Raw genomic sequence first — 60,948 nt, 5'->3', positions numbered from 1 at the left:
GAATAAGATAAGATAAATAACAAACAGTGCAGTGACCAAAATAAAGTGTCCAGTATTGTCCAGTAGGGGGTGTGTGCGTGTTAATGTAATGCAGGGGGGACGGGGCAGTGTACGTTAATATAACGTATAACTTGTGCGTGTGTGTGTGTGGGGGTCAGTGCAAGACTTTGGCCGCCAGATACGGATAATGCAATAGAACAACATCTTGTTTTTACAAGTAGCTCTTGAAGGCAACATTATTATATGGCAAAGGTATTATAATTTAATTATATTACATTTTATTTGTTAGACTTGCATAGGATTTCAACTCATGATAGCATTCCTTTTAAGCTGTGATAGTGGCGACCTCCTTCAGCAGGGGTAGTTTGTAGAGATCTACGTCATCAATGTTCTGAAAACACACAAACATGTAGTCACACACTCACAGGAGGAACGCCTCAGGGCAAAGGTGTGGACGTTCATATTTGGGAAGCGCCCAGAGATCATTTTGTTTTGTCTGTATTCTGTAGTGAATGTAGACAAAACAATGGCAATGTGGACAACTTCAACTTCAATAGATATTATTTGTTTTGAATGTTATCTGTGCTCCAGTATCTGGCTGGAGACTGAACTCTAAACAGCCTTAACTGGGATGTGGTGTGAAACTCATTAATTCTTAGTCTAAATAAACCCTTTATGTCATCCTTCAGCTGAAAACATCCTCTGCTCTTTAGAATCCAGCACTTCTTTGTCTAAGTTAATTGTTACTAATGACATGATTGTACAGTGTAGATTGAGGCCAGGGAAGCATTCCCCACTCCATCTCTCTGTTTCTCTTGCTAAAAGATAATGTTATGACAAATACACTTGTTGACAAACTATAAAGTATGCAAGTATCCCAAAACTGTATTTGATTAAATGTACTTAATTACTTTCCACCACTGTGTATATATAATAAAAACATATCATGCTTTCAGTTGATTTCAATTAGTAATGGTGGCCTCACCATTTACCCCTGACCGCTCTGTCGTTTGTTGAGCCAGTAGTAAAGGTGAGGTACGCCCTCTTGTGGTATAAATGTTAGTATTCTGCTCCGGAGAAATGCTACACAATACATACATTGAGTTACTACATTTTTAACTGGTTGAATTCTTAATGGCAATTAATCGATTAATGATTAATCATCATCCCTACTAGAGAGGGTAGATTGGTAAGACGTGTTAATTTCTCCAAAGGACATTGTTTTGTTTTATTTATTATGACATTAATTATCTCAAAGTATATTCTCAATGAGATAAGAGGCGGTTGTAAAGCTCTCATTGAGTCTTGAGAAAGGACCTAGACTTAAGTTTGTCAACAAGAATATTTGTCGTAACATTATCTATGTTTTTGGGTCATTTTGTTTTGTCTATATTCACTACAGAACACAGGCATTTCAAAACATAAATAATTCGAGATACTTGCCAGTAGGTGGAAGTGAAAAGAAGGCAGTGCAGAAAAGAACAGCTCTTACTGAGAGTCTTGTCAATTTACTAAAAGTTGACTGATAAGATTGGATTATCTGAATGAGAGCCATTTATTGACAAGCATTTGTTTGAAGTATACTAATCTTACTGGATTTCATGAAGGAGATTTAGAAATGGTAGATTACTTTGCACTTTGTAACTTCATGTATCCCTCATAATGTTCAGCACTCATGGCACAGAATACATTTTTGCAGGATGCACTTCCAGTGGCTTGCTCCAGGATACTATGGTAGAGTTGCAGGGCATTGTAAAATTGATGCCCACAAACCACAGAACACGGGAAAATGATTTAATGTCTCAACTAAAAAATCCCTTTACCAGCTTCACAACAGTACATCAGAACATCTGGGGCAGAATAACACCAGGGGTGTCTGGAGAGGATTTAAGAAGACATGGAAAAGGTGAGGGGAGACACCAGGACAGTGGAGACAGGGACTGGGCTAACCAACTGAACCTGGTTTTCAACAGATTCGATTCTGCCCAGTCTCCCTGCCCCACCTTTCCTGCCCCCTCTTCACACCTCCCCAAGCTGCCCTCCACTCCAGCCCCCTGCTTGTCCCCTGACCTGGAATACAGGGAGGTCATCAGCGACTTTGTCAGCTGGTGTGAGCTCAACCAGCTTCACATCAACGACAGCAAAATGAAGGAGATGATGATCGATTTCAGGAGGAAGACATCCAGCATCACACCGGTGAACATCCAGGGTTTGGACATTGAGGTGGTGGAGAACTACAAATTCCTGGGTGTTCTCCTGAACCATAAACTGGACCGGTCTGACCACACTCAGGCCCTGTACAAGAAGGGTCAAAGCCGCCTCCACCTGCTGAGGAGGCTGAGGTCCTTCGGTGTGTGCAGGAAACTGCTCCGGACTTTTTATGACACTGTGGTAGCTTCGGCTATCTTCTATGCTGTTGTTTGCTGTATTTATCTGTATTTATTATATCATTATTGTTTATAATACTTCTGTTTTTTATTGACACAGTGCTTGTCTGCTTTCTGTCTTTGCTGCTGTGAGTTGTAAATTTCCCCGCTGTGGGATAAATAAAGTCTTAAGTCTAAAAGTCTAAAGTCTAAGTCTATTTACAATATTGCTGCAAGCTGTTATTCCTGTCTTCTTTGTGTGACGAAGGTGTGCCTGAAGCGTTCCTCCTATGAGATCAGAGTATCCACACTTTTGTTTAAGCTTTATTGTGTGTGACAACGTGTTTGTGTGTTTTCAGAGTGGAGCAATTTTCCAGACTTTTCCAATATTCCTTTTTCCAGTATGCCATTACTACACAGGTAGGAGTGGAGTGATCTTACGCAGACGCAATACAACAGATTTTCCAGATGTGATTTGCAGTTTAGTTTGCTTGTTTATTGAAGTAGCTGAACAGAGAGAATGGACCAGTTTTTCCATTTCTGCAGGTTGAAACAGGAACCGTTAAATGAACAAAGTGAAAAAAAACGGTATAAAAAAAACTGTTAGGGGGTGAGGTTGTGCTGGGGGAATTTGCACTCATGACCTCTAAACATCTGGCTACAGCCCTACATGTCCCTGCCATCTTTTCTTTGGTTTAGGTTGTAAGAATAGCATATAAATAAAACTCAGTGCAAAGAGTATTCACATTTATCTTTGTGTTTGGCTGAATGATCAGCAAAGGGTTAAGTTTCTTTACAGCTTCCAGATGGGAGGAGGTACTTCTGGTAACAGGTTGGCACTAGTTCCTCTTCTTCCCTCTTTTCCAAACAATAACTGCGCAACAGACAATCAGCCAGATTTTGTCGGGTGGAGTACAATCATTTAGGTTTCGCTTCTCCTCTAAGAGACACAAACTAGTAAGTCTGTATTCTATGTTTGATTCAGTTTGTAAAGTAACCTAATTGCATTTTAGCCAATCATATTATGTACACAGTCCTGTATTGCTATATAAGTGAACCTATCTATTGTAGCCATTCAGAGCGCATCAAGTTTGTTAATGAATGAATATTTCAAACTCGAACCCACTGGAGGATAGGTCAATGTCTTGTGAGCTAATTAGGGAAGAAAATGTGTATGTCAGGCGGATTTGAAACCAAAACAAACAAGACTTACTTCGATACAATGTGGGGGATTTCTGTTAACACACAACCCATGTAAAATCCAAGATGGCGCGTAACTTCTTTTTCGCTCACAAACTGCAGGGCCGCTCAGTGCTGCCACTTGTGGCTGGAAGCTATATTACAACTTTTCTTACGCACGATCATATTAAACTACGCCAGTATTTGACAAAAAAAATGTTACTAGTTCTTTTCGGAGTTAACATTTTTTCTGTCAAACTGCTCTCAAGTTCGAGAATGAACATTGACGCTCAGCTAATGCAATATCGCTTCCGCTTGTATAATTTCCCCCCCGGGGATCAATAAAGTATTTCTTATTCTGACCATCGGTGGCAGCACTGAGCACGGCGTGCACTGTCATCACAGCATGAGCAGCACTCCACCCCGTGAGACAGGAAGGTGTAACGAGTGCGTTATATTGGAGTTTACATGTATTATTCATCTTAAAAAGTCACCTCAGAGTAAGTCGTGTTTATTTTTTCCTTCCTTGTTGGTCGCGGAGAAGTTCACCTTCCCTCATACATTCTTCCAATATTCTTCCGTATGATCAACAGTAACTGAATATCTCAAACGGCCACGATACCAACTATCCTAACGGTTTACTTTTTCTCTTTTAGCACAAATAGTTAGCTAGGAGACCATAATACACTGGTCCAGGGCTACTATGCTATACAGCTTAAGTTGAGATAGCTAGCTTACACTATGATTAGTACAGCCGGCTATTTATCTGATCCCAGTCAAGTGAAGACGACGAGAACAGTCGTGTTTATACTTGTGTGTAACGTTATGCGTTTACACAAGTGATATGAAACACGTTTCCGCAGTTTTAATACCGGTCAGCTGGAGGTCAGTATTTGTTGACAGGGAGAAGAGGAGGAGGGAGGAGGAGGAGGAGGAGCGAAAGTTCGGTAACATTGAGCTTCTTTGTTAAAGGGCTATGTTTGGGACATTTAAGGACTAAGTTAAATGTGAGATATTATTTCATGTGACCCACTTAATGCTTCATTACTGAAGCCAGTTACACTCTTGTATCTGCAGTTAGTGGACAGTAACTGCGAGCACAGGCTTGACTCCATCGTCATTATCTGCACTTTGTATGTACATTCAGTTGCCAGTTTATTAGGTACACTTAGCTCATACTAATGCAGTGTAATACAACAGTCGTGCAATAAGTCCAACCTTCATGTAGCTTATCATGGTCAGTTTTTGTTGAAACGGTTTTAGAGAGGTGTCGAATCAATTTTGTGATCATTTTGGAGGATGTAGTTTGAACTGTATTATACAGAGAGGTGATTCTGTTATTTAGCCTATAATCTCTCTTGTCTTTTTCAGTCCACTGGAGCAGGCAGGATGTCTGTGACCATGACCAAGGCTGATGGGGTCACTGTGTTCACTCTGACCTCTGACCCCAAAAGTCCATGGCCTCCACTGTGCCAAATCCTCAACAGCCTTTGCTGCAACCCACTGTGCTGCTCTGTGTCTCAGCGCCTGAGGGGGGTCCAGACTCCTCAGACAGTATTGGGGGTGAGTTACAACCTGTTTTAAGTTGGTCTGCGAAGATACATTTAAAGCTTTTGTATGCTACCCTGAGTTTTTTATTTAGTACTTTTTATTTCCCCACTCAATTCTGATTTCAACTTTGAGTACATTATTTGTTTTGCTGGAATAAGTCAACTAAAGACAAATTGTTGATCTGTTGACCAAATTGTATTGCTCCAATATGTTCTGCACCACAGGGTTGCTCTCCAATGAACTTTCACAGTGTCAGCTGGTGACTGCAGTTATACTATACAGGTATTTGTGGTTAATACTGTTGTTTATACTGTTCCCTCCTCCACAGGCTCTGCAGATCATGGTTGGGTTGCTCAACATCGGCTTAGGAGTGATCCTCTGTAACGTTGGCAGTGGCTCTTGGTGGCAAATGGATAGTACTGCATTTCCTTTTTGGTTGGGAGGATTGGTAAGCAAGCTAATGCTGTATTTGTTTTCTTTAGATGTTATGTTGCGTCCTAACCAAAATCCAACAGAATTTTTCATACAAAATTTACATCTTCATACTCCCAAGCCTCTTTGAATGCTAGAATGAAGACAAACCCAATCATGATTGCACCTGTGCTTTTCCTGCTATGACGTGCCAAAATGTCTTCTATGAAAAAGGGTGTGACCAAATACCTGGAAAACTAATGACGTCAGCCTCAGCCGTGCGGTTACCAATTAGTAAATGTTAGCATGCAAACACGCTAAACTACGTTGGTGAACATGGTAAACATGGTAAACATTACACCTGCTTAGCACTGTCATTGTGAGAATGTTAGCATGCTGACATCAACATTTAGCTTGAAGCACCACTGTACCTAGACCTCAGAGAAAAAAACAGGCCTACTGCCTTTTGCTAGTCCGTAGACAAGAGTCCCCAACCTCCATGCAATGTTGAAAAGATGTGTGAGCCAAGACAGCCCAAAATATCTGAAGAGCTTCCTCTGCCTAAAGTGTGTTTTGTCATTGGACATCTTGACGTATTGGATCTTGACATTAAATTTCTCTTGACTGCCAGTGTGAGCACATGATCAGGGTAGGGTTGGGTATCAAGGACCGATTCCAAATTTCCAAGAATTGTGGAGTGGATTCGATAAGACGTGTGCATTTTGACCTGAGATTCGATAAGAACCGGATCGGAATCGATAAAATTGAAATGATACCCAACCCTAGATGAGGGTTACCTAGTTTCCTTCTTGGTGCTCAAAATGCTGTTCACTCTGTCAAAGATAGGAGAAAAGACATTTATGAATTTTAGTGTTGGTGTGGAAGAGTGGAAGTTTAAACATTTTGCTTTTTGTCTTTTCTCTAGTTTGTGCTATTTGGCATCATGAGCATTTTGTCTGAGAAGTTCCCCAGTCCATGTCTGGTGAGTAGTTCAGCTGTTTTATAACATCCTTATATGATCTTAAAAAGGACTTCTTTCATGTCATTGTCATCTCTTTATTCTTGTTTTATTTCAAGACAAATAAAATGGAGGAGATTATTGTACTTTGTATGTGTAACATCACATATCCCTCAACAATATACACACCCACATTGTCTCAGATCTACAGAGAATGTATTTTCATTGGAGAGAGCAGAATAAAGGTTCTAGCTTGTAACTTTTTAAAACCATGAGTGTACTGTATGCTGCTTATTGCCTGGTTTGGTTTTGTGTTTGGTTGTACATAAACTGACTTGTCTTGTATTTTAGGTCATCCTCAATGTGATTCTGAATCTATCAGGAGTTGGTTTTGCCATTGCAGCCATCGTACTCTACAGCATCAATATGGCAAACATCTATTTGTGGTGGATGTGTGAACATGACTATTATGACTACCATTCTACAAGTCCAAGTCCATCTCCTGAGGAGAAGATCATGAAGGAGAAATGCTTGGAGGGCAAAGAACTGGTTCTGGTAAGTGTGGAAACTGTCATCTCAGCAGTCAAAATACAACTTGAACAACGTTTGTACAATGTTATAGTTCTATGACTGATGAGATGCTAATTAGAGGGTTTTAGAGGTTTCACAGATATTGTCTTAAAAGTTACCATCTACAGACTTGTAACAAGTTCATTACGAAGAACATGATGTGTTGTACCAGTGATATAATGTTTAGTCGATTAATTAATAATCCATCCACAAAGAAATAACCACCAACAATTGTGATTGTCAATTAATTATTTAACTAATTCATAATGCAAAAAATGCAAAACATGAGCTGATTTCAGCTTCTGAAATGTGCGGTTTTGCAGCTTTTCTCTGTTTTAAATAATTGTAAATGGAATATTTTGGAGTTTTTGACTCTTGGTCGGACAAAACAAGACATCACCCACTCAGGGAAATTGTGATTGACTTTTGTTTTTGTTTTGTCTTTTACAATATCTGACGTTTTGTATACAAAATTATTTATTGATTTGACCGAAGAAAACAAACTTGACGGATGAATAGAAAGTTTGCAGAAGCCGTAATTAAATGAAAATAAATATAAAAATAAATAAAAATAAAAAAAGTTATTGATTGTAACGCTGCTTTTTGTGTCCCACCAGATGCTTCTGAGAAGCATCAATGCTGTGTTGATCATCCTGTCGGTCCTGGAGCTCTGCGTTGTCATCAGCTCAGCCGTCTTGGGGATCAAGGCTCTGAGGAGCGGTGAGAAGGGAGAAAAAAAGGTGTGCAGGAGTGCATAATCATATCTTACTGTTAAACCTGTTGCAAACTGCTGTTGTTTACCCAGGAAGGGTTGACTGAACACAATTACTTTTAAGTATTTGTGGATAGGCAACTCTAATAAATCTGTCAGTATAGACTTAAACACACATCTTTTACAACAAAATTACATTTTATGCAGTTTGCTGCCAATTAATTTTTCTTATTTTCTTGGACTGAAATATGTCTGCACCTTTTTATATGCTTTTATGACATAATTTTTTGTCTTTTAGAGCATTGAAGACCCAGAACACTACAAACCACTACTGGAGGAAGTCACCAGTAACCCTGCAGCCTAAATGAAAGTCTCTGCTGTCAGTTACCAGGAACTATAATCCCGTGCATTTATATTATTGACTGTATGTACTTTAATGTCAATGATATACGCAAATCCAGCTGGTACAGTCTCTGCCAAACTTCTGGTCTTTTCCTACAAGGGTTGCTTAAAGATATTTGCACTTATATTTTAGAATATGTTTTGTAATATTGTGCTAAATCTAAGTACTAAATGATATATGCTGCTTTCCATTTCATTCTCTGTTGATGTTTTTTTTAAACTTTTGATTTTCTATTGAGTAATGGGCCTAACAGTTAGTATGTAAAAGAGATGCGTGTGTGTGTGTGTGACATTGATTGACTGTTTAGCACTTGAATAACTAGTTGTGCTCTTTGTGTACAAATAGGAAAGATAACCATAAAGAGAAGCTGAAGTGTGAGGTGAAGAAGATTTCTGTAATTTGAAAGTATCATTATATTCGTCTTTTTCTAAATGCTGTTTCTGGCCAAATGAAAGTCAATAAAGCCAATAGTGTCAATCCAGCTGATGTGAACATCCTGTTATTTTACCTTTTAATAGCTTTAACATATTGTATGTATGTGCTGTTTCTCCTGAGGCAGCATGGGTGTCAGTTACTAAATGGATGTGGAAGGGGTTAAATAGAAAGACGACCTAACATGATGCAACATTTTTAAAGGGCTCTCTGCCTATACCTCCCCTCATATTCTATTAACCAACGAGGATAGATTCTTCAGTGACAGAAAAAGCATTTGTGACAGTGTGCAGTGATGATTCATTTTCTTGTATAAATGCTGAAGAAGAATCCAACCCTGACCTGTCGAGCAGTTCTTAATGCTCAGATTTCTGGGTTTATTTCTCTGGATGAGCGTTACATTCACAGACCAGGATGCTTTCTCTTTTCATCGCCCCCTCAGTCTGTTGTGCTTGGTGTCATGTGTATTCTGGCTGGGAATTTCCTGTTTGCTCTTTGTTAAATTGCACAATCACACCAGGCCTGTTTTAACTTGATCATCATGCTTAAAGCATTGAGTGCAAGGGACATTTACCTCATTTGTGGCATTGCTGCTTTTACTTACATGGAGGATCTGACAGCTTCTTCCAGCACCACTGATTATATGCCTTTTGTGGAAATGGAGCTTTTATTTTGAAACAAATTGAACGGTTGAAAGGGAAGTAACATTTATATTTTTTGTTGCAGCCAAATTAACTGAGGCTGCTGACAGAGGAATCAGACTGTCATAACATTATCTATAATATTATCTTTTAGCAAGAGAAACCGAGAGATGGAGTGGGGAATGCTTCCCTGGCCTCAATCTACACTGTACAATTATGTCATTAGTAACGATTAACTAAAGAAGTGCTGGATTCTGAGGAGCAGAGGATGTTTCACACCACATCTCAGTTAAGGCTCAGTTAAGGTTGTCCAGCCAGATACTGGAGCAGACAGATAACATTTAAAGCAAATAATATCCATTGAAGTTGAAGTTGTCCACATTGCCATTGTAAATTGCAGCTTTATGTTCAGTACTTGTAACCTTTTGGGGTCATTTTGTTTTGTCTATATTCACTACAGAACACAGGCATTTCAAAACATAAATAATTTGAGATACTTGCCAGTAGGTGGAAGAGAAAAGAAGGCTGCGCAGAAAAGAACAGCTCTTACTGAGAGTCTTGTCAATTTACTAAAAGTTTCAGTTCCAACTGATAAGATTGGATTATCTGAATGAGAGCCATTTATTAACAAGCATTTGTGTTTGAAGTATACTTATCTTACATGTTTAGGAGATTTAGAAATGGTAGATTACTTTGCACTTTGTAACTTCATGTATCCCTCATAATGTTCAGCACTCATGGCGCAGAATACATTTTTGCAGGATGCACTTCCAGTGGCTTGCTCCAGGATACTATGGTAGAGTTGCAGGGCATTGTAAAATTGATGCCCACAAACCACAGAACACGGAAAAATGAGTAGTAGTGTCTCGACTAAAAGAATCCCTTTACCAACTACACAACAGCAGAATTTAGAATATGGTTTATTGTGTGTGACTACATGTTCGTGTGTTTTCAGAACATTGATGACGTAGATCTCTACAAACTACCCCTGCTGAAGGAGGTCACCACTATCACAGCTTAAAAAGAATGCTATCACGATTTGAAATCCTATGCAAGTCTAACAAATAAAATATAATTAAATTATAATATGTTTAAGTGCCTTTGTGTTTGTCATATAATAATGTTGCCTTAAAGAGCTACCTGTAAAACCAAGATTTTGTGCTATTGTATTCAATGCAATTCAATTCAATTTTATTTACATAGCGCCAAATCACAACAAGTCATCTCAGGACACTTTACAAATAGAGCAGGTCTAGACTGTACTCTTAATAATATTATTACAGACCCAACGGTGCGGGAAAGTTCTGGAAACTGCATTTAGATAATCATGTAGTGACATAGAATTTGCAGAAAATATGACTGAACAGTAAAATGAACAAAGTGAAAAAAAGGAAATAAAAAAAACTGTGAGGTTGTGCAGGGGGAATTTGGACTCATGACCTCTAAACGTCTGGCTTCGTCCCTACATGTCCCTGCCACCTTTTCTTTGGTTTACGTTGTAAGAATAGCATATGAAAATGTGAAAAACTCCAACAGGCACTCTGTTAAGCTTGCTTATTGCTTCTTTTAGTTGTCTTACGTTACACTTCGCATATATGTAAACAAACGCTGAACTAACTTCCTGATTCGCCTGTCGCTAAGCAACCATAACAACATATTCTACAGCATATAAATAAAAATCAACGCAAAGAGTACTCGCATATGTCTTTGTGTTTAACTGAGTAATCAGCAACGGGTTAAGTTTCTTTACAGCTTTAAAATGGGAGGAGGTACTTCTGTTAACAATTTGGCACTAGTTCCTTTTCTTCCCTCTTTTCCAAACAATAACTGCGCAACAAACAGACAATCAGCCAGATTTTGTCGGGTGGAGAACAATCGTTTAGGTTTCGCTTCTCCTCTAAGAGACACAAACTGGTAAGTCTTTATTCTATGTTTGATTCAGTTTGTAAAGTAACCTAATTACATTTTAGCCAGTCATATTATGTACAGTGCATCCGGAAAGTATTCACAGCGCTTCACTTTTTCCACATTTTGTTATGTTGCAGCCTTATACCAAAATGGATTAAATTCATTTTTTTCCTCAAAATTCTACACACAACACCCCATAATGACAACGTGAAAAAAGTTTGAGATTTTTGCAAATTTATTAAAAATAAAAAACCTGAGAAATCACATGTACATAAGTATTCACAGCCTTTGCTCAATACTTTGTTGATGCACCTTTGGCAGCAATTACAGCCTCAAGTCTTTTTGAATATGATGCCACAAGCTTGGCACACCTATCTTTGGGCAGTTTCACCCATTCCTCTTTGCAGCACCTCTCAAGCTCCATCAGGTTGGATGGGAAGCGTCGGTGCACAGCCATTTTCAGATCTCTCCAGAGATGTTCAATCGGATTCAAGTCTGGGCTCTGGCTGGGCCACTCAAGGACATTCACAGAGTTGTCCTGAAGCCACTCCTTTGATATCTTGGCTGTGTGCTTAGGGTCGTTGTCCTGCTGAAAGATAAACCGTCGCCCCAGTCTGAGGTCAAGAGCGCTCTGGAGCAGGTTTTCATCCAGGATGTCTCTGTACTTTGCTGCATTCATCTTTCCCTCTATCCTGACTAGTCTCCCAGTTCCTGCCGCTGAAAAACATCCCCACAGCATGATGCTGCCACCACCACCATGCTTCACTGTAGGGATGGTATTGGCCTGGTGATGAGCGGTGCCTGGTTTCCTCCAAACGTGACGCCTGGCATTCACACCAAAGAGTTCAATCTTTGTCTCATCAGACCAGAGAATTTTGTTTCTCATGGTCTGAGAGTCCTTCAGGTGCCTTTTGGCAAACTCCAGGCGGGCTGCTATGTGCCTTTTACTAAGGAGTGGCTTCCGTCTGGCCACTCTACCATACAGGCCTGATAGGTGGATTGCTGCAGAGATGGTTGTCCTTCTGGAAGGTTCTCCTCTCTCCACAGAGGAACTCTGGAGCTCTGACAGAGTGACCATCGGGTTCTTGGTCACCTCCCTGACTAAGGCCCTTCTCCCCCGATTACTCAGTTTAGATGGCCGGCCAGCTCTAGGAAGAGTCCTGGTGGTTCCGAACTTCTTCCACTTACGGATGATGGAGGCCACTGTGCTCATTGGGACCTTCAAAGCAGCAGAAATTTTTCTGTAACCTTCCCCAGATTTGTGCCTCCAGACAATCCTGTCTCGGAGGTCTACAGACAATTCCTTTGACTTCATGCTTGGTTTGTGCTCTGACATGCACTGTCAACTGTGGGATCTTATATAGACAGGTGTGTGCCTTTCCAAATCATGTCCAATCAACTGAATTTACCACAGGTGGACTCCAATTAAGCTGCAGAAACATCTCAAGGATGATCAGTGGAAACAGGATGCACCTGAGCTCAATTTTGAGCTTCATGGCAAAGGCTGTGAATACTTATGTACATGTGATTTCTTAGTTTTTTATTTTTAATAAATTTGCAAAAATTTCAAAAAAACTTTTTTCACATTGTCATTATGGGGTGTTGTGTGTAGAATTTTGAGGAAAAAAATTAATTTAATCCATTTTGGAATAAGGGTGTAACATAACAAAATGTGGAAAAAGTGAAGCGCCGTGAATACTTTCCGGATGCACTGTACATAGTCCTGTATTGCTATATACGTGAACCCATCTATTATAGCCATTCAGAGCTCATCAAGTTTGTCCGTGGATGAATATTTCATGTTCGAACTCACTGGAGGATATGTCAATGTCTTGTCAGCTAATTAGGGGAGAAAGGGTGTATGTCAGGTGGGTTTAAAACCAAAAAAACACGATTTACTTCGATAGAATCAACACAACCCATATAAACCAATATAAACCCATATAAAATCCAAGATGGCGCGTAACTTCTTTTTCGCTCACTAACTGCAGGGCCGCTCAGTGCTGCCACTTGTGGGTGGAAGCTATATTACAACTGTACTTACATAGGATCATATTAAACTACGCCAAAAATTGACAATAAAATGTTACTACCTCTTTTGGGAATTAACCTTTTTTTCTGTCGAACTGCTTTCAAGTTCAAGAATGAACATTGATGCTCAGCTAATGCAATATTGCTTCCGACCACCGGTGGCAGCACTGACATTGCTGCAGAGTGAGCTGCACTCCAGTCCGTGAGATAGGAAGGTGGAACTAGTGCGTTATATTGGAGTTTATATGTCGTATTTACTTAAAAAAAAGTCACCTACAATCCATCGGAGTAAGTCGTGTTTCTGCTACTTCACACGACGCTTTACACCGACTTTTTCCTTCCTTGTTGGTCGCGGAGAAGTTCACCTTCCCTCATACATTCTTCCAATATTCTTCCGTATGATCAACAGTAACTGAATATCTCAAACGGCCATGATACCAACTATCCTAACGGTTTCCTTTTTCTCCTTTTGCACAAATAGTTAGCTAGGAGACCATAATACACTGGTCCAGGGCTACTATGCTATACAGCTTAAATTGAGATAACTAGCGTACACTATGATTAGTACAGCCGGCTATTTATATAAGTGGAGACGACGAGAACAGTCGTGTTTATGCTTGTGTGTAACGTTATGCGTTTACACAAGTGATATAAAACACGTTTCCGCAGTTTTACAACCGGTCAGCTGGAGCTCAGTATTTGTTGACAGGGAGAAGAGGAGGAGGAGGAGGAGGAGCGAAAGTTCGGTAACATTGAGCTTCTTTGTTGAAGGGCTGTGGCTGAAAGTTAAATGTGAGATATTATTTCATGTGACTCACTTATTGCTTCATTACTGAAGCCAGTTACACATTTGTATCTGCAGTTAGTGGACAGTAACTTCGAGCACATCGTCATTATCTGCACTTTGTATGTACATTCAGTTGCCATTTTATTAGGTACACTTAGCTCATACTAATGCAGTGTAATACAACAGTCGTGCAAAACATGTAGTTTGAACTGTATTATGCAGAGAGGTGATTCTGTTATTTAGCCTACCCTCATCGATATAAATGGGGTGGACAAAATAATAGGAACACCTGTGCTGACCAAAAAGCCACCAGCTAGCCTGCCAGTGTCTGCTGCATTTAGATACTCCAGCCCTGTAGTGTGGCAACCATAACCTGATTCAGCAGATTTAAAGTATATAAACTCTCTTGTCTTTTTCAGTCCACTGGAGCAGGCAGGATGTCTGTGACCATGACCAAGGCCAATGGGGTCGCTGTGTTCACTCTGACCTCTGACCCCAAAAGTCCATGGCCTCCACTGTGGCAAATCCTCAACAGCCTTTGCTGCAACCCACTGTGCTGCTCTGTGTCTCAGCGCCTGAGGGGGGTCCAGACTCCTCAGACAGTACTGGGGGTGAGTTTTAAGTTTAAGTTGGTCTGCAAAGATACATTTAAAGCTTTTGTATGCGACACTGGGTTTTTTATTAAGTACTTTTTATTTCCCCACTCAATTCTGATTTCAACTTTGAGTACATTATTTGTTTTGTTGGAATAAGTCAACTAAAGACAAATTATTGATCTGTTGACCAAATTGTATTGCTCCAATATGTTCTGCACCACAGGGTTGCTCTCCAATGAACTTTCACAGTGTCAGCTGGTGACTGCAGTTATACTATACAGGTATTTGTGGTTAATACTGTTGTTTATACTGTTCCCTCCTCCACAGGCTCTGCAGATCATGGTTGGGTTGCTCAACATCGGCTTTGGAGTGATCCTCTGTAACGGTGACGGTGGCTCTTGGTGGCAAATGGATTGTGCTGCGTTTCCTTTTTGGTTGGGAGGATTTGTAAGCAAGCTAATGCTGTATTTGTGTTCTTTAGATGTTATGTTGCGTCATAACCAAAATCCAACAGAATTTTCCATACAAAATTTACATCTTTATACTCCCAAGCCTCTTCGAATGCTAGAATGAAGACAAACATTAGTCCATAGACAAGAGTCCCCAACCTCCATGCAATGTTGAAAAGATGTGTCAACCAAGACAGCCCAAAATATCTGAAGAGCTTCCTCTGCCTAAAGTGTTTTGTCATTGGACATCTTGACATATTGGATCTTGACATTAAATGTCTCTTGACTGCCAGTGTGAGCACATGATCAGGGTAGGGTTGGGTATCAAGGACCGATTCCAAATTTCCCAGAAACGGTGGATTCAGTAAGACACGTGCATTTTGACCTGCTTATCAGTTCCTAACTTTTGCATATATATCACGCTCTTGAGTGAACTGCACTAAGCTTTTTACAGTTTTTACAATATATATTTTTCTCAGATACAAATTCAGAGAGCACCCCTCCACCTCCGGTTCTTCCCCAGAGACCCCCTCTAGTACAGGAACTCCTTTCACTATAGCCATGAAGGTGAAGATGAGGTATGCAAAAGCTTCCTATCACAGTTGACAGTTTACTAATTATAGCCTAAATGTGCCAAGTATAAAGGTAGGTTAATTGTTGTTCTTTTTGTCTCTCCAAAAGATTTTGGAATTGGAACCGAGATTTGATAAGAACCGGATTGGAATCGATAAAATTGAAATGATACCCAACCCTAGATGAGGGTTACCTAGTTTCCCTCTTGGTGCTCAAAATGCTGTTCACTCTGTCAAAGATAGGAGAAAAGACATTTATGAATTTTAGTGTTGGTGTGGAAGAGTGGAAGTTTAAACATTTTGCTTTTTGTCTTTTCTCTAGTTTGTGCTATTTGGCATCATGAGCATTTTGTCTGAGAAGTTCCCCAGTCCATGTCTGGTGAGTAGTTCAGCGGTTTTATAACATCCTTATATTATCTTAAAAGGACTTCTTTCATGTCATTGTCATCGCTTTATTCTTGTTTTATTTCAAGACAAATAAAATGGAGGAGATTATTGTACTTTGTATGTGTAACGTCACATATCCCTCAACAATATACACACCCACATTGACTCAGATCTACAGAGAATGTATTTTCATTGGAGAGGGCAGAATAAAGGTTCATTGTCTTGCTCTTTGGAAGAGTTGCAGGGGCTTTTTAAAATGAATACCAGCCAGCCTGTTTCCACTGCAGGAGTACAAACTTATCAGTGTGAAAGGGTGAGATAGTCTGTAGCTTTTTAAAACCATGAGTGTATTGTATGCTGCTTATTGCCTGGTTTGGTTTTGTGTTTGGTTGTACATAAACTGACTTGTCTTGTATTTTAGGTCATCCTCAGTGTGATTCTGAATCTATCAGGAGTTGGTTTTGCCATTGCAGCCATCATACTCTACAGCATCAATTTGGCAGTCATCTCTTTGCGGTGGATGTACGATCTTGACGATTACGACTACCTTTCTCCAAGTCCAAGTCCATCTCCTGAGGAGATGATCAAGAAGGAGAAATGCATGGAGGGCAAAGAACTGGTTGTGGTAAGTGTGGAAACTGTCATCTCAGAGTGCTAATTACAGGGTTTTCATTGTTTCACAGATATTGTCTTAAAGGTTACCATCTACAGCAGTGGTTCTTAACCTTGTTGGAGGTACTGAACCCCACCAGTTTCATATGCGCGTTCACCGAACCCTTCTTTATTGGAAAAATCAAATTCAAGACATAGGTATATGTTTTACTGGTGCACAAAATGAACCGTGCATCAACATCACTGTGTTCAAAGAACAAAACCAGCAAAACATGATTTTCACACAAAAACAAAACAAAAACGTTGTGTTGTGTTCTTGTATTCCCCATCTCCATGCTGCTTAAGGAAATGTTCCTTTAGCTTTGCCGGTGCTAGGCTAGAATTGCTCAACTTGGCGTTGCAAATCATGCAGTTAGGACGCTGACTCCCATCACGTTCCGTTATACACGTGAATCCATATTGTACATATTCGTCCGACCACTTTCTTTTTTTGCTCGACATAGTTAGTATGAAGGGATTAAAATATTAAGAAAGAAATCACACGACGTACCATCACGACAGTCACAAGTCGACAACTGAGCGCACCAACTTCCCTGCAGCACAGATAGGCCAAGCGATGTAGCGTGATCACCTGCAGCCAGTGATGGCCAAGCGGGGCGTGTCATCACGAATCATATGAGTGAGGTGTGTGTCTTGACCTCCACCGAAGCCCTGAGACTGACTCACCGAACCCCTGGGGTTCGATCGAACCCAGGTTAAGAACCACTGATCTACAGCTTGTAACAAGTTCATTATGAAGAACCTGATGTGTTGTACCAGTGATATAATGCTTAGTCAATTAATTAATAATCCATCCTTAACCACCAACAATTGTGATTGTCAATTAATTGTTTAAGTAATTCATCATGCAAAAAATGCCGAACATGAGCTGATTTCAGCTTCTGAAATGTGCGGTTTTGCAGCTTTTCTCTGTTTTGTATAATTGCAAATGGAATATTTTGGACTTTTTGACTCTTGGTCGGACAAAACAAGACGTCACCTTGGACTCAGGGAAATTGTGATTGACTTTTGTTTTTGTTTCGTCTTTTACAATATCTGACTTATCGTAGACAAAATTATTTATTGATTTGACTGAAGAACACAAAATTGACGGATGAATAGAAAGTTTGCAGAAGCAGTAATTAGCGTAATTATGAGATCCTGATCTCGTAATTATTAGAAAAGGTCAATCATCTCTAATTGAGAAGACAGAGGCATGACAGTGCTACCTGATTTAATTCACTTTCATTTCCTGCTTGGTTTGAGAGTGGGAGATATTAATGTCACTGAGTAATGTGGATGGTGTTATTATTAGTATGGTATTCTACGCCTTGGATGAATAAACTACACAGTCATCATGATTTACTGTCTCTTACGAAACCTTCTCGTAAGTCATGATTACGAGATGTCCCCATTTGTTTTTGCTTTGGTGAACGTAATGCGCTTCAGCAATTATTAGTTGCTGCCCTATGTGAAAGTCAATTAGAGATAATAAAAAAGCCAAATTTGAAAAAAATGGGTCAAATAAGAACAAATTCTACACATTGTATTAAATCTCAATAAAACAAACAAATGTGTTTTTAAAGTTATTGATTGTAACACTGATGAATAGAAAGTTTTCAGAAGCAGTAATTAAAGGAAAATAAATATAAAAATAAATAAAAATAAAAAAAGTTATTGATTGTAACTCTGCTTTTTGTGTCCCACCAGATGCTTCTGAGAAGCATCAATGCTGTGTTGATCATCCTGTCGGTCCTGGAGCTCTGCGTCGCCATCAGCTCAGCCGTCTTGGGGATCAAGGCTCTGAGGAGCGGTGAGAAGGGAGAAAAAAAGGTGTGCAGGAGTGTGCATAATCATATCTTACTGTTAAACCTGTTGCAAACTGCTGTTGTTTACCCAGGAAGGGTTAACTGAACACAATTCCAAATATTTGTGGATAGGCATCTCTAATAAATTTGTCAGTATAGACTTAAACACACATCTTTTACAACAAAATTACATTTTATGCAGTTTGCTGCCAATTAGTTTTTCTTATTTTCTTTTTGTGAAACTTGGACTGAAATATGTCTGCACCTTTTTATATGATTTTATGACATTATTTTTCTCTTTTAGCGCATTGAAGACCCAGAACACTACAAACCACAACTGGAGGGAGTCACCAGTAACCCTGCAGCCTAAATGAAAGTCTCTGCTGTCAGTTACCAGGAACTATAATCCCGTGCATTTATATTATTGACTGTATGTACTTTAACGTCAGTGATGTACACGAATCCAGCTGGTACAGTCTCTGCCAAACTTCTGGTCTTTTCCCACAAGGATTGCTTAAAGATTTTGTAATTTGTAATTATATATATATATTCTTTTGTAATATTGTGTTAAATCTAAGCACTAAATGATATATGCTGCTTTCCATTTCATTCTCTGTTGACGTTTTTTTTAATCTTTTGATTTTCTATTGAGTAATGGGCCTTGAAGTTGAAGAAGAATTTAACCCTGACCTCTCGAGCAGTTCCTACGAGCTGCCAAATTTTCACATTTCTGGGTTTATTTCTCTGGAATCGCCCCCTCAGTCTGTTGTGCTTGGTGTTGTGTATTCTGGCTGGGAATTTCCCACTTGCTCTTTGTTAAATTGCACAATCACACACACAGGCCTGTTTTAACTTGACCATCATGTTGAAAACATTTACTGCATGGAGGATGTGACAGCTTCCTCCAGCACCACTGACTATATGCCTTTTGTGAAAATGGAGCTTTTATTCTGAAGAAAATTGAACGGTTGAAAGGGAAGTACATTTTTTTTTGCGGCCAAATGAACTGAGGCTGCTGACAGATGAACCAGACTGTAGTTATTACAGCATCGATTCAGGTGAGTTTTATGCAAACAGACAAACACTCACAATACTGAGAACTTTTATAAGGAGACAACATGTTGAGTGAGCTCTGAACTGGGTACTTTTTTAATGGTAAAGTTTGCCAAAAGTTAATTATGTTATATTGTTTCTGTGGTCTGTGAGAGATGTGAGTTTTGGGATGTATGAGAAAGAGGCTATAAGCAAAGAAGAAGGTGCAGCATCTTCCCAGACACTAAACTTTTCCTCAAAAGAAAACTAAACAACAAGACATACAGCTTTCAGATGATGAAACTTACATTTTTTGTTCATCTTTGCAAAATGTTTAATAGATTCAGAAATGCAAAATTAGAAAAATAGAACATTATAAAAGAACACCTTATGACAGTGTGACAAATACTTGAAATAAATACTGTTTGATGTAGCTGAGACACCTCTTCAGAGAAAACGTATATGCAGGTATAAAACTGAAACAAACAATGCCTTTTGCTTTGGCAGCTGAAGCCTCTGCAGCATACTTTAGAGTTACTGAATAAAGAACTTCAAGCAATGTGGGTTTCTTTGTGTAAGGGACAATCTTGCTGCTTTCTAGCGAAACCCACGGCCATAATACATCTGCATATTTGGATTTGATAGGGTTTGATCGATACCAGTGACTCTCTGTTTACTTTGGCAGGTGCTGAGACTTTAACACATATTCATACACTGACCCATTCTCCTCTACAAACACCCACCCCTCACACACACACACACACACACACACGCAAAACAAAATGAGTGACTTAAGAGCTTCATCCTCAAGTCAAAAGTACAATAATTCAAGAGCGCAGACTCGGTCAAGAGGAGACACAATCTCATCGCTGAAAAAGTCTATTGAGATAAAGAAACATTTTATGTTTCAGGTGTGTGAAGACACCCGAAGTTGCACTTGGAAACAAGGGAGTGACGGTCATCACTGTGGCAGCTGGCAGTAAGAGCATGTTTCCACCTCTGTGCCAAATCCTGAAGGCTCTTTGCTACAGTCCAGATTTCTGCTTGGTGTACCAGGGACTGATGCAGACTAGTCTCGCTACAGCTCTTGGGGTGAGAGGAGTTAAAATAAATGTATTCACATACAGCTATTTATTGGTGGTCTTAAGATGTTAAGTATAAGACAATGAGATTTAATTGTTTTTAATCTTCTATAGACTATACAGATCGTAGCGGGCCTGCTCAACATTGGGCTTGGGCCAGGACGAACTAGCACAAATCCTGGAGATTTGACCAGCTTGGGAGCTGCTTACTGGCTGGGTGCTGTGGTAAAATGATACTGTTGTGTTAATATGACCATGAGAGCCTATTAATGTGAAGTCTCTCGTTCAGTAGTTGTGTTATATTACTTGTTAATTAGCTAATTTTTACACATGCAGGGAGTTCCACTGTGAGAGGATTCCAGAAACAATTATATTGTTAAAGGACACAAGAGAGCAAGATTGTGTTATGATTCCTGGTAATATTTCTATTAAACAAACGCAATAGCCTCTGCTTGTCACTGATATGAGCTGTCTGCTGACCTCTCATCAGTTTATTGTAACTGGAATCATGTCCATTTTGGCCGGGCAGTTCCCTTCTCCCTGCTTGGTAAGTAGAGTACATCAAACTCGATTGACTAAATAAAGGAAATATGCTCTGTACTGTAAATGTGAAACACTACACTGCTTGAAATGGACTCTTAACTGAATCTTTCCTCTCAGATGGGCTTCACTGTGTTTATGACCATTGTTGGAGCTATCTTTTCCATCACTGGCATTGTGCTGTATGCCATAGACCTGCGAGACGCCTCTGTCCTCTGGATGTGTGACCGCAGCAGGAACAGGGCTGATCTTTGTAGTAATAACTGCAGAAATGTGGCACTCTTTGCCCAGGTGATCATCCTTTCATAGTTAAACTGGAAAACACAATCATAGAGTGGTGGAAGAAGTATTCAGAGCCTTTACTTAAGTAAAAGTACTAATTCCACACTGTAAAAACACGCCATTACAAGTGAAAGTCCTGCACTGAAAATGTTACTTAAGTAGAAATATAATCAGGAAAATGTACTTAAAGTTTTAAAAGCAAGAGTACTCAAAGCAGAAAAATGGGCCCTCTGACTGTTATACCTAATATCATTAGATTATTATTACTTATGCATTCATGTAAAAGCAGGATTTTGCTGTTGTAGTTGGATGAGGTGGAGCAAATTTTTTAAACTATTTTGTATCAGATTTTCATTATGAATTAATCTGCCAATTATTTTTCAATTAATCAATAGATTGTTTTTGTCTGAATTGGTCACAATTACCCAGAGCCCAAAGTGACACCTTCACAATGTTTGTTTTGTCCAACCAACAGTCCAAACCTCTAAATGATTAAAAGTAAATTAAAATAATTAAAAGGAAAAGCAGCAATCACTAATGTAGTGGAGTAGAACTGGAAATACTCAAGTAAAGTACAAGTACCTCTGATTTTTACTTAAGTACGATACTTAAATCTGTTTGTTCTGCCAGTTATCCAACTTGGCAATTTGATTTCAAACTCCTTCGGCAGTTTGTAACATGTAAACATCTCTGCAAACTGAATTGCAAGTGTGAAAATTAAAAAACATTTTAATTTGTCATCCATCAGACTTTGTTGACATCCATGGACGTCACGCTGATCGCTCTGGCTGTTGTTCAGCTCGGTGTCAATGTTAGGTTTACTATTCTGGGCATCAAGGCTTTGATCAGTGGGATGGAAAAGGAGGAGGTATGAACCAAGAACACAGTGCATTTATACATATATATATACATGACTTAGAGGACACCTGGGTGATATATTCAGGAGATGAGGCAAAGTAGTAGAAGTACTAGCAGTAATAGCAGCTGGAGTAGCAGCAGCAGTAGGAATAGTTGTTCTTGTAAGGAAAAAAGTATTAAAAAAGCAGCTGCATTTCTGATGCTCAGAAACCTTATCCTGTTTTTTCTTTATTAAAGTAAAATTAAACTTTTTGTTTCTGTGCAAAACAGGGTGGAAAAGATGTTGAAGATCAGCGGCCGCAGCTGAAGGAAGTCCTCCTGAGCAGTCCTGGTGCTTAAAGTCTTTTCAACTCACCACTGAACTATGAATAAGCAGCACCTCATTGTAATACTTGTGCTTTTACACACATTTGCTGAAAGTAATCAAAACTGCTTTATATCACAAGGACACTACCATTTCATTTAGCCAATCTACAGATGTGTTTTGTCTACATATATCTTTTTCTATCACCGTGTGAATTACTTTTTAAAATAAATTTGCTTGAATAAAAACATGTAAAATGTTTTTTTCAGTTGTAATTTTTCACTGAAGAAATGCAGTTACTCACTTTAGTTGTATTGAAGAGGTTGGATATCTCGAATTCTCAGCAGATAAAACCAAAACAATGTGCAAAGGTACCACCGGGGGTAACTGGAAGTTTAGGTTCTTATTTTCTAGGTGTGCTGAGCGTTTGAATTTGTACCAGAGCTTTTAAGTTAATTCAAGTTTAAGGTGGTGGATGTACAAGCAACACTTTCCACATCCTTAAACTCACTGAGCAGCAGTTATGACACTGTTAATGCTCAATGATCACCTTCGTGGACTCAACTATGATACTCAAGATGCTCAAAATAAGGAAATAATGAAGATTAATTGAAAAAAATGATGCTTTGAAACTGATGTTGTAAAAGTACATTTCATACAACAAACACAAATCCTGCTTAGAATCAGTATGTAGTTTGGTATTGGTACTCTCCATGTTTTTACTTTATACAGTACCATACAAGTATCTTCAGTGAAACATGTCAATGATAAAAATAGTCAAAATTCTTTTAATTTTGATTTCCAGTTAAACCTTTTACAGTGACTCTAATTTTCTTATGCTGATTTTGCTGTTTAATCTTCTGTGTAAAATGCTGTTCAGACGGTTAATTTTCAGCAAATCCGCACTATATATATATTCTTTTTTTAAATTCTGGCAAGAGTAGGTATCCAGTTTTGACGTGTCCCTTTTAAAAAATAAAGCAAAATTGAAAATAACACACTTACTTGGTATCTGATCCAAAAGGGCCAATTTAAAAGTTGCCATTTCAGAAGAGAGATCTCTGTCGCATACTGTCCTTTTACTATCAGTAAATGTATTAAAGATACAGAGATTTCAGTCCTGAAACAGAATCAATGAATGAATTTGTAGATGCATAAAGTGTTCATGTATTTATAATTACAGTTTTGAGGGTCTTGTACTCTCTTTGAAGGTCGTGCTTGAACCCCAATATCCGAGGGAAGTATTTCACTTTATACTTTTGATACTGTACACAGACAAAAGTAAAAGTAAGTTTTGATTCCAGGTCAGTTACTTATAATATATAGCTACATTGTGGTGCTGCTTTTTATTCAAGTAAAGGATCTTAACTACTTTGTGCCAAATACATTTCAAGAGATAATTTAATGAGGCTTTTATTTTGAAGAAATCAAACGGGCGACAGGAAGTGTCAGTTTTGTTGCTGTTTCTTGAACGCCCCATCGTCAAACCAGACTGTCGCAGTTAATTTACAGAGTTTGTAGCCACGAACCAGGTGAGTCCTCTGCGCAAAGAAACTCATAATTCATAATAATAAGAGCTTCACAATAAGACAGCCTGTTTGAACTGAGTCATATGGATGTTCTGATGTTTTATTTGAGTTATTTGACCACTTTGAACAGTTTTTCTAATGTGTGCTGTTGGTCGACATTCAAGACCCTGATTCCTCATTTTTGTCAAAGCTTTTTTTTTATTTTTATTGATTATTATTATTATTTATTTATTTTTGACATCTGTTTAGTGTTAGCTTTAGGATTAGAGGTTGAGATGGAAAACACGAGGAAGCGCAGCACTTTCTGGGAAGCTGAATTTCCTCCCTGCAACCGACAAAAACCTCTTAGTGAACTTAAAACCTGCACAACTCTTATTTGTGGTGGTATTGATAGTGATCGATGTGTCAAATACCTCAAATAAGTGCTGGTTTATGTAGCTGTGAATACTATTCAGTGAGTCCATAACTTTTTCTTTCCCAACATACAGTAATCACACCGAGGGAGGGTCTGTGTAAAACTGAAGCAAATCATGTTTGTGCATGTGCAACTAAAGCCTCTGGACCATATTTACAGTTAATCAATTATTAAGCTCATTGGCATTTTTTAAGGAACAGTAGATACAGTATAATCCAGGCCTGCAACTAATGATTATTTTCCATTATCGATGAAATCATCGATTGGTCTATAAAATGTAAAAATCCCAAAATATTCAGTTTATTATTCTATGAAACAGAGAAAAGCAACATATCACACATCATCACATTTGAGAAGATGGAACCATAGTTGCAGATTAATTAGCTCTTAATCAACTAATTGATTATAATTGATAATTGGCAGCTAATCTTACTGCCCAAAAGCTCATTTATGTGATTGCACATCTGCATATTTGAGTTGATAGGCAGTGGTGGGTTTAGTAACCTTTGAATGCTGACTGGGACACATAAGTAAAACTGTGTTAAGATTCAAATTTAAAGCCCTGGTTTTTGGCAATGAACTTCATGATTCATAGAAATATTGTTTATTTAATGTAACGCCAAATAAATGACTTTAAATATTCTTATATGAAATGATATCAATAAATAGCTGCTATATGTATCTTCAAATAGCCTCGTTGTGTAACACAGGTTACATTTCAGCGTTACCTTGGTTGCTGTTGTAATGACCAAAGAGCAAAAGGTGGAAAGCGGCTGAGATTCTCAAGCAAGTTGAGTTCCCATGTGAGGGAACAGGGGTCTGATAATCAATGGAAAAGAGTTTGTCTCTGCACAGAGCTTAATGCAATGAGTAAAGACAATATGAGGATGAAATAAAACTGAAACTAATAGGTAATACATTTTCTTCCACGGTCTCTTTGTGGTCGTTTTGTGTCTCTTTGAAGTTTGAAGAAATGTTAACAGTCACTCACACAAAATACCAGAGGACTCAAGAGCTTCATCCTCAGGTTGACTGAAAAAAAATCTCTTTATATATATATATATATATATATATTTTATTATTATTATCTTCAATATCTTACTGTTGATCTCTGTATTAAACCTGTATGTTACATACCTCTACATATCTGTGTGTATATATAGATTCACTGTATATTCTCAAGTCATCTATGCTATTCCAATGAAGTAACCTTGTTGTACTAATACATACAGTAAATACTAGACTTGCAGTAATCATGTACGGAATATTGCCAGGCACTACCATGTGTATATTTAGAGTAACTTGAGTAACTGAGAGTACTGTCCTAGTTCTAGTTATTTATGTTTTTATTACTTTACTTCTTATCTACCTGTTTGAGCGTCCTTGTGTTGTTTGTGTTGTGATCTGTGTGTGACTGTAACAGTGCAGTTAATAAAGAACTGTATATGTACAGGTGTGAGAGATGTCCGTCACTGTTGTCAAAGATAAAGGAGTGACTGTGGTCACGGTGACGGCCGACAGTCAGAGCGCGTTTCCACCGCTGTGCCAAATCCTCAAGACCCTTTGCTACAGTCCGATGTGCTGCTCGGTGTACCAGGGGCTGATGCCGGCCGACGTAACTGCAGCTCTCGGGGTGAGTGAAATTAAAATGTATTTATTCACATGCAGTGTTAAGTTGTTCAAGTGTAAGACAATGTGATTTAATTTAATTTTGAATCTTTTACAGGCTATACAGATCATGGTGGGCCTGTTCACCATTGGACTTGGGCCAGGACGAATAAGCACACATCCTGACGATTTTACCCATTTGGGAGCTGCCTACTGGCTGGGTGGTGTGGTAAAGTAACACTGTTGTGTTAATATTAGCTTGAGAGCAAGTGTATTTCTCAATGGCAAAATTGTTACTGGTTTTACATAGATGTATGTTTTCTATCTAATAAAAAGGTATTATCATTAATTTTAATGAATTTAATGAATGAGTGTGCTGTCCTGTCTTTAGTTCATCGCGGCTGGAATCGTGTCCCTTCTTGCCGGCCGGTTCCCCTCTCTTTGCTTGGTGAGTAGACTAAAAGTTCCCCTTCGTGTTATGTTGTGCTTGTCTGAGTAAGCACTCTTCTAAGATCACCAATGAATTTAATCGGTTGAACAAACCATAAAACACTGTGAAAGTTTCTGAGGTGATTCTTCGTTCATTGTGTAAAAACGTACACCGTGAAGTCAAAAGTATAATCTTTTTCCTCTCAGGTGGGCTTCACTGTGTTTGTGAACATCATCACCTCCATCTTCACCATTATCGGCATTGTGCTGTATGCCATAGACCTGGGAGATGCCTCTGTCGCCAATATGTGTGACTGGAACAGTGGTAGTTATGATGACAACTGCACATATGTGGCGTACTTTGCCAAGGTAAGCATGCTTTTAAAGGGTAAAGCTGGTTTAATGCTATCCCATGAAGAACCCACAACGTATCTGTCTCAATACTTTCCAACTTCTCTTGGAAAAATTGAATTAAACTAAATTCTTTTTGTTTTTTCTTGTCTATATCAGCGTTTGTTGACAGCCATGGACATCACGATGATCGTCCTGACTGTTCTCCAGCTGTGTGTCTGCATTAGCGTTGCTGCTCTGGGCATCAAGGCTCTGGTCAATAGGAAGAAGGAAGAGGTATGAACCAAGACAAACACACCAGAGCACTATCCAAGTAGAATAGTGACTGTAGTACTTGCCTGTAGCTGCTAGACTACCAGCATCAGTAGCCTTAGTAGTAGTAATGGTAATGGTTGTAGTAGTTGTACAGTATATGTGGTAACAGCTGGATTAATGATTGTACGACATTCGCACGACCAATATAAGTGACAAAAATAGATTCAGTAAAGACTCACACTGTAGGTCTCAAGTTTGTGGTGTTGTTACTTCATAAAAGTTTGTTCTGTGTCAGCAGGTTGACAGAGACGTTGAGATTTACCAGCCAGTGTTGAAGGACGTCCTCTTGACCAGTCCTGGTGCTTAAGATCAATTCATCCAAACACAAAGATGTATGAGTATGAATAAGCAACGCATCTTTTTGATCTTTGTAATCCTTTTAATCTTTTTTTTTTTTTTTTACATTTATCAGCTGAAGTTAATCACAAAGACACTACTATTCTATGCTAAAGCGAAAATTCACTCTGGAGTCTGTGACAATGTGACTGGAAATGTTTTAAACATGTTTCTCTATCAGTTTGTGAAAGATGTTTCAAAGTAAATGTGCATGAATAAGAGAACGGAGAATGGTGACAGCTGTACAATGTTTTTTAGTTAACTTCCATTAATTAATTGGGGAGCAAAACTATCAGCATGTCTAGATGTCATGGAGTAAGTGGGAAATATATATATATATATATTCTATGATTTGGCTGAACTGTTTAAAGCACTAAAATGTGTACTCCAGCTCTCAGAGTAGTTAAAGTTCAAGGAGGAGTGATCCCAAACAACGTGGTGGATGTACAAGGCACTCCTGTCACATCCTAAAGTGTTAACACACTGAAGTTTTGGAGAAATTAGGGGATTGTTGGAATTAGATGTGTGGAAAGGACGATTTCAACAAGTAGCGTGTGATTTGACATCTTGGGAAATAAACTTTGTTGTCACAAGTTAGAGGAAATGTTTAAAACCACTTTCAAGTCTGTATGATAAACATGAGGCTTTGCTTATTTTCATTAGTTCATTAATTAATCCTTTGGTTTATAAGATATCTGAAAACTTTACAGTGACATAAAAAGAAGCTTGTCCTTACCTTTTAGATGCTGGAAACTTTAATAAAGGACTTTTAATTTACTATTGATTATTACAAATGTTTGTGTTTCTTTTAATCAATTAATAATTAACGACGAAGCAGAACCAGGTGAGTTCTCTAAACAAACAAATGACTCTCATAATGTGAACTTAGTAAGGAGACAGCTCTGAACTGGGCGTTATGGATATTTTTAATCATATTTTTATTTGAGTCTGATGGATAAAAGGACGAAACCTGATTTTTCAAACATCTTGAATGATAATTTTTACAGACTGAACAGTTTGTGTTGTGGGTGACATTCAAAAGCCTGATTCTTCATTTGTGTGAAGGATTGTATTACATTACTTTTTTTTGTGGTATCTGATATTGTAGAGGATGTCAGGAGGCAAAAACAAGGAAGTATGCTGTACCAGGTACCAGACTTGTATTTATTTATTCGTGACCAGTTAGACCAGTAAGGCCAGTAAGATTGTGATCTCAATTTTATATTCTCTGTAGTAAAAGTGCTGCCCCATAGCACAGGTACAACTGTGTTACATCTGCATATTAGGGTTTGATAGGGTGGCTGATCGACTATTTACTTTTACAGGTACACAAATACACACAAAATGTGACCAACTGCCTTAAATTAAATAAATACTTCAATATTTTGTACTTTCTGAGAGTTAGATGAGAAAATCGATATGTCTAAAAAATGTTTTTATTACACGTTTAACTACATATACATGTATATGTCTGTCTCTGATATATCTCCCAGAGAGTCGGACTGGAAACTGAGGGTAGTCTTTTCTTCATTGTGTGGCCGCATGTGGTTTCACTTCATTCATTTCCTCAACCTGTGATGACTCTGTTTGCCACTGGGTGGCGTTCGTTCTCTTAAATTCACACACATACCTGCACTTTACCTGCCGACCTGTGGGTCTTTCCTTACTTACGTGTACACTGATTATAGTGACAATGAATAAACATTGTTTGTTTCTTTTTCTTACAGATATCTTTCCATATGTTCAGCCTGTAAACTTTGGTGATGAGCTTGGGTAAAATGAGAGGTATGTTGGAGGAGGACGTGGCACTGACAAAGCGTGAAACGTAATTAAAGACTAATATTATTATAGGATTTGCAACAACTCGAAAAGTGTGGGAAAATCATGAAGAGCACTGGGTCACGTCATCTTATTTATCCTTCCAAAAGAAAACAAAAAGCTATTTTATTTAAACTGACAGTTATTATCAGTTTGTTATGGCTGAGAGGAGGATTCGCTGTCTGCAGCCTTGCATATTATCTTTGATCAGCTGTTTCTATTACACTTTCATTATTTGTATTTATACGAGTTTGACCACCAACCTGATGCACATAGATTGACAGTGCCATGTCTGAGTCATTGCTTTGAGTTTCAGATCGAGGGAGTGTTCATTTGGTTTAAAGTGTATTTATTTTACAGATCTGGTGAAAGACTCATTTACATAAAGTTATTCCAAAATTATTTATGAGTTTAGCACACTTAGTCAGTCAATCTGAAGTTACGGGTGAATTTAGATATAGACTCTACCTGAAAAGCACTCTGAGCTGTGATTCAAGCCAACAAACTATCATCCTTAAATTACATCTTAATCACCCCTAAATAACACAAGGCTTAATTTGATGTGATATTTTGCTTTGGTTCTGTCTTTTTAAAGACACTCAAATCCAAATTCCCTGTGTGTGTAAATAAACTCTGAGCTAAGAGGAAATTTGTAGGATTCTGGGAAGCTATTGGGCACTAAAAGAAAAAACAAATTCTTTAATGTGTCTTTAACCTCCTGCACACACGAGAATGTAAGCAACTTTTTTTATGCAGAGTCAGGCTTTTCTCACGACAAGGTTTTATTCTTGGAACCTTTAAACCCGTGAATATCTGAGCATGACAGAGGCACCTGTCCTATTTTCGTTCGGGCAACAATATTCTGTTCTCATTCAAATTACAGCAGGTGCCTCGAATGTACTTGTTGATTCATGTTGAATTCCTGTTGCTCAATACAGTTACAAGCACACAGAGTGGCTTAAGGCAGAGCCACAGGTATGTCTGTGTTTTTTCATGTATTATCAGTCCTGAGTGATGAGGTGGAAGACGTCTACTTAACCTTTATTTAAAGCTAAAGCTCTCAGTGTCAAAATTCAAAACAGTGTTAGAAGCTGATAACAAATAGTTTGACTGATCTATTTAAAGACAGACTAACACTAGGCAGTAACTACATGTAAGCTAATGATGATTTAAACACTTAAACACAGTTAAAAAAGGGCGAAAAAAAGGGCGAATCAGTTAAGAAACAAAGAAATCTAAAAGTTGAACTCTTGTTTCCGTAACGTAAAAGTGTACTGAGCACATGAGTTGGCCTAAAGCTTACAGAAGCTGACTTGTGAACTGAAGGTTTTCTGGTTCAAACCCTGGACCAGCAGGGTTCCCCCTCCCCCTTATTAACACCACTGAGTTGCCCAACCCCCATACTCTAAAAACTACATGTGAAATGCATGTTTTCATTCATTGAATATGATATTTACATGTGTATTTTACACATGATCTGTCTAATTACCCCACATGAATTCATCACAGGAGAAGTGCTGTTTCACATTGTTTTCATGTGATTTCTTCCATGTCACTTATAAATCACACAAACTGTGAAATTTCCAAAACCAATTGCCTATAGAGAAACCAGTCAGCCGTCATTTTAAATACTGACAGTGGTGGAAGAGGCGGAGACGATGACTGGAGGCTTTGCATTGTTGGTGCTGGTGTCATTGTTTATATATTGCAGGTAACAGATAATGGAGTCATTGCTCGTTCATTAAAGGGCGAGAGGTATGAAGCGATCTAAAAGATGCCTGAGGTTACATTTAGAAAACAATACCAGCCCGAACCGTGTTACCACCTCTGAGGCTCTATAGTAAAGAATTTCCTTTGACACCGAGTCAGATAGCTTGTTGATATAGAAGCTTGTTGGGTCTTGCCCAGGCTTTGGTATGTAAGGAGGGAGGCCAGAGGATCACAGAAACAAGGGTGAAGACGGGGACCCAGAGGTGCAGAGACAGATCAGGACTCAAGAAGTTCGTGGGTTTAGAGTTTTTTTCTCTTCATGGCTCGCTTGATGCAGAGACATAATATGTTTTATGATTTTATATACATATGATATATGATTTTTGGCCACATGGGGACGGAGCAGCAAATTGTAAACACAACACCAGTCTCGCACAGCCAGACCTCCACACTTTGGAGAAAGGTCTCGTTCAACCCATCGTCGTTCTGGTATAGGGCGAAAAAAACGCTCTGGCTAGTTTGTTTTTCTTTAAACCAATCACAATCGTCTTCTCTTGGGGGGGGGGGGGATGATCAAGTAAGGATCAATCCTTACTTGATCATCGGTGTCCTTGAGGTGAAGCCTACCTTTGCTTTAGTTCTGGAGGAGCTCACCGGACCTGATAAAACCACAGACGATCCAAATCTTTGTTAAAACTTGCCATTTTCAGCATGTAGGCTGCTCGCTCGGAGGTTGTTGATGTTGTTTCATGCAGCGACGGGGACTTTGAAATCAGTAACGTGCCAAAACACTGCGCCGAAAAACGCTAAAGTGCTCTGTAGAGCAGGTTAAAATGTAGCCAATTTCAAAAAACTACGGAAAAATAGACTACTACTACAACAGACTACTTTGGCTTCCTCATGATAGAAACCCAACATATTTGTTTCCTCATCTCAAACTGAGCAGATGATGCATCTCAGAAACGTAGCCCCTCCCACGCACCATCTGATTAAAATATGTGACCACTTTTCTTTTTCTTTTTTTTTTTTTTTTACCAAAATGTCTGCTATTTCCATTGAGACTAAATTAAGGCAGTGTTGAGGGTTACACTGAGGTGACGGGTGGCAGCACAATGTATTCCTGCAGTGCGGGCGAATCTTTTCGTTGCCACGTGATGTTTTTCTGCGTTCCTGAGGTCACCTGATGGGCCGGGCTCAATGCAGGGCTGTGTGGCCAAATCATATTCATGGAATAGTAATTCTGGTCTGATTAAAAGCATCACTTCCCCCATTCAACCGTTTTTTTTGTCAGCAGCCCCTTTAACCCACCTGGACAGAAACCGGCCTGTAGCAGCCGAGCTGAAGGACCACGGCAAAAACTGGATTTGACTCTGTTAGCTCTGTTGGATTATTTTATCTCTAACTTTACTCCTACAGAGCGGTCTTACTTAGATTCACAATTTTGCAGTCGTATACATATATATACGTAGAAAGTTTAGTTGAATAAATACGGGTTCAAATCCTCATTGGCTCATTAGTAGTGTTATTGAGTTTCTTCCTCATTTCTGTGTTTCGTTATGCATGAATTTGTTATTTTATTTTGTTATTTTTTAGTTCTTTTGAACAAGTGAAAGTGTTGGTGTTGTGAATTATTCTCCTTATGGATCTCATAAGGAGATGGACTCCATTATTCCTTCAAGGTCGAGGTCAAGGTCAAGGTGTAAAATCGTGGAAATGTCAGTCCTTCCAAAGCATGAAATATAAACACACAAATATACAACAGCCATAAATATGTGCACATAATAAATATATGTACCACAAAAGTTATAAAAAAAAACACATCTCTCATAAAGAAATTTACATCGATCCTTACTCTTGATAGGCAGCCTCAGCCTGCCACAATGTTCAGTACAACAGTCCACGATGTCCACAATCTTTGAGGAGATCATAATAAACCTCTGAGTCCACTGTCCTCTCTTGTGTTTCAGCCAGCCCCCCCGCCTCCTCTGGATACAGATATTCCCTCAGGAATTGGTAGAGACCAAACACAGAGCTAAAAGGAGAGCGAACATGGACTTACATTCATCGTGTGGACACAAACACGACTCCAAATGAATGATAATGTTGCTCCGTAACCGCTAGATGTGTAAATAAGCAACTGTTTGCTAATGAGTTAGCCATATCAACTTAAAAGGTGATAATGTTGTGTTCACAGCATGTGACCCCTTCCCAAGAAATTGACAAAAAATTTGGTTATTGCAGGTTTGAAATATATCCAGAATATTCTAAAAAGTCTTCCCACATTACAAATGTTTGTCAGTGTTTGTCAGTGTTGATCATTTTCAGGCTCAATCTCTGTAAGCTTTTTTTCTCCAAGCTGCTGATGAAGCAGCGTGCGGGCCTCAGCTCACTGAGCATTGATGTGATTGGGTCACTTGCCAGTGGAAATTTGGAAAGCACTTGTGAGAGATTTGCTTCATTAAGAAGCAAAGGGAAAGTTTAAATTCCTTCTGTCTCGGTCTTGTTCCATTGGCAAACAGGTATCCAGACAACAAGGTCCGTCTCCTCTGCAAGCCAAGTTTTGTAATTTGAGTATTTTTCCCGACATCAAAAGACTGTCTGAGCCCCCCAAGTGTACGACAAAGTTTCTGTTTTTATGACAGGATTTCTCATATTTCTCATGCTGGCATTGGCCTAAATACCATCTCTCCTTTGCGTTCCTCATACCATATCAACTATAACTCCACATTATTGTACATTTTACTTGCATTTCTTTCAAGGAATGTCAGGAGGATTTCAGGTCATTCCACTCAGATTTTTCTTTTCTTTTTTCTGAGTTGTTTTAAATCTCTTTTGAGTCTGTTGAGTAGGAGTTTGATGCAGATACAGAGAGGACTATGACACTAGACCACAGGTTCCCAACCCTTTTTGGCTTAATGCTTCATAAATAAAGCAAATCAACTCATGACTGATTGTCACAGGTTCCATATTTCTATGAGCTGTGAGCATTTCAAACAGAGAGTGAGTTTTACCCTCTCAGAGCAAAGTTAATTTGAATATTTTCTTTTCAGGAAAAGAAGAAGAAGACAAGAGAAACCCGTTCTTTGTCTTTCTAACTTGTTAGACACCCAGGAACCAATGCAGCAGACATGGTTTGTGAAGAAGCTGTATTAATGCCTCTTACGTTGTAAATGTATTTGGCTTTTGTTTTTACGCGATCATGAAAGGTCAGAGGTCACATTTAGCTTGAGTTCACTGCGTTGGCCTTTATAGAGGCTGATGATCAAATCTCCATACAGGTAGCAGGTGTTTGTGAGTTCAGACAGGCAATATGTCTCCTTTGATCATAAAATCTACATAGTAAAATGTAAATATTACAATTTTGGATCTAAGTACCCTGTAGCCTGTATTATACAATGACATCCATTTTGCTTCGCAGCCTTTAGTGACTTTTCTTTACTCCTTTACTCAGAATTCTGTTTAATCTCAGTGAAAATGAAACCAGATGACAATCTTTGACCCACTTGTTTTTCTTGCACTTGTTCATTTCTGTTGGGACACTTGACGATGCGATGCACTGCAGGGACATGAGTCTTTATACGCTGAAGATAGAAAAGCCACAACCACATAATTATAGAGCACTATGGGTGTTTCCAAACTAGCTAACCATAATATCCTTGTTCTCTTTTCTCTTTTTTTCTCTAAGCTTTAAGTTTTCTCCACAGAACAGTTGGCTGTTAACTCGGTGGACTTTGATATTGTACTTATTTACTTTATTTATTTTATTATTATTTATTTACTGTACTTTTTCTGTATATTAAGTCTCAGCTGTTTATGTTAAGTACGAAATGAAACGATAAAACAGTTTCATGTTTAGCATTTATATGCAGGCAGTACACAAATATCTAATAACACAGTATAATGTCGTTGTAAGCAGATATAAATGTTCATTAATGTATTTGTCAACAACTATAACTCCTCCTGTGGGAACCCATAAGTGGAGGCTGGTGTATGAACAGATATTGAATGATAATATAACAAAACAGAGTTTGTCATATCATAATATCTGCCTCCAACTACATTACAGTATAATGTTATAAACTCATTAAATGTTAATACAATGCTAAATAGGGGGACTTGTTGTAATGTATACACAACACACATTTTGGTAAATGAATGGAGTTTTTGAATGATTTAGAAATCAATATTTCAGCTGTTTCAGTTAGCTGTTCATTGCAACTTGTGTGGATTTCACCTCTTACAGATTTAGTCTCATTTTAGTTTCAGCTAATAACTGACCACAAAATCATGAACAATTAAGGTTTGTGTCTTTTAACAACCACACAAACTGCAAGTCATTCACAAAAACACACAAACAAATGATGTATGACTGAGTTTATTCGGAAGATTTATTACATTCATTGCTTTGGTTCACCAACAGGATTTTGAATCTGAGACACCGACAACCCAAATATACTGTATGGAAATACAAACAATATTAAACAGAAGTGAAACATAAACACTTTCTATCAATAACGTTATAGTATGAAGCATGTTTTGGTCAGATGATGACATTTTCAAAGAAATGTAACATAAACAAACAAAGAAGAAACACACAAATTACAGTGGTGTATAATAACACACACATTATCTAAAACAATCGTAATAGGTCAGTGGTCCACAAGTTTATGAACAGAGTCTTTCTGCAGCGTCGATATTTTAGTATTACATCGTAGTGTCAATGTCATGGTCAGATTATAGAAATTTTGATCAAAGTCTCCTAAAAAAAAAAAAAAGATCCCAAATCCCAAACCCAAGATTTACATTTTCCCAAATTCCACTAACTGTTTGTTCTTATTTAAAAGTAAATCCTATATAAAAGTACAAAGGATTTCGAGCAGGCACAACTCTCTAGTTTGTATTGCACAACCACACAGGAAAAAATGAGACACAAGAATAGCTATGCTGGGCATCTGTATGTAAACAAAGTGTTGCCGTCACTACGTCCCCGGCATGTTCAAGGCAGGGTTTGTTAATAAAGTTTCATGTGTACCAGTTCGCTACAGCAAGTGTGATTTGAGGCCTTGTCTCTTGTGCTTTGTTCGTGCTGTACAGCAGCCAGTAACAAGCTTTACTATTTTTGACAAATGAGCATTTTCTCTCATGACTTTGGTGTACACGTCCTCAACAGGACGAGGTCACTGCTTATCACTAGTAAAACATAATCTCTGTCTGACAGCCGGGTTCAAAATCAACAAACTGTGCCGGCATGTCCCACTGTAACAAAACAACCACGTCCTCCTGAAATTTATAGCGACAGTAGAAAATACAGCTGTATATCTTACACCAGAATTTCTCAGCAACTGTCAACTTGTAGATTATTATGTTACGCGATTTCATGACAAAAAGAGACACCGGGACATAATACAGCCTAGACAAAAGGGTAAACTCTTCTGTCTGTTCTGAGAAATAAGCAAAACACAGCTGCCTGGGATCAAAAAGGTCATTATTGTTAGTTGAAGAATGTAGTTTATGTTGCTTTCTTTCTTGTGGAAGTCTGTGCACATGACATCTGTGGCATGTCTGTCGGCCCTGGAAGAGGGATCCATCTTCTTTCGCTTTGAGTTTTTCCTTGTTCGAATTGACGGTCTAAGGATAGAGGATGTCGTATGCTGCACAGATTGTAAAGCCCCTTGAGGCTAATTTGTGATTTGTGATGTTGGGCTACATAAATAGGATTGACTTGACTTTGATGCACATCCATGTCTGCAGGAAACTAACAGCAAACACTTAGAAAAAGAGAATTATTCCGTAAGAAAAAGACTAGAGAGGTGAAGTTAAGGCACATACTGTGTAATATTTTACTGTTAAGGCCAGGCAGAGAGGCAGCGGTAGACCATAGAATGAGTGACTTTTGAGAGTTTTTTCAGTGTGTAAAACTTCAAGCCGAGTGAACGCAGACGTATAAGTTTTTGTGCTCCTCCCAGTAGTGGAGCTCATCCGTGAAGCTCCAGCAGCAGGCCAGGTCTTTGCTGGTTTTGACCGTGTGGACCACGCAGTCGCCGGGCAACCTCTCAAACAGGAGCTCTGCAACACCCACCACCGTGAGTTTCTTCTGACTCTGGATCAGCTGCTGGATGTGATTCTTATCCACAGGCTCAGCCGAGGAGCTGTAGGACACCCAGACGTTAAGTTTGTCATCCGATGAAGGGACCTGGAAGCGACTCTTCCCTGTCGGGCAGTGGTAATCCTTCTTGTTGGCGAACAAGCCTGAGGGGGACCTGAATATGCGCACAGACCAGCCCACCCAGTCATATTTCTTCTTTAGGTTCTCTATGATAGCATTAGCTAGTTGCTGGCTGGTTAATTGTGACTGGTCTCTCACCAGTCGACGGGAATCCAGCTCAGCCTGTTTGGGGAAGCTGACGATGCAGTCTTCAATGACAGCATTCATTTTGTCCTGGATGACCTTCATCTTCTCACCCCAGTCTTTCAGAAGCGCATCCTCCTCATCATATCCCTTCAGAGCGGCGTGGCCCAACAGGGCGATGAGCCCGATACAGAAGAGCTTCTTCAGCCTGGCACAGAAGTCCTCCACTGGCCGGCGACTTTTCTCCTCGTAGTTCAGGGTGATCTCGAGGACAGATTCCCCAGAGAAGTTGTCTCCCGTCACAGAGTTGTAGAGGGTGATAAGGTTTTTGTCACCGCCGGTCTTGGCAAAATGGTCCAGGAAAAGCTTCTTCTTGACTTCCCTGAACTTGGGTTTGGCGTTGAGGATGTCCATGTACTTCCTGAACTGGTTAGTGATGTTCTCCTCCAGTGGGAAATACACAGCATCCAATCCGCTCTTCTTGATCTCATTGTTGATGCGCTGAATCTCCTCTGAGACCACCTCCAGACGCTCTCGCACCTTCTGAAACTGCTCCTTCATGAATGTGGCCTCTTTGCTTTCTACATTGTCCAGAGCCAGTTTAACAATTGGAGCAGCGATGGAGAAAACAGGGAAAAGGTCGCCGGCGATACTGGCCACCATTTCAGCTCCCTGTTCAAACACTTCCATCACAGTCTCCACCATGTCCTTCTTCTCCGCTACAAGCTGCTGGAGCTGGTTTGCCATCTTTGCTGATGTCTCTCAGACTGATTCTAACAAGAGGAAATATATTGACATGGTTATAAACAGTCACAATTGGTCCTGTTGTGATATTAAAGAAAGTAAACCTCTTCTAAGAACAAACAAAAATGAGGCAGAAAGTATCAGCCGTTTGAGTTTAACTCACAGAATCAAATGTTGGGTTTTCTTAATTTACTTACAGTTCTGTTCCAGTGTTTGTTGGACTGTGACCTGTTCCCTTGCTCCTCTTACAACACTGCAAAAACTGATAAGGAAAGAGAGAAACAGCCAAGTGAGCTTCAGTGCTGGCTGCTTGCCACACCCAGTGAGCAATGAGTCAACAATGCAAAGGGAAATCAGCAGTGGAGGAAGGCCGATATTGGTTGAACAGTTTGTATGTTATGAGTGTGTTTACTGTTGGGAAATCAGCAGATTCATTAAAGGGCTCAATTACGTTTTAAACTTTACATTGTGGTCATTATGAAAACAGAAAAACGAGTTAATACTTAGTCAAATAATGTACTGCAAAAGATAAATTATGTGGATGTAATGATAAATGCCACTACCTCTCCTAACTCCCTGTCAACCAGTCCGTCTATACTATTCTCATGGTCAATAATGAACTTCATGCTGAAAGGAATCGTTTGACATTTTGGATAATACACTTATTTGCTTTTTGCCCAGAGTTAGATGAGAAGATTGATACCACTCTCATATCTAGCCCTTAAATATTAAGCTAAAGCCAGCAGACGGCTAGCTTAGCTTAGCATGAAGGAAGAATACAGGAGGAAACAGCTACCACGCTCTGTCCAAAGGTAATAAAATCCATCTATCAGCACCTAAAGCTCACTGATCAATACATTATATCTTGTTTTTTAATCCGAACAAATATCATAGCGTCAAAATGAAAGTTGTGATTTTTTTGTTCCTCAGATTTTATTACCTTTCGACAGAGTCAGGCTAGCCTTTTCTCCTGTTTCCAGTCTTTATGCTAAGCTAACATATAGCTTCATATTTAACAGAAAGACGTGAGGGTCAATGTTTTCATCTAGCTCTCTGCAAGAAAGTGAATAAGCATATGCCAAAGTGTCAAACTTTTGCTTTAACTTCAAGCCAACTCGAGGTCTAAAAGTGCAGATTAATTTCCATGAAAATTGAGCAAACTCTATCTGCAGATGAAGACTGTGTTATACAGTTGAAAGGTCTGGGAAAGGCTACTACGTGGACCTTGAGGTAGGATTGTTTTCTCAAATTGTTATTATTCTGTCTGTAAATGAGTGCTGCATTTTCACTTGGAAGGTAAACATAATAATACAAAAGGTTGAAGAGCAAGTATTCAGTGATTACTTTCTGTCTTGTACTTTTGGACTTTAAAAACAAGAAGTCCACTGGATTTGGAAAATCTTAATCTAAGACATACAACTCCTCCCAAAGGCCAGGAAACAGAGAGAAATCTGACTGTAAGAGCAGCCCAGATGGATTTCATGGGCATGTTCAGACATGTCCCTTTGCAAAACTGGAGATGTGTAATTTGGGTGGAAATAACATTTTGGTACAAAATGATGGCACAGTCATCCACTGGCTTCACAAACTGAGTCTCACATTAATTGTCTGTGTAGCTGCTCTACATAATGAACCTGTCGTCACATGTTTTAACTCAGGTTTCTGGCCTTCAGAGTGTTGGTCATGTTCAGTTTTTAAACTGTGGCTGGAGGAGAATCAGTAGTGCTGTTTCTCCCTCAGCCCAGTCAATATAGGAGCAGCAGGCGTGGGAAGTGATTAAGTGTAAGAGGCTAAACTTGCTGGGCAAGGGTGCGTTTTCCAGTGTAACTCAGCAAGTTACCACGGCAACAAGACAATGGAAACTAATCTGTCAGCTCGATTGTCTCTCTGCTGAGGTCTGCTCTGTGGGGTTTATCAAGCTAGACTGCAGAAGACTGCAGAAGAAGATATCACCCATTTCTCAGCCTGATGCATCACACGCCACTGCAGCAGTAAGACACGTCTGCAGGCATTCAAAGACAAGAAGGATGTCTACGCTGGTGATTCAATTTGAACAGGGACATATCTGATGTCTCCTAAATTGAAGAAATAGTTATTTTTTGGGTCTGTCCATTTAATATCAAAAGTCATAGCCAGCAGCTGACAGTCTGACTGTGTCCAAAGGTAAAAAGCCCCTCTAAAGCTTGCAAATTAACAATCATTGACACATTAAAAAACATAATTTGTACAAAAAACAAAGTGGAAAAATGACACATTGTGGTTTTACAGAGGCTTATGTGCCGGACTATTTCTTGGCCAGGAGCAGTGAGTAAGTGAAACTTGTCATTTCGTTTGGTAAACATTAAACAAACAAGATATAATTAGTGAGATTTCGAGGTGCTGGTAGGCTGGTATTTTTGGACACAGCCAGGCTGGCTGTTTCCCCCTGTATCTAGTTCTTGTGCTAAGCTAAGCTAGCCAGCTGCTGGCTATAGCTTCATATTTAATGGACAGACATGAAAGTGGTATCAATCTTCTCATCTACACTTGGCAAGAAAGTGAAGAAGAGATTTTCCACGTTGTTCAAACTATTCCTTTAACTGAACATCCTTTTAATGTCAACAACAATCTCTAAAAAAAAACAAGCTCTAAAAGTGCTATGATTGTGATATTAAACATGGAATATGTGCATAATTTCCTTCTCAGACTTGAGAACAAAAAACACCAAACTACAGGAAATTCCAGCAGGATTTTAGAGCATTTACAGTTAATGTACAGTATCTTATTTGATAAGTTCCCCACTGATGTTCTGCATCTCTCGCAGGGTCCCAGGGGTTGTGTAACTGCAGCCTGAGTGCATGTGAAGCACCTTCACACAGACAAGTGAAACATAAAAGTGCTCGAAGAAATCACATTTTCAGAGACAAAGAGCTGGAGCTGCTTCTGCAGTTCGCATACCAGAGATATGAACGCCAGGCTATAGACAAGCATAACAAGTCTTGTTTTCACTAATATTTCCGCTAATATACAGTGGTGGAAAGTAACTAAGTACATTTGCTCGTACTGTGCTGTACTTAAGTACAACTTTGAGGTACTTAACTTGAGTATTTCCATTTTATGCTACTTTAAACATTGTACTCTTCACAGTTACCACTATTACCACTAAATGCATCATTCAAGATTAAACCAGTGGTTTCCATTTTGGCTTGTGGCCCCTCACAAGTGTTTACTTGGGGCCCCTTGTTACGTTTTAGGTGACTAAGTTGTTAACAAACACACAAAAAGCAGATTTCCCTTCTACACTTGTCAGATGATTTCATTTTAGAGAGAAAATTAGAGAAAAGATCAAAAAATAAATACAGATTTGTGTAGCAGAACTTTGTTTTTTCTTCTTTCCTACCCCATTAATCATTTCACGGGCCCTCAGATTTATTTTGCGACCCTTTGGAGGGGGGCCCAACCTCAAAACTAGCTTCACTTCTACCAGCTACATCAGTAAAATGCTACACATTGATGAATCAAACAATCTAATAATGCAATATGTCAGAATACTTTTACTGGCAACATTTTGAATGCAGGATATGTTTACAGTGTGTTATTGGCCCTTTTACTTAAGTAAATAATGTGAGTACTTCTTTCACCACTTTTAGTAATTGTTTAATTAAAAAGTAAGCTACATTGGAAACATGTTCATTTCTTGATATCTTCTAAATGATGTCGATGTGCCAGAGCTTCCTCTGAACACAAAGATGACCAAACCCTCCCCCAGCTGACCACTCGGTCTGGCCACTAAACGCTCTGTTAATGCGCCCTCTTAATGGAAAATGTATTGATCAGTCCGTGTACAAGGGCTCTAATCGTATCATTTTACAGCCGAAGGACAGAGAGCCAAACAAACATCGCAGGTTAACACCACAGATGAGGGTTTTGTTACAACGCAGCACGAAAAAGTTTGACACTTCCTGGAAAAAGTGAAGCGGTGGCACCAGAGCTGGCAACCAACGCCCATTAAAGTTTCTTTTTTTTTTGTTTAAACTGCTTTAAATTTTGCAGATTCATCTAACGACCCACTTCACTTTATTAAATGAAGCTGAGTTAACAAAATATGTAAGCGTATTTGGCATTTTGAACAGAGACACTGTGAAAGAGGAACAGAAAAAAAGAAAAAAGCTCGATTATGTAACGAGAGACTGGAATGAAGTAGATGAAGTTGAATCGATCACGTCCTATAAAAGAGCCCTATCACTAACCTACACGTGCCTGTCCACTTTCAAACATTTTGAGCATAAATGGACTCACCTTAAAAAGTTTGCGGAAGAAATACACTAACTTCCAGACTGTTTGTCTTCCTATTGGTCATGTGGCTCTGATGTTACAGGGGAGGGGCACACCCAGTCAGACAGAAGTAAAAAAAAAACAAAAAAACTTGGGTGGTGGAGGAGAAAAAAACCGTGTGAGCATAATAGGTTGTTGCTGTGTCAACCTCCACCCATTTGATAAACAATGGCATGTTATTAAAACATTAATACTGTTGAAGGAGGTTGTTACTGAATAGAAATACAGCCAGCAGAACATTATACATACTGCTTACATGATTGTCAACAATTGTAGTAGGTTTTAACTCAAAAAGTGCTTTTAAATAATGCAGTAATGATTACCAGTGATGACAAAAGCATTCATAGTTTGTTTTTTTATTACAAATTAAAGTAAAATATACATAAGTATCTCCAATAAGTGATTGTAGAAGGATTTCTTTTAGCAATATATTGCACCAAAAGCAGCACAGGTATCAGAATAGATTTTTCTTTATACACATTTATATCTAGGAGTGGGCGATATGAATGAAATCCTATATGTGTGTATTTATTTATTTTGTGATATATATGTTGTGTAGATAGTACGTTGTCTGGAAAATCAATTGAGAAACTGGATAAAATAACTAACTGACAAAACAATCTCAATTCAAGGTCCTCATCAGCAGATTGAGTTTCCTCAGTTACAAAAGTTACAGTCCGGCACATATGTTGTTGTTTTTACACTTCGGTTTTGTAAGACTTAAACAAACGAGATAGAACGAGTTAATTAGCGAACTTTAGAGGTGAGTTTAGGCAGATGTTGTTACCTTCAGACAGAGCCGGGCTAGCTGTTTCCCCCTGTTTCAAGTCTTTAAACTAAGCTAAGCTAACTGTCTCCTTCACTTTGACTGACAAACATGAGAAACTATTGCTTTCAATATATAATTGAGTTTGACATTAAAAACAATAGTTGACAAAATAAGCCCGACTCGAGGTCCGCTTACTTGTTTTTTCTGGAGCTTTTAAAGGCCAATAATGAACTGTGAAGCTCAAAATAACCAATATTTCTGGCTAATCCAAATGGACAAATCTGCATCACATTAATGCAAAAAAAATCACATAATAACACCTAAATAGGTCCTGCTCATTGATTTACAGGATTTTCCACAAAGGTCCGATACACCCAGAGATGTTTAAGGGAATAAAGGGGAAGGATACCTTGGTATAAACGTATGGCAAAGTCTCAGGCAGCAAACAGACTAATATCGTCATATCGCCCAACCCTAGTAATATCCAATGGGGACAGCATCATTATAAGTTTCATAACACTAAGTCGAAGCTGGCATGTAGATGTATGGCTCTGAAGTTTCTATAACACCCTGAAGCTGCTGTATCATCAATAGAGGAAAGATATATATGCAAAAGAATGAAAATCATTACTTGTAAGACAATGAATCACATACCAGAAACAAAGCAGATTATGCATCAACACAGACAATATTTATGGATACATTTCTATATGTAATGGAAATATTTCCAGGTTTCTGGCAAAGACATTCATGAAGCTACTCGGGGTGGATACAGATGTAGGCTCGTTTGTGTTTTCCATAGTAGTAACAATCCTCATGGAAGTTGTTGGTCTCCACCACCTCCTTGTAATGGCTGACAGCATGGACCAGGCAGTTGGGGAAGGTCTTGTTCAAAGACAGAGCCACTCCCATCATGCCCCCCTTCATCTTCAGGCCCTCAATCTGCTCTTGGATCTGACTCTTGTTAATGGGCTTGGGGTTCACACAGAAAGAGACCACCACTTTGATCTTGTTTTTGGTCAAGATGTCGAACCAGTTGGCTCCTCCACTTCCGTGGAACTTCTTTCCTGCCAGCCAGTTGAAAAAGAAAATGCGCTCCCTGTTGTTGAAGGCCCGGATGGACCAGTTCACCCAATCATATTTCTTAGTAAGTGAATCCAGAAGGGATTTGGTGAAGTCGTGGTTGACAGTGCCGGGATTCTCCTGAAGCAGGTGCTCCATATCCAGCTTGGCTTGATCGGCAAAGTTCTCTGTACAGTCATCCACAGCGGCTTTCATCCGTGTCTCCACGTCCTCCATCCGTCCCTGCCACTTCTTCACCATTTCCTCCCCGACCGCCCCTTCCTTCAGGGCGGCATGGCCCATGACAGCGATAATGCCAACCACAAAGAGCTTCTTCAGCCGGGCGCAGAAATCCTCAACTGCCCTTCTGCTTCTCTGCTCTGTGGTGACTACAGTTTCTAGCATAGGGTCTCCTGGGGTGTTCTCCCCAGTGACAGCGTTGTAGAGGGCGTCCAAGTTCAAGTCGCCGTCGGTGTTCTCATAATGGCTGAGGAACTTCTCCATCTTCTTCTCTTTGAACTTTGGCTTGGCGTTGACAAAGTCCTGGAACTTTTCGTACTGGCTGAGCATCTGCGCCTCTCGATCAAAGTTCTGCTTGTTCATCGACGTCCTCTGCAGCTCCAGGGCAATTTTATCAATCTCATCTTGGATTCCCTCAAGTTGCTGGTTGACCTGTTCGAATTGCTGAGTCAGGTAGCGAGCCTCTTTGCCGTCAGGGTTGCTGAGTATCTCCGCTGAAGCCACGAACACGGCCTCCAAGACAGGGTGAAGCTGGCCCACAGTGGAAGCGAGCACCTCGGAGGCTTGCCCCATGATCTCCACACCTTTCTCGATCTTGTCCCTGTTCTGCACGAGCCAATCTGCCACACCGTTCATCTTTGTATTATGTATTTTACACTAACTACTCTACTTTGTTCTCCACAGCCAGAGACTTTGGTAGTTCCTGAAAGAAGAAGAAACATGAAACCCTTGTAAAGCTCATTATACTATGATTTTATTACATTTCAGAAAAAAATATGGCCCCTCATTTTCTTTTTTCAGGTGCATTTGGCAAAGCAAATGTAATCAGCCGACATTAAGTCTTTTTTTCTCACAGGACATTTTCCTGACAAACAAAACCCTACAATAAAGCAATCGGCAGGTCATGCCAGCACATGTAGGCATCCAGTTTCATGCCGCGCCCTCAGAGCCTCAGGGACTAATGACAAGGACTCACTTTTTAAGCCTTGGTGGCATTGACACATATCAAAAAAAAGCTCATGGAGGTACACAAACGAGACACACATGGATGGCAATTCAGAACAAATATCAAACATGGAGTGTGTACTCATGAATTATGACGTGAAGTATTGTGCAACACTGCAGTATTGGCCCCTTTGGGATGTCATTTTTTACTGCTCTAACAATAGCCAAGGCCCAAAGCAAACACAGATGTTCACAACATGGGAAAAGACGAGGATTTACTAGTAACGATAGTATGATTTTCAGTGTAAAATACACGAGAGAGATGACCTAACTCCTTTCTCGTTCCCTGGAGCCCATATCCAGTTCAGAAAAAGGCACACCCAGGTCTGAGAGAAGAAAATCCCCACCACTGCACTTGATCAATAGTGAAATCACACTTCCCTCATCATTACGGCCCCAACGTAATTAAAACCAAGCAAATACAAATATCAGGTTTTTTGAGGGTTTGGTATGAAAAAAAAAAAAACAGTGTTACCACAGAACATAAGCTCACCAATAATTGCTGCAGTGATGAGATCAGTGGTGTCATTTTACAGCCTTTCCTATCACTGCACTAATTAGATTTACTTTATTCACACACATGCCATCACTACTTTTACGATTTCTCCACATTTCTATGTGAACCAGCTGATGAAAACAACAAAAGGTGCACTATTCAAAATTTGAATTTGTAATTACATAACAGAAGTGAATTCTATTCTAAAAAAGGAAAAGAATGAAGAACTGTGAATGAAAATACTTACTGGGTAATTCTCTTGGTTTGTGCTTGAAAATATCTTCCTTTGAAAAACCAAAAGAAAAAAGTTTGTCTTCTTTTAGCACAGAAAAGTGAAATATATTTTTGAGAGAGGAAAAAAGGCGAGTCCCACACAGCACTTGATCAAACACTGGTCTCCCCTTTCAGTGTGATATGCTTTGCTACAGAGCTACAGAGCTTTCATAGTGACCACATACGTAGGTCCTTGACAAAACCACATCCCCCAAAGGACTCATCACTACCACTGGCATTTTAAGGAACTGGAAGACTTTTTTTTATTTTTAAATCCAGTTCCTCAAAGCTTCTAATCAAGGTGAGCTTTCATAATGGTGAGGAAATCTGAACCAACAAAACATTAAAATAAATCATTTTTTCTTTCTTTCTTTCTTTCTTTCTTTCTTTCTTTCTGTCTTTCTTTCTTTCTTTCTTTCTTTCTTTCTATGGTAAAGTTGATGATGGAGATGCTGAATAAAGAATTGGAGCAGAAAAAAGAAGAACTCACCTTTCTAGATAAATATCCAGTGGGCCACAGTCCAGTTATCCAGTAGTCCAGCTGTGCCAGTGAGCACCAGCCTCCTTGGGATGTATATATAGACTCCCTCCCTCTCTCCCTCTACCTCTCCCAGTGTCTGTCTGTCTCTCTCTCTCGTCACTCCCCCTTTGGAACTCCTCCATCCCGTTCCAGCATTCCTCAGAAACCCACTCAGAGAGATGAGGGGCCGGCACTGACACAGATAACGTCCTGTAAACACTCCCCATGCAGGGACACCATGCACCCTGGGGACATTTTAAAACAAGCTGGTTTCTCTCTCTCTCTCTCTCTCTCTCTCTGTGTGAGAGAGAGACTACATAGACAAAGCGAGTGAGAAAGAGAATAAAAAGGAGACCAGTCACAGTAGCATTCAGCAAAGTGACCCATCAGGACAAAACCCTTCTTGTTGAGGCTCGAATGAGGTTGCCATGGTCACTGCACTGGTTCCTCTGACTTCTGTGAGACTGTGCATGCTCGAAAGACGAATTCAGCTCCCTCTGTGTGCAACAAGTTGGGATTCACAGCAAGTTTGAGCCCGAAATAACAAAATAAGACATTATTTAAACATGAACCCTAACCCTTCCTGAAAAATACTTTTTTAAGAAAAGCCTTTTGAGATGATTTCATAAATGCTGACCTACTTCACTCTGAATCTGATAATTAGTGATAGAAAGCTATTGGCTACTGGATTCAAGCATTGCAAAGAGGGATGACATTTGCCCTGCAGAGGCAGTATTTTCAGAATCGGTCTGTCACAGTGCCGCACAGTGAAAGCCAGCCTGTGTTTCCGAATAAACACACCATGACAGTCAGAGCTCACTCACGGCCTTTGTGCTTCATAAAGCAGGCCGTGACACACGCAGCCGATGTCACTGTCAACTAGGATCCCTATCATAAAGAGGCGGGAACAGGAAGAGGGGGGAAGGATGTCTGCAGCAAATTGATGCTGGTCAGCCGGGCAGGAGGAGGAGGGCTAGACGAGCATGTCCGCCACCGCCTTGTTCCTGTGTCGTCCCACTGTCAGATCTCACACTTGACTCGCTTGTGACCATCAGAAAGTGGAGCGTAGCTTTCGCAGGGACTCAACAGTATGTGGCGTGACGGGTGGTACAGGCCGATGCTGGTAAACACACTGCAGGGGCGTGAGCCCGACGTCACTCAGCTGGAGGACCTCACTTGCTCTCTGTGGGTGCTTGTTTTCCAGACAAATCTTTCTAAAGATCCGAATTTCTTTTATTTTGGCGAAGAAAATGATCTGCAACATACACACACACACACACACACACACACACACACAATGCCCTGACATTTGAAGCTTGTAAGTGAACAAACAGCACAACGTATTAAAGAGGCTTCTGGCTCCAGCATCAATAGAAAGTGTAAAATTTGTAGAAAAGTTTTGCCTTTGTTGTTTGTGGTTTCGGGCTCACCAGGTGGAAACGTGGGTGAAATATTTGAGATAATGACAGCCAGCTGAGGAAAGAGGGGCACAAAGCTTTGTGTGCATCCAGCTGTTTTGTCTGGCTTTACTCAGCATGCATCCACTCAGCATGTTAGACAAACTGAACTAAAAGGAATCTCTTTCATGATTTTGTGTTATACAGAGTTGCTTTGATGCAGTAATTTATTAGGATGGAGCTGGCACTCATATTTCCAGTATCAGGAGCTTTGATACATATAAATACATGCATACGTAAGATAAGATGTTCTGGATCTAAGTGTAACTTTCCTTGCTGATGATTGACATTTGCAAAGTGAAAAGTCGTGAGACTCATCTGCTCAGTCAGGTAATTATCTGTGAATTTCAGTTGCATCATAAATGTACATTCTTTAAAAATGATGAAGAGAAGCTTTTTTAATGCCCATTTTAGTCATCTTATGTGAAGTTCATCATAAATCTAATAACAAAATCCAGTAACAGAGGTTGTGCCGTCTTTGTTGTTTGTGTCTGAAAGCTGAAATGATAAATTACTTCCTTGTCCGAGGAAGCTATTGACCACGTTTTATCTTTTTGACCTTGGCCAATGGCTAGTGTTTCCTCCTCACCACAAGATGTCTCTTCAGCTCACAGGAAAAGCCCCCAGTGGTGCATCCGATGGCAGAATATACACAGCATTTTCTGGAAAGGGATGGTGTTTGAAAACGTCAGTAACACTGATTGAGAGATGAAGAGGTTTTTAGATGTTATAACCGATATTAGCAGGACATATTAGACATTAGCAGGAATATCTGTGTGTGGTAGGTGTTTGGAGATCAAAGATCAATACTGGGGGAGGTCCACAGTGAAGGGTGGCGGACACTGGCCTGGTTTTACACTGGGCCTGCCTCGAACAGTACATTGCAATATAAACACAGCAGCTTTCATAAGAATTCACCAATCAAGGTCAAATGATGATCTACTGTCGGCATATCTCAAGGAGAGTAGTCTTCTTACCTGAGGGCGGCTACTTAGATGATCTCAGAGAGGAGCAACACAGGAATTTGGTTGGAGTGTACAAAATACAACCCAGTTTTATTTGAGTTTTATCAAAAGAGTAAATGGATACAAAATGTTCAAAAAGAAGAAAATATAACAACCAAGTAACAAAGTCTCACAAACAACCAAGGACCCCGAGGGACCAAAAAGGCAGTCTCAAAGAGAAGCCAAGCAGAGTTCGTCAGCCCTGAGCCTTTGTTCTGCTCTTCCTCTTATAACCTTTGCCCCCTGTTCTTGGGGGTCTGCGATCCATAAAAGGTCTTCCTCTGCACAAACACCTTACCTATTTGATGAAAACACATAAGAGCGCAAAAATACGTTTTCCATACGTTAACAAAGGACGCTTCAACTTCCGTCTGCAGGCATCTAAGCAACCGTGTGTTTGCGGTTTTTCACTGCAAGCGTAGGGTGTCTGGCAGAGGCAGAAACCACAGGCGTGTGGCTGTACCTTCAACTGCCGTTTTAGCAGTTTCATAAAGGCCTAAAGTCCGCACCCCTGTTTCTTAGAAGAGAGAGACTGTTCAACTTAATTCGAACTGTTACTTTGAAGAGAGAGGGGGGGAAAGGGTATGACTCAGACACAACACAGGTGGATTGCTCAACAGAGAAAGCACTTCAACATTTGAGGATTTGCATACTAAGAGATACATAAGAGAGTGTTATAATTACACACAGAACTTCACAGGAAAATAAAGATGCTAAGCCTGAAATACAAGACTTAATTTTGGCAGAGCTTTAAACAGAGTTGTTCAATGTTGATGACCTGCTTCGACCAGGACATAGTGCCAATGTTGTAAGTATACCATTATCAAAATCTGTTAACAATCAAGATGCTGTATTCACATAATAAAGAAAGAGGTGATATATTACAGACATTTTCTCTCATGTTCTACATATCCACCCCTCACTATCACATCAGTGTATCGAAGGATTGCTTCATAGATAGAAAGCTGTTAGTGGGAAAGACGGGATTTAGTAACCGTCATGCTGGATTTGTGCGACTCCCATGGGAAAATAAATGTGGGCAGGTTTGACAGGTCCTTTGAATACAGCTGAGCTGTAAAAATGAAAATGTTTTCCTGGTGTAATGGATGCCTGATTGTGGGATATTGCCAGAGGCCCCGAACAGCAGACAGAAAGTTGGTCCGTGCCCAGATTATCACCTAATAACATTTCCCTCGAAACTGCATTGATTTGAACGGCAGGAAGGGATGTGTTCACAAGGGCTTGATGTAAATAGAACAGAGATATCCTGACGAAGACCTGCTGAGGTGTAAACATTGTTTGGTAAGCTAATGAGATAACATCAATGCAGCGTCAATATATCTTTTTATGATCTCATAGCCAGCTGGCTGCAGAGATTAATGTCTCTCCAAAATGAATCTGTCTACCTAAAAATGTGCATCTTTACAGAGTGAGACTGTGTCATCCATCTGCTTTTAAAGTTGTGAGTATTTCATGATTACATTTCTGCTCTCGCTGCCACAGCGAGAGATTTAATGAAGGTGAACATTGCAGCCACGTCAAAAGCTCACATCACAGAGTGGTGATGTTACAAGTCTTTCATACAATATCAGCGTCAAAATGACTCGAATTTAAAATGAAGAATGGTCTGTATTGTATCCCGTTTAAAAAAATGTGATCTGTACCTGGATACGTTCAAGATCTAGATAAGGTAAAACTCTCATTAATGGTAGGCGATTGTTTAACACAATGATCCACGCTAGCGACTCTGTGAGGCTGTTCTTCTACAGTGGCTGTTTTAGGTAAATGTTAACGTCAGCGTGCTCACAATGACAATGCTGACATGCTGATGTTTAGCAGGTATAATGCTTACCATGTTCACCTTCTTAGTTTAGCTTGTTAGCATGCTAAACGCAAAGTACAGCTGAGTCTGATGTGAATGTCATTAGTTTTGCAGGTATTCGGTCATAAATCAAAGTATTGGGAAAGGTAAATTGTTGACCTGTTGATGGCGCTAGAAGTTAATGGATCCCCAAAGTTATTACAATTCCTCCTGAGGGGGACGTGATTGTCTGAACCAAATTTCATGGAAATCCATCCAATAGTTGTTGAGCCACAAATGTCAATGTGCTTGTGGCACTAGATGAAAAGTCAGGGGATCACCGAAGTGATTAAGATTTGTCTTCTGGGGACCATGAATATCTATACAACATTTCTAACATATCCAGTAGTTGTAGATATATTTACGTCTGGACCAAAGTGGTGGACAGACTAACATTGCCGTCCCTGAAGCCATACCACTGGTGTGGTTAAAAAGACACATACTTTTCACACAGAGACTGAAATTCTTCAGAAACTAAATGTGTCCTTCAGGGATTTTTTGTGATGAAGTAACACAGAAATACCCTGTGTTTTAACAGACTCTAGTTTTGGTTTGAAAGTGGTGTTTTCATTCTGGGTAAGGCCGGCCTTCCCCCCTTCCCTCTCCAGATGTTTCCAGGTCACAGAGAACATGGCGTTCGGTGACAGACTAAAGTAGCACTTGGTTTAAAAAAGTCAAGGGAGGGCAGGGACGGAGGGAAAGTGCTTCCTTAGTTCATTTCAAGGTTGGTTTCATGGAAAATAAAAATGACACAACTGCTATCATCTCCTTTTTGCTGATTGTTCACTGCTTATTTTGTGCTATAATTTCAACAGTGTGTTGAAAGTCCTTTTTTTTTTAGAAAGTGATGTGTTTTTTACTTGCAGCTTGGCTTGGGAACCATTAAGGAGGCACTTTTAAGTGAAAAGATATTAACTTTATTGCCAGTTATTCCCCCCCAAAAAATGTCTCTTATCTCTTCCTAACTCTCTTTTTATTGAGTGGCTGTGTACAGTTTGCTCATGATCCATAATAAAACTGAACTTTGACCAGTCTGAGTCACCCGCCAACGATCTGTATGCGCAACAGTGACTCCAGCAGCGAAAGGCCGGCAGACTCGCCTCCATACAAGCCCATCTGTCACTCAGGCAGATCAATACAAACTCGGGTTAGATCTGAGGAAACAGATAAAGGTTCAGAGGCTGGGAGAAGGCGACTTATTGATTGCAGGCAGATTCACCCCTGAGTCCGTCTTAGCCCTTACACAAGTGAGTCAAACCACCTTCAAGCTCCACGTAAATTGGAAATCCAATTACTCTTGCTGTCAGACATTTTGTTTAATCATATTGTACTCCTGATTTACCGAAAGCCTCCAAAAAAAGGCCTCTATGTACTAATTTTAGGTTACTACAGAAGTTAAACTAATTCAAGATTCTCTAATTGCATGAATAAACTTTGTGATATATTATTTTAGATCAGTTTATTTCCACAATAAAATGTGTGGCTCCCATTTTGTCCTTTATGAATACCTACAGTTATTCACAGGGACAGGGCACATCACAGCGCTGACTGCAGAAATGGTATGCAGTAATGACAGGTAGTCACAAGAAAACACATCTTTTGGAAAGATGGGTCACATGTTAAGACTGCTGAGACAGAAAAGAGAAATTGGTGCAGGGGATAGAACATGTTTTACAGAGCAAATCAATATAGCAATTACAACTGTAATTCACTAATGCTTTTGTGGACAGACAAATAAGCCTAAGGGAGTATTTATACTCTTGCTTGGGGGAGGAAACTCCCAGAGCTTCGTCATCCCCCTGCCTCCTCCTAAAATTATACCGTTGCTTCTTTAGGAAACCGCACTGCGTTAGTTACAGAGTGGACTCCTACACAAAAATTCAAATGAAAAAATCAGATACAGGAGTTGGTCCTTCAAAATGAAATACCTGCTTTAACTTAGTGATTCCCAACCTGGGGGTTCGGGTCCCCCCCCCCCCCCCCCCCACAAGGGGCTGCAAGATGAATCTAAGGGGTTGTGAGTGGATCACAAAACCATGTTAGTTTCAGACTTTGTGATACACTATTCAGGCCTCTAAATATTATTCAAATTAAACAATCTGAGAAGAGATAATCATCATGACTGAACTTCTTACAACCTGTAGACATGCAGCCAATGACAAGGGGTCACAAGGATGGATCAAACACAGGACTTTCACCCAGGAGACTGGCATTTGTGTCCCTTGAGAAACCAAAAGTCAACGTTGAGTTAAGTTTTAAGTAACTTGAAATAGTTTAGTAAGTCACGTAACTTCACGTTTCATGACTTAGTTACGTAACATCTTTTCCTAACCTTAACCAAGTAGTTTTGTTGCCTAAACCTAAACCTTCTGAACATACTAGTAGGTGTAGCAGGCCCCTTCTAAGTCATATCTCTGAGGCTGATAGCGCAGCGCTCAGACTCTGGGGGGCCCATGCTGGTATTTGCTTCGGACCCTTAAATCATTACGTCCGCTCCTGCATCTGATCCTCTGTATTTGTTGATGTTCTCATGAGGATTTGATGCAGACTGTGAGGGATTAACCCACTGAAGGCACTGACTCTCTGTGACGTGGCATTTCCTGGTTCTCCTCTCTTTCATTTCCTCTTTCTCACGCTTTTACTCATTTACCTCCCACTCCCTTGGGATCATTATCCACAACTTCGCTTTGTATTAGTGTTGCACAACCAGAGTCACCTAGCTTACTAGTGGCTGTTACTGATGAAACCAAACGATAGTCAAAGTTTCTTTTGAAATATAAAAGCATTCCTGCTTTCAGTTATCAGACTGAAACCAGCAACATAATCCCAGAAATTCTCAAACTCACTGACAGTCTGGCAACTGAATTTACTTAATTCCTGATCATTTCAATATGTGAAAAGTGTTTTTTTTTCTTTTGGAGAACATAGAGGAGTTGTTAGGCTTTTAGGAGGCTTTTACTCTGCTAAACAAAGAATAACAGGATGAGAGAAGACAGATAGACAGGTAAAGAGCTGCAGACTGCAAATGAGGAAAGACAGATGGATGGCAGTAGAAATACAGAGTGAGGTAAGCAGAGGTCAGGGAGAACAAGACTAATATTCTGAGATTCTTCAGTGCTGACGGGTCGATGACCTGCTGCAATGAGGGAGAGAGGGGGTTAGACCACAACAGCGCTGGGGGTTTGAGTGAGACAACATGGGGCCCGGAAGAGGGAAGGCAGACAGCGATGGCATCAGAGGAGAAAATTAAGTGTTGGAAAATGAGGGGGAAATTTTGAGGCTCTGCAGATGGCCAAGACACGTGTTTACCACCCAGTGGATTTCCACTTAAAAGCTTTTCTGACTGATGGATTCCCCAGAGATTCCAGACGCATTCAGACACATAAAGGCCTCTACAGATACACACAGCAGGTAAAACTGCCATTAAAGCTGAAATCTGTAACATTTTCAATGTATCTGCACCTGCATATCCAAACTGTATGTATTACAGTTACAAATTATATTTACACTCATGTTACCTGGTCAATTAATTAACATTTTTGTTGCATATACGAAGCTGTCTTTTATTAGATAACTATGCAGTTAACGTAATACTAGAATACTTCTGAGATTGTAGAAAGCCTGTTTTTGGAGAGAGGCTTTCTGGAGTTTATCAGTTATTAATAAAAGAGAGCTTTGTCGTTTTTCGCAGTTTTTAATATTCAATTAGTTTTTAAATTAAAGCTATCCTTATTCCTATGATTGTATCTTCTGACTGTGTGTTGATTTTAGTGTTTAGTGTATGTAACATTTCATTGCGTGCTTTTAGTTTGAAATTTCTGTGTTTGGGGTGCTGCATCCTTTTGAGGCTGGCCTTTCATGTGCTTAGTTCTCATTGGATAATTGACAACGATTCAGTCATCTTGTTGTGTATATAAAGGCTGTTTTTACTACACATTCCTTAACATACCCTGATGGTGCTACTGTGCTGGAAAGGCTGACTTCCTCAGTACGTCAGTTAATGTCTAAAGCTAAAGTTATTATTTACACTTTGGTTACTTGAGCACCTAGTTGACTGGTGAAGTAGCTGTTGCTTATGATCCCTGACCAAAATGCACAGAAGCTAATGGTGGCTAGTAGTTGCATATTAACTAATTTGGCAGAAGTAGTATCGCCACATGATAGACTGTTGCCTAGATGCAATATTTAACACCACATATAGGTGATTGTGTAATTTAAAATGTCACCCGTATGTGGTTAATTCAGCATGCCACACCTTGGGAGGAGTGTACAGTGAGTAGATGCTATTCCTGCTTGCTGTTTATTTTCCTGTCCAGTATTTTCCTGTGCAGGATTTGGGATGTAGGTTTAAAAGTCAAGCTTCATCAGGCACAGTAACTATAAACAATAACTATAAAACTACATTAGGTCTACAAAATAGCATGTCCTCTATGTCTGAAACAGTCAGACTTCAGCCAGGTGCTCTTCAGCCCTGAGTTCTGTGCTTGGACCTGCAGCCAGTGTGTCACTGAACAAATGTTTTAATGCTTTTTATTGGATTAGTCCACTCAAAGAGCAGCAGGCTGGTCGATGGTCCACTCGGACTGATGGGTAATAGCATTATCCTGCGCGGGCCGGGATTGGCAGACACCAGCGGGCAGAGCTATCCTACCATTGATCGACTCTTCCCTCCAGGGCCACTCTGATGCTAGCCTCCATCCAGTGTTTCATTTGTTTATGAAATATTGATATTGGCTGCTATCTCCTGTTGGAGATGAGGAGACTCCTTTGATGAAAAGGAGAATGTTTGGGGATGCTGGAAAAAGGCTTTGTCTGGGGTTGTGTGAACTGAACGTTTTTTTTTCTTTGGGGGTTGTAATCAGTTTATTTCCAGAATCACTTCATGATGTGTTTTTTTTTTTATACTTTTGTGTCATATTTTAAATTTAGTTATATTGAGTCACAGCCTAATGTCCCAACAGAGAAAATGGAAACATCTGTACCTGCTTCCTATACATTTTCTGGTAAATGGTAGAAATCAGATCAACAGGCTATCGTGACACTGTGACACTCACAAACTGCACTTTCACTCTGTATAGAAGATCCAAAGTGAGAGAATCTTTTAACTCAAAATAAATGAGCAAAGAAAATTCTCCTCTGGACAAAAATGCTCTAAAATGTAATTCTACAAATGTTGATGAGGAAGGCACATAGCAGCACATTATTTCTTGGGTTGATTGCCTTTTAGATCTGTATGTTGATAGCGCCCTCTGTCTGCAATCCACCTCTGGTGCCATTTCCTCATCAGATTTCACTCTTTCATTCAGAAAATCCTTACTTTAACCTTCCCTCAACCGCAAAACAAGCTAACTCTGGCTGAGATGGATGCAGTAGATCTTGTCAGTAAACAGATGCTTTAGTCTTTCCATAATGACAGTCAGGATTGACGGGCTACCACAGCCAAAGCCTTTTATGCAGGGGAAGAGCCTCCTGGATCAATAGTTGTTACCTAGGCAAAGCCCACACAACCACTAATGAATCCACTGACTTACAGTACAGGCTGCTGCTGCTCTTTATGTCTTCACAGGAGAAAAGCCTTGGAAATACTTAACACTCCTGGTAATAATGAATAAATTAACATTCAAATACATCCAAAACATTGGATTAAAAGATAGAAATCAAGAGTTTAGGATGACTTTTATTTAAATTAGCTGTAAATAGAAATGTATCACAAAAGGTGAACAGGCCTATTGTCCAACAGCAGGTGCAGGAGTCCCACCAGCAAGGTTTCTTTGTTGTATTGTGTTGCAACATTTCAGTGGTCTGCTCTCTGGGACTGTTTCTGTGGTGTGTTTGAAGACTGAGCTGTTGTCTGGCACACCCATCCATCTGGCTGCTCCGCATTTTCTGTTTTTTCAACGTAGGATTAAAGTACTGATATAAGCATGTTAGTCACCTGTCTGGGATTTCTAATTATAAAAAGGCTTCGTGCCAACGAGGTAGCAGGTGGAGCGTTGTGTGTTATGGTGCAGTCCATAAGTATTTGGACAGTGACACATTTTCCTTTGTTTTGGTTTGGCTGAGTTTTAGAATTAAGAGTGTTTTTAAGATGTTCACGTCAGTGCTCTAGTCACTAGAGCCTTCACCTAATATGGATGTCAACATCCTCCAATTAAAGGAATCGTTCAACATTTTAGGGACTTTCAGAGAGTTAGATATACTACACTCATATCTACGTTATACAGAGCTGGAGTCAGGAAACAATTAGCTTAGCTTAACATAAAAACTGTACGCATTGGGCAGCTAGCCTGGCTCCATCTAAAGTTCAGAAATACTACCCACCAGTGACGCTAAAGTTCAACAATTAAAGGAATAGTGTGACATTTTGGGCAATATGGTTATTTTTTAAAAATCTTTTTTATTGAGCGTTAGATGAGAGGACTGATATCACTCTCATGTCAGTAAGCTAAATGTGAAGCTACCACCAGCAGCTGGTTAGCTTACTTTAGCATAAAGGGGGAAACAGCTTGCCTGGCTCTGTCTAAAGGTAACAAAATCCATTTGCCTGCACCTCTAAAGCTTATTAACATGTTATATGTCGTTTGTTTAATCCTTTCAAAATTATTAATAGGTTTTCGAGGGGTTTGTGCCGGATCATTTCTTGGCTGGGAAATTACAATTTGTTGTTTTTACACTTCAATGCATCGTCTTAATTAGTGAATGAATCATTTTGGCTTAAAATGTACTACTGAACCTCATAACAACCTCTTCTTCCCACCAGCAGCTATTTTCCGCTGCACACAGTCAAACCTCTGATGATTCAACACAGTCCACTTCCTCCTGCCCTGCACTGTGTATTACAGATAGCGCTTGATGGAGTCTGACAGGCTTGATTTACGACAGAGAAGCAGAGCAGCTAAAGACCCTCCAGATCCACTGAGATAAGAAATGATGGCCGTCTCCACCCGCTCTGCACCTACACCATGCATTATGACTGATACCATCCTGCTAAGCCAAGCACTTTGCTGCTCGTCTGCAGGATATTAGCTCAGCCAAAGGTTATTCATAGACTATCAAACCAGAGCTGCGGTCAGGAAATGCTGACTTATGTGTAAATATCAATTAAATTAGTCCGAGTCTCTGTTGCTGATGGTGCACTGCCTTGTTTTAATGGGCACTGACACTAACAGTGCAACCTAAATCACATTTGTACCAGAAAAGAGAGGCAGATATTTGATTATACTTGTTCACACGTCCATTAACTATTTGTATTCGGTCATTAATTGTCATAAAGAATATGCTGAACATTGATCAGGAATTTTATTGAGAGTATTTGGTTTGTAGAAGCTGATGTGGTTTAAATAATAAAACATCCAGTTCATAAAAGTGACACATTTGTTGTCATATGTAGCCATTTTTCTAGGAAACAATATTTTATGTCCAGGGAGTGATGTGAATTAAAATTTCTGGCAGAAAATCACAGTGGTTTGTTTGAGATAAGAGCATAAAATGTGTGTAAGAGTGTTTAGTGTGATCATAAAGACAAAGACAAATGCCACCCACATAGACAGAAATCATATGACATTTGTTAATGATTAATCACCAAATGTTAAAAAAACATAAAACGCACAAATGAAGAACCTCCTTCAGGATGAAGCAGCTGACATTAGACATGACGTAATTGTAGGCACAGCACTGGTAAGCAGTGGGGTTCGGTTGTTTTGGTTCGAGGGGTTTGAATGTGTTTAGAACACAAGGCACATTGTCGCGTCTCCAGTGCCAAAACTCCAACCCTCTTGTTTTTCACGCCTGAAAAAGTAACCTCTGTCCCCCCCCCTGTCAGAGTTATGTAGGCCAGCCTGCTGAGTAGAGACAAAATGGGAGCAGAGCTCAGTAGATGCAGCCTCAGCAAAAGCATCTCTTTTAGAGCTGTAGGTGCAGAAGCCATTTCTCATGGGAGACTGGATTATTACTGTATGCAGCTGAGGTAAAAGCATAGTCACTTCCATTATTATATACTGTACAGTGTTAGTGCAAAATGTCTCATAGTTATAGTAAACAAACTGGTTAGTTAATCATAAATTGCAAATAGATATATATAATATGCAAGCAGTTGATATTTAAACAGCTGCAACATAATTTTTTTTTTTACATTTAATGTCTATAATTCAAATATCTACTATATAAAGAATTGATGCAACCCTGAAAGCTAATAAAAGTGCATTTTTTAATGTGATTAAATTCTTTTAACAAACTGAAATGCAGTATTTCTGATGGGGATGCACCGATCAAACTCGACAGAGTACCAATCCAGTACCACTGCATGGGTCTGATGGGAGTCATTCTTGAGTCATATGTGTAAAGTAACATGAGGATATAACTAAACACCATGGTGGAAAATGATTAACTGTAATTTACTTAGTTGCAATTTTGAGTTACTTGTACTTTACTTGAGTATTTCTGTTTATGCTACTTTGTACATTTCCTCGACAATTCAGAGGCAAATACTGTACTTTTTACTCCACTACATTGATCTGACAGCAATAACTACTAGTTACTCTTCAGGTTATGATTTTAAATTTAAAACATATATTAGAAACTTGTAAAATACAATGTATTGTTTAAGATCAAACCAGTGGTTCCCAATCTTTTTGGTTTGGGACCCATTACAGAAAAGCAGTGTCTAGTTGGAACCTGTGCCACGTTTTAGACGGCTATTTTAGAGACTACTCATACGGTTTCATGTAAATAATTATTTGTGGCCGAAGAGGTAAAATTAGTGTTTCATTAAAAAAAGGTTTGGAAGAAAGTCGGAAAAAAATTGGGATAACAAACTTTGTATTTTCTTCCTTCCTTCCCCATTAACCATCTCATGACCCCTCACATTTATCTTGTGACCCTTCAGAAGGGGTCCGACTCCTGGACTGGGAACCACTGGACTAAACTAGCTATCTGTATATAAAGTAGTTAAAATTAGACAGCCATCAGAGGTAACGATGGAATAATGTCATATATAATAATACATTCAGCCACACAACAGTTTCAATTCTTCTGCAGAACAAATACTTTTCACTTTAATACTTCATCTAAATGTTGCTGATGATACTTCTGTACTTTTACTTAAGTAGGATTTTGAAGGCAGGAATACTTCCACCACCAACTATACATTACTTCTTAGCTGTAAGTGGAAGCTATGAGTTACTACGTATGTAGTTACACAAGCTCACCTGTCTGCGTGACTTGAGTGAATAATAACTGTCTGACAAATATTGCTAAATAAGACAATATTGTGCACAAGTTGTTACGGCAGTGCAATGTGATGAAATAAAGGTGGAATGAATGAATTATATCACCACTGTGACAAAGACACAGGTTTAATGTATACTGGTTATATCTGGCTGGTATCTGATTCACTTATGAGGTCAGTATCAACACTGACACCCGTTGAGCATATCAGATCGGTGCATCCCCAGTTTCTTAGATCCATTATTCTCATTTTTCTCATGATAAACTTACACACTGATGTTCTCAGCTCAGTCTTGCAGATGGACAAGCGACACAAATCTCCAGTATCTCAATTTAAATACACCCCTCTGCTGTAAAAAACCCTAAAATCTTTATGTCAGCTTTACTCCGAATGCACACACACCGCCACATTCTTGTGTCTCTCCCAGTAGTGACACTCTTCCGGAAAGCTCCACGCAGCTGCAGACTCCTTGTGGCGACTAACGGCGTGAACAACAAACCCGCACAGCTGCTTTTCCAACACCTCCACCACCGCCGGGGCGTTTCCCTTCTTCCCCTGGCCCTCCATCACCTGCCGGATGCAGTCACGGGGCACCGCCTGGGGTTTG

At 39.6% G+C, this 60,948-nt stretch overlaps 6 protein-coding genes across 8 annotated transcripts in view; 3 read left to right on the top strand and 3 right to left on the bottom strand.

Moving 5' to 3' along the window:
* The first annotated feature begins 3,220 nt into the window (after positions 1 to 3,220).
* On the top strand, positions 3,221 to 8,631 carry LOC139290309 (membrane-spanning 4-domains subfamily A member 6C-like). Its single transcript, XM_070912050.1, has 7 exons — positions 3,221 to 3,323; positions 4,917 to 5,108; positions 5,425 to 5,544; positions 6,433 to 6,489; positions 6,817 to 7,020; positions 7,653 to 7,775; positions 8,046 to 8,631. The coding sequence occupies exons 2-7, from the start codon at positions 4,935 to 4,937 to the stop codon at positions 8,109 to 8,111; spliced, it is 744 nt and encodes a 247-aa protein (XP_070768151.1). The 5' UTR covers positions 3,221 to 3,323; positions 4,917 to 4,934; the 3' UTR covers positions 8,112 to 8,631.
* A 2,385-nt stretch (positions 8,632 to 11,016) lies between these two features.
* LOC139290553 (membrane-spanning 4-domains subfamily A member 6C-like) lies at positions 11,017 to 19,016 on the top strand. Of its 2 annotated transcripts, none has more exons than XM_070912360.1 (7): positions 11,017 to 11,137; positions 14,369 to 14,560; positions 14,873 to 14,992; positions 15,889 to 15,945; positions 16,375 to 16,578; positions 18,315 to 18,437; positions 18,717 to 19,016. In XM_070912360.1, the coding sequence occupies exons 2-7, from the start codon at positions 14,387 to 14,389 to the stop codon at positions 18,780 to 18,782; spliced, it is 744 nt and encodes a 247-aa protein (XP_070768461.1). In that variant the 5' UTR covers positions 11,017 to 11,137; positions 14,369 to 14,386; the 3' UTR covers positions 18,783 to 19,016. The 2 variants fall into 2 exon arrangements, with proteins under 2 accessions (XP_070768461.1, XP_070768462.1); XM_070912361.1 differs by lacking the exon at positions 11,017 to 11,137 and adding an exon at positions 13,364 to 13,450.
* Positions 19,017 to 19,428: 412 nt separating this feature from the next.
* Positions 19,429 to 29,219, top strand: LOC139290086 (uncharacterized). The gene is given in 12 exon segments (XM_070911779.1): positions 19,429 to 19,470; positions 20,356 to 20,546; positions 20,579 to 20,751; positions 21,017 to 21,073; positions 21,187 to 21,357; positions 22,097 to 22,216; positions 25,917 to 26,087; positions 26,181 to 26,291; positions 26,454 to 26,510; positions 26,699 to 26,860; positions 27,002 to 27,118; positions 27,393 to 29,219. Coding segments are annotated over 11 exon segments (1,326 nt in total). The 5' UTR covers positions 19,429 to 19,470; positions 20,356 to 20,431; the 3' UTR covers positions 27,465 to 29,219.
* A 6,126-nt stretch (positions 29,220 to 35,345) lies between these two features.
* rpz4 (rapunzel 4) lies at positions 35,346 to 42,445 on the bottom strand. The gene is made up of 3 exons (XM_070912088.1): positions 42,393 to 42,445; positions 38,312 to 38,376; positions 35,346 to 38,143 (listed from the first exon to the last, which is right to left on the bottom strand). The coding sequence occupies exon 3, from the start codon at positions 38,115 to 38,117 to the stop codon at positions 36,942 to 36,944; it is 1,176 nt and encodes a 391-aa protein (XP_070768189.1). The 5' UTR covers positions 38,118 to 38,143; positions 38,312 to 38,376; positions 42,393 to 42,445; the 3' UTR covers positions 35,346 to 36,941.
* A 341-nt stretch (positions 42,446 to 42,786) lies between these two features.
* rpz5 (rapunzel 5) lies at positions 42,787 to 46,815 on the bottom strand. 2 transcript variants are annotated; one of them, XM_070912637.1, is made up of 3 exons: positions 46,764 to 46,815; positions 46,248 to 46,284; positions 42,787 to 45,202 (listed from the first exon to the last, which is right to left on the bottom strand). In XM_070912637.1, the coding sequence occupies exon 3, from the start codon at positions 45,133 to 45,135 to the stop codon at positions 43,954 to 43,956; it is 1,182 nt and encodes a 393-aa protein (XP_070768738.1). In that variant the 5' UTR covers positions 45,136 to 45,202; positions 46,248 to 46,284; positions 46,764 to 46,815; the 3' UTR covers positions 42,787 to 43,953. The 2 variants fall into 2 exon arrangements, with proteins under 2 accessions (XP_070768738.1, XP_070768737.1); XM_070912636.1 differs by lacking the exon at positions 46,248 to 46,284 and having other exon boundaries at positions 46,764 to 46,814.
* Positions 46,816 to 60,722: 13,907 nt separating this feature from the next.
* LOC139290849 (protein rapunzel-like) overlaps positions 60,723 to 60,948 on the bottom strand; it is a 1,318-nt gene continuing 1,092 nt past the window's right edge. The window contains exon 2 of the mRNA XM_070912717.1: positions 60,723 to 60,948. This exon is cut by the window's right edge and continues 465 nt beyond it. Coding sequence (XP_070768818.1) covers positions 60,723 to 60,948 — 226 coding nt within the window.

This window comes from Enoplosus armatus, chromosome 9 (genome assembly GCF_043641665.1).
Source record: "Enoplosus armatus isolate fEnoArm2 chromosome 9, fEnoArm2.hap1, whole genome shotgun sequence".
Taxonomy (NCBI): Eukaryota; Metazoa; Chordata; class Actinopteri; order Centrarchiformes; family Enoplosidae; genus Enoplosus; species Enoplosus armatus.
This window is presented reverse-complemented; position numbering and strand designations above follow the sequence as displayed.

Excerpts from the sequence above, each read along its gene's own strand:
- rpz5 (XM_070912637.1), bottom strand. The coding sequence starts at position 45,135 with ATGAACGGTGTGGCAGATTGGCTCGTGCAGAACAGGGACAAGATCGAG.
- rpz4 (XM_070912088.1), bottom strand. The coding sequence starts at position 38,117 with ATGGCAAACCAGCTCCAGCAGCTTGTAGCGGAGAAGAAGGACATGGTG.
- LOC139290553 (XM_070912360.1), top strand. The coding sequence starts at position 14,387 with ATGTCTGTGACCATGACCAAGGCCAATGGGGTCGCTGTGTTCACTCTG. Across the intron at positions 14,561-14,872 it reads CTCCTCAGACAGTACTGGGG|GCTCTGCAGATCATGGTTGG; the intron begins GTGAGTTTTAAG and ends CCTCCTCCACAG. Across the intron at positions 16,579-18,314 it reads AGGGCAAAGAACTGGTTGTG|ATGCTTCTGAGAAGCATCAA; the intron begins GTAAGTGTGGAA and ends GTGTCCCACCAG.
- LOC139290309 (XM_070912050.1), top strand. The coding sequence starts at position 4,935 with ATGTCTGTGACCATGACCAAGGCTGATGGGGTCACTGTGTTCACTCTG. Across the intron at positions 5,109-5,424 it reads CTCCTCAGACAGTATTGGGG|GCTCTGCAGATCATGGTTGG; the intron begins GTGAGTTACAAC and ends CCTCCTCCACAG. Across the intron at positions 5,545-6,432 it reads CTTTTTGGTTGGGAGGATTG|TTTGTGCTATTTGGCATCAT; the intron begins GTAAGCAAGCTA and ends TCTTTTCTCTAG.